At 34.3% G+C, this 71,179-nt stretch overlaps 1 protein-coding gene and 1 long non-coding RNA gene across 2 annotated transcripts; both read left to right on the top strand.

Moving 5' to 3' along the window:
- Window positions 1-16,953: 16,953 nt before the first annotated feature.
- On the top strand, window positions 16,954-27,301 carry Ptl (prothoraxless; the record flags this gene model as incomplete). Its single annotated transcript, NM_001039416.1, is given in 10 exon segments — window positions 16,954-17,889; window positions 17,892-17,925; window positions 17,928-17,959; window positions 17,961-17,963; window positions 17,966-17,985; window positions 17,987-18,003; window positions 18,005-18,053; window positions 18,056-18,068; window positions 18,070-18,499; window positions 25,677-27,301. Coding segments are annotated over 10 exon segments (960 nt in total). The 3' UTR covers window positions 25,928-27,301.
- A 22-nt stretch (window positions 27,302-27,323) lies between these two features.
- On the top strand, window positions 27,324-36,779 carry LOC135265861 (uncharacterized). The gene is made up of 2 exons (XR_010333709.1): window positions 27,324-28,519; window positions 36,558-36,779. It is a non-coding gene; the product is annotated as an uncharacterized LOC135265861 (long non-coding RNA).
- Window positions 36,780-71,179: the final 34,400 nt, after the last annotated feature.

Genomic DNA, 71,179 nt, shown 5'->3' with positions numbered 1-71,179 from the left:
GTCTTCCAAATTGTGCCAGATATTTTTGATTTATAACCGGGTACTTGATGGTCTCAGGTCTCACAATTTATTGTTCCACCGAGATAATAGACTTATTATTTATAATTAAAATGTGTAGGTCCAAATTAGATACGTATCTGCAACGGTTTTTAAGTATTATTTCGAATTTATATTCATAAGATTCGGTTTTTAATTTATTACTATTATTTCCTCTTCGCGATCGGCACGAACGACAACGTAAACATTAATTAATTTGATGGGTCGCTAATTTATGGGATTGGGAGGACGGACGGTCGGAAGAAAGTAGGCGAGCGGGGACACGTAATTAATATAACGGGATGTTGATCCAATAAATACAGAAAATATGAAATGTTTCAAACTGAAATCAAGAACACTTCTAGTAAATAATACCTGTTTAAGCAAGCAACAAAGAGCCACATTTTTCGCTTCTTTTGAAGAAAACTGCCAAACTACGTTATAGATTTTGTTAAATATTTTACTTCCAATCTTAAAAAAAGGCCACACAAAAATTCTCTACCGTGGACTTGTGGAAGTTTTTAAATTTTCTTGTAGCAAATTGGGTATTAAAACTTGTAAAGAAAAGGTAATGCCACGTAATAGTTTTGGCTCCTACCGACTGCACCAATTACGTCTCTAAAAGACGTGGCTTGGTCTTAAAAAAAGGTTGCGAAAAATTTTTTTACCGTGGACTTGTGGAAGTTTTCAAAATTTCTTGAAGCAAATTGGGTATTAAAACTTTTAAAGAAAAGGTAATGCTACGAAATAGTTGCAACTCCTACCGACTGCACCAATTACGTTTCTAAAAGACATGGCTTGGTCTTGTAAAAAAAAATACAGTTACCTACAATTCCAGAAATACTGTTTTTATTGGTGTATTTTTTTAAATTACTTTTAGGACTGACCAGAATTTTAAGAATTTATTAAAGATTTGAGCGGTTTGCTTCAAAATAATGGTTTACGGTGAATTTTGGATGAATAAACTGACATTATAAGAACAACTTTTGAAGATAATTAGGAATGAAAGTAGAATATTTCTCATTTTATCCAAATTAACTTACACCAACTATCATAGTTACAATAAAAAACTTGTTTTAGATTTATAATTTCGATACCATTAGAATCCTTCTTAGGTACGGAATCTACTTGTTGGAGTCTTCCAAATTTTTTGAAATTGCATATTAACTATCTAAACTTGTAAATGAAAGGTGACACCACACAGTAGATTTACGAATCCTGCCGACTGCGCCAATTAAGTTTGTAAGACAGGATTTCGTTTTGAAATGAAAATCAGCCAAAAAAATTAAATTACTAAATTAGTAGGAGTACAGTTTTTTAATATCTTGTTAATTCTCCTCCCTGATAATTGCGGAATCGTCATTTTGTCTTTAGAAACCTCGTTTGTCCGTATATGCGACTTGTTCAATATTTTTGCTGCCATTCGAGTGTAGTAGACATTAGATATTAATTAAAACAAAAAACGCCAATTTTTTTTTACTTTCGACTTATTGGACTTTTCAAAATTTATTAAAGCAGCAAAATAATTTAAAATAACTGTCAGGATTTTATAGTGTTTTTTTTAACCTATTTTTTATATTTTGAAAAATAAATTGTTGAAACAACTTCAACTATGGTAATTATACCACGAAGTTTATCTGAGAATTGTAAAATTCACCCTTTGTCAACTTCGGCGCTTTAGTGTGGTTACTGACGCCCCAATTTAAAAAGCAAATTTCATCTCTACTCGTCTTTCTTGTTACCCTCTTATTTAAATTCTGTCAGCAAAAAACAAAAATAGAAGTCTCTTTATGTTCATCTCTTCTTGACACTGGACAAGACAAAGACACTGTTGCTATTTAATTTCAATTTTAAATTGAGGTATTGTTGTAAATAACAAATACTCATCAACTGTTATCAACCGAAGACGTTTCGTAAAAAGCTTATGACTCGAAAAGGACGTTTTTAAAGCATAAAAATGTAGGTAAAATTTGAATAACTTTATTCTGAGAACGTCCAAAAATTGAAGTTTTTTTTAAGAAAAGTAATAAACACATTTTTTTACGAATGAGGTTTATTATTTAAAAAAAACGAAGTCTTTTTTAAGGTACAAGTGAGATTTTTTAAATAAATAATTTTTCTAATAAGTTTTGACCTGGTGTTCTGTGTAGTCTACGTATCTAGGCCATTATTTTAGATACTAATGATATTAAAAAAATGCAGGCTACAAAAAATCTAAACGTTAGGAGGAAAGAAAGCAAATATTTGAAATTCCGTGCGCTTTGTTTGGTTGTTGTTGTTGTAAGTTCCAAAACTCGGGTCACCGGAAATATCAGTTCGCCATTAGAAAATTGTCTAGCGGCCGGAAATGGTTGGAATAGGAATAGGTTCCCAACCTTTGCAGAGTATCGTCACCTGGCACCGTCCAGCAATATCTGGCATATCGCTCGTCCATAAATAAATAAGTCGGTCCGTGCAGTTGGCAATTTGTCGTAATCGGCAGTCTTGTGTGGTCTCTTAGTGCAAGAATTATGATCGGGTGCCGAAATAGGGGTAGGAGGTTATGCTTTTCGACATGGAGAGCGAGAGGTTCGCATGGGAGTCGCGCGAATGGGAGAAGGATAGTGCAGGAGGTGTGCGTGCGCTCGGCATATAGTGATGTTTGAAACGCTGACAGCTTGCCAGTACTATTACAAGCTCGTCCACCAATCCCAGTGCAAACTGGCTGTGCCCCTCTCGATTTTGACAGATCCACGCGATTATGAATCACCAAGTTTGACAGTTGAGTGCGCGACGCGGTGCAGCATCGTCTTGGTGGAAGCGCGCGCGATGTGTGGACGTCGTCGTCGTCAGCGTCCAGGAGGTGGTGCGGCGGCTTGTGTGGTCCGCGGTAATTGACATGTTAAGCTTCGCCATAACGCGATTTAAAACGGACCGGCTGCAAGCCTCGATGGGGACTCGAATAATGCCGAAACAGGTTTACGAATTTTCCGCGTGAAGTTATTATCGTTTAATCGTGTCGTCGCCGTCTTCGGAGATTCCCAATCAGGTAGAGTCCTTTAATGACAATTCTTGTAAAACAAAACGCTGCTTAATGAGAACGTACGGTTAGTGCGGACACGCTCATAAATAATGACTGCCGTTATGTGCTGGTTAACGTTTTTTAAAGCAAGTGGACGAGGAACGTGTGCCTCGCAAGATGTAATCGACGGTTTGTGACCAATTATTTACGCAAAATTACTTATTTGTTACATGGAGATTGACGAGAGTGTGGCTTTTGTCATGTGGAGTGATTGCTAAAGTGGCAAGGAAAATGAGAGGACATGTGGTAGCACTTGTGTGGGATAATTAGATTGAAAAAAGGGAAATATGTGAGGATTTTATAATGGGGCGAATTCTTCGAGCTTTTTTGACGCGTCAAGTACCAAGAAATGTTGACACATTTATGGACCATGGGGGAGTTGGCCTACAATGTTGTAACACAACAATAAAATCAAACTATTCGGAAAAGTACTATTCTTTAAAAAATATTCATTGCTTTATTAATTGATTTCTCACTTTCATAAAATAACATTTTTTTAATTAACTGTTCAAAATGAGGTCGTTTAAAGAAGTAATTATTTAACTAATTGAGTTCATATTAATTTTTTAAATCCATTACAATTCTTTAAATACCAAGTACGCACTTTTTTTTCAGGGGCAGATCCAGGGGGCCAAGTCCCTCCCCAAATATTTTGATTTTAATTTTTTAATAAATAATATAAAAATCTAATCAACAAAAGTTTTTTAAATAATAACCTAAGAAGTCTTTTTAATGTACATTTTTTTAAAAATTAATAAATAAATTGTTATTGTGTACGTCATCAAATATCCTTAGAAGACTATAAAGGATCTAATTATTACAAAAACTTGCAAAATATACTAGTAAAAAACATTCTGATTAACAACTCTATGTATAAGTGAGTTTAAAGTAACGCATAAAATTCATATTTCTGTTGTGGGTCATTTTTCAAAAAACTTTTCTAACATGTCGATTTCATTTTTGTAAATGCTACATTTGTGAGTCTCAGGTTTCTGAATAATAACGCCATTTTTTATTTTTTTAAAAGGCAACTGATATTTTTGGTTACTGTTTTTGATAGTAGGAGCGATTGTTTTTTTGCCTATTTTGAAAAATTACGATAACAATAATATGAATTTTACGCATTAGGTACTTTAAATTCACTCTGTATGTCAAGAAATGCACAAAATATAGGGTGTTTTACGTAAAAAAATATATAAATTTCATCCGAACTTTTTTTGACTAAACAGCATACCAACAGTAAAAGTTTTACTTAGTAGGCTAAACCTTTACTATTCTAATTTTTTTGGAATTTTTGGAATGCGTTGAAACAAAAATTAATTTTTTGAATAACTATCTCGGGTCACCCTTTTTGATTGATTTTCTAAAAACAAATTATCTTTAGCCAAATTCTGTGTTCTATGGAGTTTTTTTATTCAAAAAAATCTCTTCTACAAACTAAATAATGTATTCGAAAATACTGTCTATTTATCCAAAAATAATTCTTGTTGATTTTTTTTTAGACGATAGGTCAACAAGTTTACAAATATTTTTTTTATTAAGAAGTAGGAAAAGTAAAATATGTATTTTTTAATGAGTTATTTGGCATTACGTGCGAAACAACGCCATTTTATCTCTACTATCTATCTCGTTAAAAAACAGTTGTTTTGTTCAAAATGATTCAAACATCTCGGACCATCTTTGAGTGATGATAAAGGATATCCAACTGAATGAAGAATTTTTATGGCAATAAATTGTTTGAGCTTTTTTAACGTTTTGAGTTAGTTTTTGGCTGTTTAGATCTTGACTTTAGTTAGATACCTGTTGAAACAAAATCACTAATTGATGTCTTAAAACAAACAAATTAGAAAATTCAAATATAACTTTTTCACCGATGTGGTGTTGATTTTATTTATTAAAAATAAGTATAAAATAATATTTGTTAATTATTGTGAATGAACCGAAGAATTTATTTTTTTGTTGTAGTGAAACTAGTGAATCGATTAGTTTCTACTATTGGAATGTGCTAGATATTATTTTAATTAATAATTATGTACACATCAGTGGGAAATGTATGTTTCGGCTCTAGATGGTAAAATTCTCGGCAAGGCTTTAAATCGCGTTTTGTAAACCTGTATCCTCGGCCATCAATCATTGCAACCAGTTCCTGACGCAAATGGAATATCAGCAATCAATTGTCGTCAATTCGGTAAAAACGGCTCAAATAATTTAAACGTCCCCAAACCCAATTGATGATCGCCGAATTTAATATTACAATAGGAAATAATCGCATGCATTTATCGCAACGTAAAACAGTGAGTTCACATTCAATTCTCAAAGGACGTACACAATCAATTTGTGAAGGCTTGTACTAGCAATAACAAAAACATACGCACGCAAACGTACATTGTATGCAATTATTAGACAGATGGTTTTTCTCATTGGGCCTTAAACCAGCCGGACATAGAGGCGATTTTTTCGAGCCAGGACCCTGCTAATCAAGAGATCTCTAGGCAACTGCTAGGTAATAATTTATAGTCCAGGAACGAAATTAGTAAGATGGAGATAGACTCATAACGTTTTTGTAACTCTATTAAGGCCGTGGGTCGGATTTTCGGTCAGTTTTGAGCGAGTTGCTCGCTAATAAAGAAATTGATGATGATGTCATGCTTTATGAGGCTTGTTGCGGCCCATTTCTTGCAACAGCATGTGTGAAATTAATTCAAGAAAAGTCGCGTACATGCGGGATAATAAATTTTAAATACTAATGATCCAACGGGGGGTCCATTTTTGCGAGCGCTAATTGCGGAATTCGATTTTTTCGGACGCAAAGTAATTGAATCAGGGAGTATCTAAATATTCGAATCCCCGTTAACAGGGCATGATTTATGTTGCCAAAGGGAATCGAACCTGATTAGACATAACGCAAGCTCCTCGGTATAATGAGACATGCATATGTATGCTGGAGATCAAGTGGTAAGAAGGGCCTCCTGTCAGTCTGCTCTAATTGCCCTCTGATTTATGCCCTACCTTAACTTACACAATATTCAAATTTAAATAATTATTATTCAAATTGAAACCCTCGAACAACACGGAACAAAAAATATCGATTAATAAACGGACAAATTTGTAGGCAGATAATTTCGAATTTTTTCACCGACTGCTATGTTCGGAATACAAAATATGAACCACACACATATTCTATCTCTCATGACTCAAGACATTGTCCCGTAGCTCTGATATACGTACCAAGATAAAAGAAATTGACCATTACGTTCAAAACCAGTTTACAAAACCACAAAGAAATGACATAACCCAGATTCGTAGCAGATAAGCGTAGTTTTGAAGGTAAAAATTTAAATAAAGTCACAATATACCGAATTTTTGTGACAAGCCTTTGTCGTCAAGCCGTTTTGGAGGAACCACGCAATTATCACAGCACAATCTGATTAATTTTAATGCAGGAAGTGCTCAAATTTAATTAAGGAAAAAACAGAATCTAGCCAATTAAAAGAACGCACGACATGGCGGTTTTGAGCTGATTTGAATAAGTGGACGCTATATTTTAGTGTTTGGTGACATTTCGACTTGTTATTCAATTAAGAAATTAACATTTCAAGAATATCGAAACATACCTACATAGATTCGTGCGTTTACATAATTTTGGCTAATTTAGGTCCACACACGACGATCTGTGGTCATTGCGAAAGAGCAAAATTTCCAGCGAGACTAGAATTCTAACAAGTGTTCCGACATCTGTCGACGAAAACTGTTTCAAAAGTGGGTTTTTATTAAAATTACAATTACCTAAAAGAAAGAATTTTCGGTACGGAGAATTTTTAATAATTTAAAAATCATTTAAGGAAATTTATTTTGTACATTTTATAACAGGTAATTATTTAAGAAACATGAACATAGAAACTGCTGACTATGAACATATCTCAACATATAAAAATGGATTGTTAAATACGAAAAAAATAAAAACGGGAATTTGCAGTGTTAAAATTAGAAGCAAATTGAAATAATATAATAAATATGTTCGAAAATATGGTAAATGTTGTTGCATTCAAAAACAAATTAATGTTATATATTTCTTAAATAAAGAGAATTTTTCCTTTATTTTCTTTTTACTTAGAGCTCTTCTTTATTTTAAAACAAATATTTTGATTTTTTTAATCAAATATAGCTATAATTTGTGTATCTTTATGTATTATTTTTATTATTTATTTCTTAAAATAATTCGAAATTTATTTTGAATAAATTTTTGAGTTTGTAATTGAGAGGCTGTATATATTTCTACCTAATAGGTAGAGCTACTCTTTTCAAATTAATTCCTGTAATTTCAAATTATGTACTCTCGGTAATTCTAAGTAATTCAGCGTAATTTTGAAAATTACTAACGTTATGAAAATTTTTCAGTTTCGAAGTAGACTTCATTTTCTTCATATAAGGGGAGATAAAAAATAAAATCACTAATAATGTTCTTGAAGTCATCAATAAACGTAAAAAAATGGTTTGAAAAAAAAAAGAAAATAACAAATCAGATAAAAAAATTTAATATTAATTAGTATCAAAGTCTGTATTTTATTTAAACTTTTTCCGTACCTTTAGGACCTTGCAAATGATTTATATCTTTCCCTGTTCTACTTTTGAACAAAACATGAAATTCATCCCAAATTCAATCTAAATAAGTAAAAGATCACTTTTACCTAAAAAGTTTATCATATTTTAGCGAAACAAACGTTTGGAATTTGACGTTTTAGTTCCACATCAGGTGTCGTGACCGTTTTTGGTCAAAATAGCGCGACTTGAGCTTTGAACTACTTCCAAATCATTTTGCTTGTATTGAACCAAAAAATGCATCATTTTTAAACAATTTCCGATAGTTCCAAAAATGCCTTTTTTTTTGAATTTCAGAAAAATTCCAGTAATTCACAAATAAGTTTTCATTTATTTACTTATAAACCTACGCAATTCACTTTGTTGAAATATGAAATTTTGAAAAAAGACAAGTATCCGTTTTGTGAAATATCTCTGTAGCTCTGTAGCTTTTTGTATTTGTAGCGTTATTAAAGGTTAAAAGCTCGCTGTAATGCTAAAATTGCAACAGAAATGTAGTTAATAATAATTTACTCATTTTGATTTTAATAGATTTTTTTGAGAATTAATTGCAGCTTGTTATTGCTTTATAATCAATCGTAAAATGCTAATTTTATAAACGATCGACATTACTTTGATAGAACCAGTTACGAGAAGCAAATTTTTACAGTGCTGGTGGTGAGATTATTTGAACTTTCGTATTTTTTATTCTTGTTGTCTATTTAAAATTAATTTAATTGTTTATTAACAATTACCACTAAACGTTACAGGCTCTTAATGAGAAAAAATTAAGTAAGAGACCGGAGGTAAATCATTAAGAAATTTATTTGCACATAGTTTTTATTTTCATTCTAATGTAAAGTTTAAATTACTTTTATTGCCTATTACCTCCCGAAAAGCTGTCAACAGCTAGATTATTTAATGGCTTACGCCTAATTTGGTATTAAAATACAATCTAGAAAGATAGTGAAATGAGAAAATGAGTGGCACGAGGCCGAAGCAAACATAAAATTTTATTTCGGTATTATCGCAATTTGCAAGTAAGTAGGTCTATTTTCGCAGCGTAAAATTTTTCCGTTTGTTGTAAATCGCGGCAATTTATCTAATTATTACCCCGCGGCGATTTTTTCCTCCTCGCCAGTGTCATTAAAGCAATTTGCCCTGTAAGTTTTCACGGCAAAACGGGCATAAATTCCGCTTCTATTTATAACCGGAATAATTTAACATAGTTAATGAATTGCGGCGTAAACGTTAAACAATCTGGCCGCGTAGAAAATCTATTCCGTGCCGTAGTCCCTGGCGCGTTTTCACCCCCCGGTTTCTTCGTGTAAAGCTCAGGACGAACCCACCTGATCTCGGCCTAACGGCAGCTTAACATGCAAGCCCCGTCATCGCACCGAACACATGCCCTACTGCTAATCTTATTATCTTAATTTCACCTTTGTAAACTGATTAGTTTCATTTGTAAGACACTTTTACGGCGACTTGCCGACGGAAAACTCACCCACATCTGGGTGACGGCCTGAGTAATGGCATATGGGCGAGAAAACGCGACTTATGCCGGAATATAATCAGATATTAATTGGCGAAATTATGGGGGCATGCGGTTACAAAAATGGGCACAAGTACTGACTTGGCCGCTGATGCCTAATAACAGCTGCGGCTAACAGCCAGGATGTTTTCCTGCCGCTGAAGTAGGGAGGCGACATTTGTTTAGTCGGTGAAGAAGTGAAAGTATAATTTAGGATTGTGTTAGAAAGAAGGAAATTACTGAAATATATAAATTATCGGGCCGGGAATGTGTTAACATTCGTTTTATTGTTGCATTAGTAAAACTAATGCTTTTCCTTCGTCTTGAGTGATAATTGTTATTTAATGGATTAATCAACGTCTCGGTTGCTGAAAGTGATTAATTCGAGTTTTTTTGTTATCAACACTCACTAACAAATCATTGTTGGTGTTTAACTCAATCATTCTGACCCCGGAGTTATCACTTATCAATTTTTCCGTTCGGGATAATGTAAAACGTGCCACAGTATTAAGTAAACTTGGCCGTAATGAAATCCACCTTCCATTTATAACTCCTGTAATTAATTATGAATACATACTTCTTATGGTTATTAAATTACCTGTTTATATTTTTACAAATTGATGTATTTATTTCTTTCTACACCGTAATTGCGGATTATTCATGCTGGAGTAAGCGGCATGAATTATTAAAAAGCACGTGGAAACCCTTTGGTTGTGGAAGAAAGCCCAATTAATTCGCGAAGTGGGTCGTTTATTAGAAAGCCGAAAAATGCGACATCTTCTATTTCAATTGGGAAAGTTGCGAGCTTGCCAACTCCTCTCAATTATTATCTCGTCTAGTCCAAGGACAAAGTTCGACATTTTTTTGCGGGGAAAAGCCGCGGTTACGCTAATTAATTGCAAATTGTTATTGCTGACATGATTTATGCCCGCACATTTGCAATTTGCGGTTAAAGCAGGTACTTAAATATTTTCAATTAATAAATGCTCGATTTATGGCCGATAAAATTGGGTTTGAATTTTTTCGAGCGTGGGCTAAAATTGAGTTATTATTCCACCATTAGGTGCCCCCATTCTGTTCGCTCTGCTCTCCTGTGATAGGTCGCTCCCACGTCATTTGTCTCTGACACATCACTCATCCATCTTCTTGACGTTGCTGTTCGCATATCGTTTGTCTATTCGAGAGATTAAGACATTTTTGTATTTTCTTAGGCGCGGTGGCCTGTCGTTAATTTCCGAAAGGAGTCGAGGTTAATTAATGTGAGAATGAGACGAACTGACCGACAATAGCACCATGAGAAAATAACTTAATTCCGACCAAACGTATTTTAGAAAGAAACTATTGATTTATTGCCCGCTGAAAGTCTTCATTGTCATTCTGATCTGTCCCGATGATTTATTCTTCAATTTGTTTTCCAACAAAGTTTTTCTATGGAAAGGTTGCAAATAATAACAATTAAGTAGGTTAGGTAAAATGCCAGGTTGTATTGTAATTACGTCAGGCTAATTTATTGGTTGCATAAGAACCAAGGATTTTGCTGAAAAAATTGTCATAAATTTACAAGTGGACGCTAATTTTTGGACCACCTGTAACGCAAGAGATTGTTTATCGTTTTCGAGATCTTTTCCTCATGTGAATAATTTATATGATATTTCCTACAAATGCTGGAATAACATGTGGTTCGTGCCTTATCGAGAACTCAATCTACATTTTTTCGAGATTAAAAAAATCCATTTTACATAAAAGTAAATTTTTCGGGGTTCAGCTGCCGTTCATTGAGATGAGTTTGTGAAAAACTAGAAAAGGCAATAAATCACCTTCTAACGCGTATAACATAAAATAAACCAGCAAACAATAGCTCCTCTTCATATATAACATTTCTGCTAATGTTGCTGTACAAAACTACAGCAAACATAAAAGCGCCATATAACACAGAAATGTCGCGGTAGCGAAAACTGAAATTGATAAATTGAACTGTGTGGTGGCTGCGGACGCGATGAAAATCACTCGAAAACGCCTCTGGCTACCAGAAAATTGCCACACTTTACAAACCAGAGAAACAAACCGAATTTTATCGCAAATAATAGACTGGAAAAAATGAATTTCGAGTTGACTGCAACCATAAAATCATTTCACATTTTACCGGAAACTATAAATATGCCAATGCAAATTTATCTCAAGGGGAGGGGTTTTGTGTCAATTTTTATAAACTGGCGTAAATCATAAACTGATTCGGATGAAAGCTCGAATTTATTATTAGCCGCGAGCAATCGATACAACGGTTTTTGCCACAGGGTGGGCCAGCAAAAGTGCCACCGTTGACTTACACTAAAATCACAACACTCGATACCTATTCAGTGAAAAATGAGGAAAAGATGTGGTGGAAAGAATATTTTTTGGCTTCTACAAAAGCGAAAAAAATTGAATTGAACTCACCCTATAAGATGGTACCATGTGTTCAAAAATCAAGTCACCTATAAAATTTGAATGTAATGTGAATGCCGTGAAAGTAATTCGTCAAAATAATGCAAAAAAGCTTCGAATTTAAAAATGAAAGAGCACATCACAATAAAAATCACGAAAATATGAAACACAAATGAAGACAAACTCTACACTTGAAACAACTTTGCCGAAAAAAGTGGGTAAAAAGCTATAATTCAAAGATTTGACAGAGATGACAATACTCAGACTACCATAGTCATTTGAACAAAACGGCAATTCGGAAATAAAATTACCGTTGGGGGCGCCACTGAGCTAGGTCGAAAACAGTAACCATAAATGGCAGGAAAATGTTTATTCGGATATTTTGAGCGTTGTACGAATTTTGAGGCTTCACAATTATTACATTGCCTATGCGGAATGATTATTGCATCTTTGATGCAAGAAACTTATGTTGACAAATGAGAGATGACGAGGAAAACACGAATAACGAATGACTGTTTGGTTCACTTTCTTTATTGGAAAATTATTACAAAGACATTGAAAAGTCTACCTTTTGGCATAATTTACGTTTAAATGTATCAGCAGTTGTTAATCTTTATTGTAGTTTTGTAGATTTACCGCAGCATTTCATGATTTTTTCAGTGGAAAATTCTAACCTAAAATTCATAACACTTCACTAATTTATTGGTTTCTTGAGCCAAACTTTGTGTTCGCTGTGATCCATTACTTATATTCTTTAATTAGACAACTGTTTGATAACACTTTGTAATCAAAATTTAAATATTTTTCACTTTTTATCCACTTTCAAGTTCCAACAATAAACACTTTATACCACGAAAAACTACAGAACCAAAGTCAACGCTAATATTTACCACCACGTACTTTTAAAGTAATTCTTTCTATTGTAAGTAATTAACACTATACACGCAAAATTGTTGAACAATTCATTAAATGTCAGTTAAATGTGGCATTACGAAAATTTCTTTACTGTTTTCGACATAGTTCAAAAGTCATCACCAGAGGGCGTCTAGTTAATTTTATTTCCGAATTTGAATTTAAATTTCATAGTCGACTTGATGAACCATTTTTGAACACATTGATCGGCAAGTAAATTTAGCACCAACAAAAATTGTAAATCAATGTTGTCTCTAAACTTACTGCTTCAAAATCTATTACATTGAGTTAAAATTAGCAAAAACAGCCACAAAAAAACAAATCCTCCCATAAAAAAATATAAAAATGTGAAAATTTTGTACTGTTTTTTTTTTGGCGAAATTACTACTGAATTTGCTCAAATGTCATCGCCTAAATAAGTCATGTAAACTTTGAAAAATGTACTCAAAAGACGCAAACTTAGTTAATATTGCGTAAAGTAAAATAAAATTGCGTCAAATTTTAAGTTAAATCTAGTTATATACGTAAGTTTATTTTATAAGCGGGTTCGTTATAACTGGACTCCACTGTATTTTTGAAAAACACGAGAACATAATTTAACTTCTTTGGGTTAAAAATCAAATTTCTTTCACTCATGTTATTTTAATTAAAATTGTGGTTGTTTTTTCTCTGACGTCTATACTCTCTCAGTTAACACCAAGACAATTACCATGCATCCAATCATCTTTCTTCTGTCTCAAGACGAATTAATTCTCAGTACCAATGAAAAGAATTGTCTTTTAAAAAAGTTTTATTTTTCACAGCACTGTTAGGCCGCTACCTCAGTCAGTAAATGTCCGATTGTAGTGAAATTTTTTAAAAATTATTCTTAGCCAAAATATTCTAGATGGGCGCTATTTTTTTGTATTTTAATTGCTTGGGTTCGTGGGGCATGATTGTCTCCCACTCCCAGTGGGCATAAATAATGCGAATGGGTGTCGAAATTCGGTTTGGCGCATGAATGAAACTTGAAGGTATGTGAAGGTGTGAGGGTGTCGCATGTGAGTTATGGCCGTGCTTTATCGAGTTGGTGCTACGCCCTCCCGCTGCTGATTCCGCAACACTCCACTCATGTGTGCTCTGGGTGATAATCAGCCGGATGGGACCGCCGCTTCCCGTGTTGATCACTCACACACACATATCTCCTTTAAAAAATATTTACTATTCCGTTCTGTTCGGAATCAGCTCTTGTCTCATGCTCATAAATCGGTTCGGAGCTTCGCAAACACCGGAGAGCTGCTGGGAATACGCGGAATGCTCCCAGGATCCGGATAACTGACCATTAGTTGCCTAACTATGGAAAGTTTTTGCCAGTTTTCAGCCCGAAAGGGATGCGGGCGCATGATGGCGAATTAAGAGACGAGCGGGATTACAGCACCGAATTACACTCCGAAGGAGCCAAAAATTAATCAGTTCAAGAATCGAATCTTGCGAGCGCGGTACATATGCACAACGCAAAAAACAAACTTTAATCATTATTCATAAAACAGACCGACGGTTTCCTTTATGAATAACAAATTCTGGTTGGGGGAGGTCGGAGGAATGAAAGATATCTTTAATTTGCCGACGCTTTGGCTTAATTTATACCTGCCAGACCCACATTTGAAGTCTTCTTCGTAACAAAATTACACAAAAATAACACAAAATGAGCAACAATCAGCGACTAGAAAAGAAAATAATTGGGGCGAAATTGTTAGGTGTGCAGAACTCGAATGTAGCTTGTTCTATTTTTGCGTAATTTAATACAAGTTTGTAATTACGTGTTATTACTGGTAATTAATCGTGACACAGCACACACTAAACTGGCGTTAGAAATCTCCACTCGTCACTTATTCAGTGGCCATCATTCTCCCCTTAATAGCAGCCATGTTGATGGATGGCAGCCATGATTGTTTTGAATTTTTCCCGTTCCCCTCCGGGGTGACTCCACCCTTCACTCAATCACTCCGGGTGTCCTACCACCCCCCGCCCCTCCCTGGAAGATCAACCATGTAAAATGCCTTTTACTGCCATCTATACGTTATTTGTGAGATTTCTTGACCCCGGCCTGTTGAGTCTCCCAACCGCACTAAATAGTTTATCACCTTGCACCTAGAGGGTTCTACGGGCGATTTTGAACGAAACCGCCACATTTTTATACCGGATTAATCAAAGAGATGAATCGCTTGGCTGAGCGTACAAAGATGTTTTGTAATAGAGGCAAATTGTAAATATAGAAAATATTTTTATTCGAGACATTTTTCTTCGCCTGAGTATTGTTTTTGTGGCTTTGGGCCAAATTATCTAAAGGTATTCGACTAAATTTATCGCCGATTTGATATACACCCTGTCGTTATTAATTGGGAGGGAAGTTGCGCGCTTTCTTATTATTTCGTTTAATGTAATTCGTTGGAGTGTCTGGTGTGGTTTGAGACAGTTTCAGTCGAGTTAATACAAGTTAATATCTGCATTAAGTCTGAAACAGTGCATTTGAATAATCTGACGTGAGCGGACACCCTATTGCACCTATCTGACTAGTTGATAGTGTCCTGTGATTTAGTGCTATGCATATCAAGGGACTATTGAAAAGGCAATTGAAATGGAGCAGCGTAATCGCACATGATGAAAACAATTCATCAATGCTCGAGCTCGTGAATCGATAGAATTCGTGTTGTAACTCGATGAAAATGCAAACGGTCGACAAAGGACAAAGCAAAGCCCTCACCGATACTCTGCACCAGGAATTTTAATCGAGCTAAAACAATCTGTGCCCAACTCTGAACGGAACCCAGATAAATCCCCCATTTCACTGTACTTCCGGTTACTCGATCACAATACAGATTAAACTTAAACTTGAAAAGTCACTCGAGTGTCCCCCAAGGCCCTAAGTTTGCGCCTCTTCTATTCGCGATCAAGTCTAGCTAAATTAAAATTTCCTACTTATCGCGCTAACTGTATTACCGGCATCAATCGTGACAAAAAACTTCAGCTGTTAACCGAGAGAGGCGCACTCTTCGAGCCGATCCGGTTCTTGAATTATTCCATGGTTGTTTCGTACAATTATGGATCAGGGGTAAAGGGTCGGAAGGGAGCCAACGTGAGAGGGTTGTGAATATTAATTGGCCCAAAGCGTAGCACCCTCACCGCTAAAACCGAGACATTTACACCTCATGCATTAACGTCTCACCCCCACATAACCATTCCATCCAAAAACACCCTAGAGTGTCAAGTTCTTTGATTAAATTAAAAGTTGGTTCCACCAGAGCTGCCACTACCATTTACATGCAAATCTCATTTTATCCAATTAGGATTTTTTAAATACTCACCCACTTTAGCCGGGCCAGAGCCACAACTGGGGGTGAAAGTCAGACAAGCGAGACTTTCTATTTTGGGTGGAAATATTGGAAAAAATTGCGTGGGGACAGCGCTTTTGTGTTGGAAATTACGGTCTCGGGGATGGTAATAGGTTCGGAATAAAACAACGAACATCGTGGTTGAAATCTCATTTGCACATCCACTTACCAAGCATTTTCTCTCTCAGAACCAACTCATAAATCTGTGACATTAAAAAACAAAGGCAGGGAGTACATCAAAACATGTCTGTGGTAAAAAATGTTGCTTTCGCAAAAAGCAAAGCTTCATGGCGGCGTCACGTTGGCTGGCTGCGGTTAACGAATTGCATGTGTGCGGAACCTTTCAACTTGACAAATCGTATGTCGGAGACGAGACCTTCATTCTGTGGGTGGAGGCAATTAGTTTTCCTATTAAACCCTCCGTCTTTCCATAAACATGGATGGCCAAACTCCAAATCCAAGAATAAACAACTATCGCAATTTACAATCTACACACGCGAGACGACCAGACATAATTGAGGCGATGACACAACCCGGCGTATTTTTCATCATTTTTACATTTTTAACACACAAACAACACTTTTCATTGACCCAAAAGTTGCAGAAACTCTCCCAGCTCGGCACTGGACTAGTGTCCAAAACAGTCTACTTTTTAGATTTATTGTTAAAACCTATTTTTGCGTTAAATTAAAAAAAAAATAATTTGCTGTCTACATACAAAGTTTCGTTTCTATTTTTTCTTATAAAATGGGGCATTGTGTTACGCTTTTTTAGGTGACTTAATAAAACTGACACTGGTTTGGTTTGCGGTCGATTTTTTCATTCAGTTTCGCGTCAATTTATTCGGGCAATTGAAGGATTAGTGACCCTCGTTTGAATATCAGTTTGATGGAATTGTTAATGAGGCTTATCTCAATTACGCATAATCTTCACATCAACACGCGCCGATTAATTAATCGAGAAAATAGCCTTAATTATAGAAAAGCCAATTTTTGAGAGCATCCAGTTAACCTCGTACTGTAATAGGATAAATACTGACCGCACGCTAAATCCATCCGAAGCCAATTATTCAATATAATTACCACACTTTGTTGCTATTAATCCAATTAACTATTAATAAACCAAATCGTTGAAGCTTGAATTTGAGTAGAATGCGGTCGAATATTTTCTCTCGGGTCGTTAGCGAGTCTTGTTTTTAGAAACGACAATTTTTTCGGTTGTTTTCTCATCCGTTACGTTTTGTTACTTCTTGGAATAAATATCTAGATCTTGTTTGGAACGACTTGGCCTTTGACACGACCGCATTAAAACAAGACTCACCCGAAAACATTTATACACCTAGTGTAGTAGGGCTGTATATGTCACGTAGTTGAGGTTTCTTTTCCAACCACTTAACGACTTTGATGAATTGCTTAGCAGGAGGAAAGTCGAGAAAGCTGGAAACGGCCAAATATGGCAGGAAAAATGCCGGTTCAAGGGTTAAAAGCCGAGTTAAGGAATTCCCGCTTGTTGGCTTTGTTATTGTCTTTGGGTTTTCGAAAATTCTTGAGTTAGTTAACTAGTTGCAAGTGTCGCATTCCGCGGCCACGTGTTTACATGAAGCGTGGAACCCAAATGATGATGGTTTCAGTTTCCATATGTCAGTCATTTCAGTTCCTTAGAGAAAATATTTAGTTTGCCATTTGAACTTGAGTGCAAATCATTGACTGGCGTCTTGTTGCAGGGCCCTATGCCGATGAGGAACGCCGTCGCCGCCACGTCCCCCAGGTCCCTCTTGTGAACCCTAGTGTACAGTGACCGTGGCGATGACAAAATGTCTTTCTAGTGCATAGTGCTCTCTTAAAACTGTGTCTCTGTGAAGAATTATGAGTTCATATTTCGCCAATTCCTATATGCCGGACATGCGAAATGGGGGTGTAGTTTCCGCGGAGCATCCGCACCAGCACCAGCACTACGGCGCCGCCGTCCAGGTGCCCCAGGGGGGCGGCGCCGTGCAGCCCGACCCGGGGTCGTGCGACCCCTCGGTGGGGCTGCGCCAGGGCATCCCTCCGCACCACTATGGGGGGCCCCCGTCGGGCGGGCAGCCGCCCCAGGGCATGCCCTACCCCCGCTTCCCGCCGTACGACCGGATGGACATCCGCGCCGCCGGCTACTACGGCCCCCAGCAGCAGATGGACGGCCAGGAGTACCGCCCCGACAGCCCCAGCAGCATGCACATGGCCAACACCGCCGCCCCCAACGGCCACCAAACGCAGGTGGTCTACGCCAGCTGTAAGCTGCAAGCCGCCGCCGTCACGCAGAACGGGGTGCTGGGGCCCACCGGGAGTCCGCCCCTGACCACCCAGTCGATGAACAACCATCACATGGGACACCACATGCAGGAGCAGCACCCCCAGCACCACCAGCCCCACCACCAGCAGCAGCACATGATGTACGGGGGGCAGCAAGGCGCCAACATGCACCAGCAAGGACCCCCGCACCAGCAGCCCCCCATACAGCAACAGCCCAACCAAGGGCAGCAGCCCCCGGGGAACACGGCGGCGGCTCTGCCCAGCCCCCTGTACCCCTGGATGAGGAGCCAATTTGGTAAGTTTCACCGAGGATTGGGTCCAATTGTGTCACCGAAACCCTATTCTTCTTATTCTACCTAAGTGATTTATGTCTCGGACTTTGCATAAGAAGCAGAAACGTCTCAATTGTCCCAGCAGGTAACTGTCTAGTGTCCAGACCCAGACTCGTCGAAACTCATTAGATTTTTCCCTCTCAATCAACGCAATGTCTTCATTTGATCCCGACGTTGATTAATGGAAGACTTGAATCGATTAAGACTCGATTGCGTTTGAGATTTGGTCAAAACGGCCAGAAATAATAAATCTATTCGCTCTATTGTGCAACATTTCGGAGAAAATTTACGACTGGGGTCACTGAAAGTGCCCAAAATTGGCGTTTCAGTCGTGCTCCTACTTCCGCGTTTGTAGCAACAATTTGTGAGTGATGTTCGGCGAGTGAAAAAAATCCGATAATAAAGAAGCATTTGGTCATAACGAGTGAATGTTTACAGTTCGTAAGCACGTATTTTACGACTTGTTAGATGGCGTCATAAATTTGGAGAACGCTCGTGAAACAAATTAAGAGATAATAAAATAAACAATTCGGAACATTATAGCCGCATAACCTAATAATAATTACCCTATGAAAAGGGTTAAATAATTTACAGCACTATCAAATCTCATCCCGTCACAATTTATCACCAGAATGCTTATTTAATAGTGTCGACGCGTTGCGGATCTGCACGAACGTGGCCCGAACACATCCTTGCTTCATAAATTGCACTCAACAAGTAGCCTATATACCGTAGCGGTTATATTGTTATTACCGTGCTTATGGTTGCCAACAGATGTAAATTCCATCTCTATTAGTTTAATCGCGCTCTACACAGACCCACGCCAGATTATCTCAAAGACACTTCACTTTTTTCTTCTCTTCAGTTAAGAAGTGTTATTAATAATGAGGATTCCTGACGAATGGCAGTGACTAATGGCTGCGTATTTTTGTCACTTATCGGTATTTCAAGTAGGATTTTAAAAATGGCACGATTATGATTAAGTGACTTGTCCGGGAAATAAAATAATGAGACGATTTGAAATACGCGGCATTGACTGTAATGGATGGAGACTACGTATTCGCGCACATTTCTTAATTTTTTATTGACTCGGAGCCGTGACAGATGAAATATTTCGCAAGATCGATAAATATTTAATTAAAAAAATCCAGCGAAACAGGGGAAGGAATTTCACTCCTGAGCTCCAACCAGTTTGCTCGCACCGCACAAAGGTAAAATCCACAGAAGGTCAATAAGTCTCGCATTAATTTACCAATTTCATTTTTTATTCATTTATCGTTTGTAAAATTAGGCAGTTTATAAACAATTCCAAGTTCATTACCAGATAACAGTAAAAGCGGTTACTTTTACCGGAATTAATTGCAATTAATAGTTTAATAGCACTTGTTATAGGCCTTTTGAACCAAATAAAATTTTCTCTTCCCTTCTACACAGAATAGTTTATTATGTGATAAAATTATTAAAACATTGTGTGATTGGTTTATTTTGGGCTTTTCCTTTAATTTCGTTATGATTCTGGTGATAAATGGCCTCTCGTCGCTTTGTTGGGTCGTCAACTGTGTATTTTTCGTGGAAAGTCCGTAGTATTTCATTTTGCATTTCATTTGAAGCCCGCTAACAGAGATATCACACTCCCACAATGCGAGGCGACAAAGAAAAATGCGTTTTTATTGTGCGTCGACGTACAATTGCATAATAGAACCGCTCTCGTATTTTCCATTTTGGAATTCATTTATTCGAGTTCAGTCGGTGGTCCATGGGGATGGAATTCAGCGAATTAGACTGTGAAGTTCGGTATTAGCCCCCTCGACGACACGCTGTAACACGGGTCGGTTTTTTGACGGCCGTCGTGGTGGTTGATATGGGTCTGACGTAAGAGTGGGGCCCGGCTAGTCGCAGTCTCGAAGAAGGGGCTTTAATTATGGCGGATTTAACGGAAACTTTCGTTTTTGGCGGCCATAATTAAAATTCGAAACAGCGATTGCAGATTGCAGGCAGACGTTTGATAAATCGGCCCCATCTCAAATGGTCTTCCCACTCGGGCGAAAGTATTCAGTAAGAATAAAAAGCTGCGTTAATTAAAGAAGCATCGAACTAATCAGAGTTCACGTCTGTGTTGGAATAAATCAAACTCAGAACAGTTGGGTTAAAATAATTACATGTCTTGTTCGGGGTAGAGTAGCGTTCATCACGACCGAGCTGCATCCGAATCTAATATCGTTAATTAGATAACTGAAAAACCTCTGGGATTCGGGAGAATTTTAAAAGAAATCCGTTGCTCTTTTTATTAATGCCTTCAAAGCTCCGCGCTTAATCATACCAACACTGAAAAATGCACACGACTGACCCGCACGGGGTGGGAAATTTACTCCGTTATTCGCGCATCTTAATACGACACTAATTACACGCGCAAAAACCCACCGAATTTTTGACATGTCAACGACGGACTCTTTTTACACTGACATCGGAACTTAAATTGGTAATTACGATTATTAATGGTGGAACGTGGCCCACAGCTTCTTCGGCGGTCATTCGAATAATTGCTTTGCCATCATTTTGTAATAACTGCCGCGACGTCAATTCGCTCAAAAACCCAACGGAATTTCACCAGGGACAAGCAGCCGAATTGCACCAAACCTGTTCCCAGAACCCAAATGCGACAACATTTTGCATAATTTTACCAACATCCTACTAGCTCTGGCCCCGATTTTTAGCAAAACTATGCACAAAATACAACTTCTCTGAAGATACCTAGCGGTTTATTCCAGAAAATTGCAAAATCCTGTTTTTTATTTTTTTATTTTTTAATACCTTATACCTTGCAAAGTAGTAGCAGATCTTCGTTTTTCCTTTTGTATTTCAGCCAATCCATTTTAACGGACGGGACACCTTGCACAAATTTTTAGATTTTATTTTCAATTTATACGAACAGTATCAATAGGTAGATGTGAATTTTTCTTTATATTTCTTAGTACCTACCAGTCAAATTGCGTGCAACCACAATTGGGTAGAGTTACATTTTAAAAGTTTGAAATACGAGCAGGAAAAAGAAAATGACGGACGGGACACAAAAAACCTCACATTTTTATCGTTGAACAATTGTTGTGAAATTCTGTTAGTTTAAATGGTCCTTCTAACAACTATTTAAATTAAATTAAAAGGTGGAATCCGTATGTTACGACTTTTGATTAATTTATCTTTTATTTACACCTGACGGACGGGACAAACAATCCTGTGTGTGAAAATAGCTCTAGAAAATTTATTTAATCAGGTTTTAATTATTAAAGACTTTAACAATATTAAAATTAAACAGTAGAAATTACAAATTTTTGGTTTCGTTTAACAACGTAAAAAATAAGAATATTGTATATCTGCGATAACGGACGGGACAGCAAAACTAATAAAGATAAAAAAATTAAATAAAAGAAAATAAAACAAAAATAATCAACAGTTGTGGTACGTTAGTATTTTATGTTATCGTCTGCATGGCAATATTTTAGAATACAATGAATCACTTCTATTTAAATTATTATTTTCTCCTAAAAATTTTTTGTGGCAAAAAAAAATAAAATTTTGTGTTTTGAAACAAATTTTACGTTACTAGTTATTTTGAAACGGTGTCAGATTGTATTTTTCTGACGAAGTTGCTGCTTTTTGTGTGTTTTTTCTTATTAATTGCCATAATTGTGGGCTTTTTCTGCTCGTTTCAGTGTAATTTTTGCCACAACTTTTGCACAGTTGGGGTGAAACTTTTTTGTGCAGCGCGTGGGCGCAATAAGTGTCTAATTTCTAGTTCGATTTGGCCATAGTCCATTTCCATGATTTACGATTTAGTGATTTACGACTCCCGACCGGTCGAACATGCATATTTTTGTATGGCTATCAGGCTGAATTATCGATACGGTATCTACCCAGGAATAGCAACAATGTCCATTTAAATCGGAAAAAGCTTCAAGGTGCAATTAATAATGCCTTGGCGAGAGGGTGATACCCACGTATTAACCGCTGATTGTGATAAGAAAAGCGGCCGAAAGCGAGCGACTCCTCGCGACCGACAGGAAGTTGCAATAATAATAATAATAATAACCATCGGGCCGTGGGATTTTTTCGTTTCTCGGTGTGCTTTGAGGCAAAAACACGCGTACTAATATTACGGTGATTTCGGAATTCTCTAGCTGTCAAATTTCGTCCTGTGAAGGTTCATTATAAAAATTATTACCTGGAGCACGCCGAACAACAAAAATTGTATGAAGAAAATAATTATATACATCGGGTTGAAGGGAGGCTGAGCCGGCCTTGTGACGCCAATCAAACCTGGCTAGAGGCGGTTGAGCCTGCATCTGAGATAATGAGTTTATAAATGATGCATAAATCATTTACATCTTTCAGGACGCGGCGGTCTTGCGAAATTTCGAAATACACTACACACAATAATTACGATTCGCTCCGCCATAATAAGATTCTTGTCAAAGCGATTGATTATGACGAATAGGCGAATAGAAAAGCGAAATAGCTTTTTAGGACAGGTAGGAAATTTCACAGCTGACAAGGCGGCCATAGCTCAGAAACAATTCGAAGAAGCTTTTAAGATAAAGGAAACGACTGGGATTCTGTCGCCGAAATCGAGACAATATTTTGGCGATTTTTCTCAATTTGTGTTACTGATTTTAATCTCGGAACATAAGTCTGTGTTCGTCACCACCACCAATATTAGCTTAGATTGCAAAAAACTATGAATTGCTATGAAATCTAGTGTCCGGGCGATTTTTTTTCTGAATAGAAAAATAATGATGATAATAATAATAAATAAACACAATAGACAATTATTATTCACTTAAAAGAATTTATCTTCTTGTTGTCACATATTAGCACAAAAAATTAACAAAAAACAATCGTTTCTAATAAATAAGGCAAGAACAAAATTTTACCTTTATCTAAAATTACCAGTAACTTTTTAAATTCTTGGTTTTTTATTTTTCTTATTTTTTTATTTTGTTCTTTTTTTATATTGTCTACCTGTCTACTACCGCAACGTACCAAATCCATAATTGTTTGATTCAAAAAATGTCAAAAAAAAGTCACTAATGCCTTTAATGTTTTCAAAAAAGGACTAGATATTTATAGTTATCCAAAATTATTTTCGGCGTGTTTGGATGTTTTGTTTTTCTTGGCTTCATTGTTTAGTTCAACACCTGACTCAGTAAGTTCTGTGCTTTTGCAATGGATTACGAAATTATTCAATAAACCACGTTAGTAAAAATATTTGAATTAGCAATGGTCTTGCTTATGCCATGCTTATAGCAGGGAGAATCTTTTCCTTAAAAATTGTTTTAAAATTTTGACATCAATGTCACTTTAGAATAAAGTAAATGCTTTTGCTGAAGTATCTACCTAATAATTTTTTATTGTTTTGTAGATTTTTCAAGGATTTAACCTGTTTTTAATTACCCACATTGTTATGGTTTAATATAAATTTTGTTAAAACAAGAAGTATGAAACGATAATTTCACGTGTCTCTAGAAATAAACTAAATCTGTAAAAGTTAAAAGTAATTTTTTTTTCTTTTAAAGACCTGTAGGTATTTTATGTTTTACTTTATCGATACCTATGTGTTCTTAGTATTCGTTTGTAACTAGATTTTTGCTGAAATAAAAACTGTGATGTGCTTTTGTATGTTTTTTTATTTTTTATTTATTTTAGTCTCCTGATGCAATAGCGGTCAAATTATGAAATAAATTCACACAGAAAATGTTAAAAAACGCACTATTTTCATTTTGTTTTAAAATTTTTTGTCTGTTATTTTCTCCGATATTCTCTTCAGTTTAAAGAAGAAAACCTCTCCACATCTTCTTTCTGTTTTTTTGAATTCTCTTTTCTCTTCACTTCATCTTTCTTTTTCTTCTTGAATTATTTTCATCACTTTTCGTCGTTATTCTTTTTCTACTATATCTTGTTTCTAACAAAATTCTTTTTTTTCCTTTATTCTCTTATTATTTTCATAATTTCTTTTGGTGTTTTCATCATTAAACGTGCTACTTTGTTGGGTCTCTCAGTTTTTTTACATGTTTCTTTGCGTTCAGTATAGTCTAAAATTCTACTCACCAAATTTTTCTCGAAATTATACACTCGCTAGACTGTTTTGGAAATTATTATTCTTGGTATTTTTAGTAAACATATCATTGACAGTTTTTCTTATTGAAGCTCCTATTTTTTTTCTTTTTCGATGGAATTTTAACTTTCGAATGGATAAGACCGACATATTAAATTTTACATTACAAAGTTGTCAAATCAAAAAGTAAAAAAAATAATAAAATTTAATTTAATGATTTTTTGATTTTAAATAACTCTACAAACTCAAGGGTTTTGACGATTTTGAGAGCGTCGTTTAAAAATCTCCAATCTACTTAAAACCTCATTATCTTGTTAAATTAAATATTGTTACTTGACATGACCTATGATTTGTAGGTATTGAAAAAAACAGGCATAAATCCATACGGTTAAAATTCTAGATGTCGTCAGTGAGATTTTCGTCAAAAAAGAAAAGATCAATGGTTCTATTTGCAATTCGTGCCGTCACTTTAACTTTTTGTGGATATTGAGGAGGTCCTTCAACTATCTAATGTGGATCATTGAGTTCCTGGTTCAGCAGGATTTTATAAAGATGCTAATTTTCTGCTTCTACTTTAGTATAACCAATACCACCTAAATCAGATTGCATATTGCAGGCTTTTTTTTGATTCCTAATTTTATCTTCGCATCCAATGAGAATTAGAGTTTCTTGTTTTTAGTGAAATTAAAATGTTACGATGTTTCCTCTTTTACACTCACAAAAAATCACAAAAATTGTGTACTTTTAATAAAAAGAAATTTATTTTTGATTCATTTTTTTAGTTTGGATCAATTTTAATCGAGAACTAAAAGGTGTAATGTTTTAAATTTCGGTAAGAACAGTATAGATTTTTTAGAAAATTGGTCTGCCCCTAGCATTTTTCAGTTTTAAGTTCAATTTTAAATAACTTGGAGAGCTTTTTTACAATATTTGCTGTTGTTTCATGTGTTTATGAAAGCTTTTCTTTGATATTTCTGTAGCTTTAGCTTGGCATGCTGTTTAGTTTGTATTTTGATTTGTGTTGTTTTCAGAGCGGAAGCGCGGCCGTCAGACGTACACCCGCTACCAGACGTTAGAACTGGAGAAAGAGTTCCATTTCAACCGGTATTTGACGAGACGGCGACGCATCGAGATCGCCCACGCGCTGTGTTTAACCGAAAGACAGATCAAGATATGGTTTCAAAACCGGCGTATGAAATGGAAAAAGGAGAACAAGACCAAAGGCGAAGGCGGCTCGGAAGGCGGTGGAGACGACATCAGCCCCCAGGGCTCCCCTCAGTGAACTCCTCGTCACGATAACCATGTACCTAATTACACATTGTAGTCATTGCATTTTCTTTTGCCGGGATCTCCGACGAGAAGGTGCGCTCTTTCGGCAGGAACTCTCCAAATTCCCCAACCACAATGACCTCTTCAACAAGTCCTCTGTGCATAAGTCGATAGAATTTAGTTCCGATGAACGCGACTCATCGAATTTATAGTTTTATTTATTTATATATTGTATAGATAGTAGATATTATGCGCGAATTTATATTTGATGGACACTACACGGATTCATTTAGAGGCCAGTGCTACGTGCAATCAGTGATGCAGACGAACTGCCCAGTGATTAAAAATAAAATTTTTTGTATAAATATTTTCTATAATGTTAAAAACGAGTGGTCGCTACGGTTATGAAGCTCCACTGCAGATTTTCAGGTCAGTGAATGAGTTGTTTTTTTTCAAAGCTGACGAAGCGTTTTTTTACAATGTTTCCAGTGAGTGTGAACTCTTTAGACACCTGAGATAGCTACGAAAGTGTCGTTCGGCATAGAATTGTTTACTTAAAGTGTAGATATTTCGAATGAATGTATATTTGGTTTTAATACTAATAATGATGTAAATAAATCCGGTAACAAAAGAAAAGGATATGAAATATACGATATTATTAAAATTACGCACTTTCATGCCAAAGGTAGAGTAACGTTATCCATGTAGGACGTTAACAATACTCAAACACTTTAATTAGTAGGAATTTGACGCATTCGGAGTATCCAACTTTTTTTTAACCTGTTTTTTTCTGAAAAAAAGAGACAAATATTTTATATACCATTTAATTGGCCGCAATTGGAGACGAACAGTCTTTAAAATTGCTAGTGATAACAGTAACGAAATACGTAACGCTGCTACAAATCGAGTATACGTAACTAATTATTTTAATATAAAAATCAGAGCTATGTAAGAACGGTTAGGCAAATTAAATAGGTTTCAAAATTGAGTTATTGAGAGTCGAGGTTCCAGAGCCCCTATTTAAGTTGGTTAACCATTTGTATACACAACTATTTATACTACTATAAATTAGGATTTGCAGTGGCATGCTGTATATTTGTACCTATATGGATAAATTAGAGAATAGTTCTTTGTGCTGTGGTGTAATATTTTAGATTAGAAGTACTAAGTTTGGCCGACACTTAATTTCGGACAAATTACCATTTTGTAAATGAACAACTGTAACATAAATTTATCGTTTAACCATCCCGCATAAAACTTTATTTTGATTTAAAAACCAACGAAACTTTAAGTACTTTAATACTTGGATTTCTGTCTTGTGGATTTCAACTTATATATACCGTACATATAATTAATATATGTATAAATAAAATATTATTGTAAATTTACGCAACTGTTTAACTCGAACCTCTCCAAGATGGCCTCTTTTAAAATGGATTATTATTGGATAACATAGTGCGAAACGGCCCCGCCTCGCTCCTACGATGATGAATGATCGCCCGATTTCGGAAAAATGCATGTTGCATGACAATTGCATGAAATTTCGCACCCAAACATCGGCCCTCTCTCTCCAACCGCAAGTTATGGGCAATAACAAGTGGTCTCTTAAAGTAATCTCCCACTAAATCATTGTGCACACGCGATGTGTGTGCGGGAGAGAGACGGGCCGAGCCTTGTGGCGCACAACCAGATGATGATTTAAGATACGTGTTTACAAGATGCAAGAGGTGTAATTGTTTTTAAGGGCTGGAGCGGTGCAGTGAAAAGCGATCGCGAGATCTTCATGCTAAACACTTATTTGGCCATATATTTTGGGACTGGTAGTCAAGACCGCAAACAGCTTTATGGAAAATGCTGGGGTGGCGGCACATAAATCAATAACGCGGTGCCGCCGTCTCGCTCCCCCTCGCATTTCGCCGCTTGTTCCTTCTCTCGATCGCCCGAATTGCTAAAGTTAGCCCCGATATTTTCCAAGATATATCGCCGTTTCATTTTCATCGTTTAATTCGTCTTTAAAACAATCTGCGGCCCGAGTGACCATCGCTTCGAAAAACCATCGACTGCCGCGTAATTGACTTGTAAAAGTTTAATGCATTCGGGTGAATAATAGAAGTGTAAGCTTTTATTTGTAGTGGTAATAATAGCTAATTTCCATGTCGCATTAATAAAATATGTCGTAATGTAGTATTAAATCCATCCTAATTACCTTAATGTTTCGATTATATATTCAGATTAGGTTTTATAATGTGATTGCGTGTTTTTCCGATACTGGTCAGCGCGAGGGAATTTTAAAATTGCCGCCTTTTAGGGGGCCATTCTGATTTGGGCCGATCTTGTATCGCTCCACCTCTAACACTTAGTTGCTGTCAAGCAACTGTCAAAGCTGCACGGCCCCTATATTTGTCAAGGCCCTCTGGCACCGCCTATGTTCCTTAACTTTGAAGCTGATTGGTGGACACAGGTGCTTTCCTCTCTATGATTAGTCATTAAAACATATGAATAAACAAGATCCCTTGGATACTAGCGACTCTTTTACGAACAACGGTAAGTGAGTGAACTAAATAGTTTCCATTGTTGAGGCCAACAAGTGAAGAGCTCCTCACTGGTACGTACTCAATGAAATCGCATCGAAAATCGCCACAGCTCACTCGAAACCGCGGATTTAATTAAATTATGAAACGACAGGTGCAAGCTGCGCTATTTTAATCCCACTCCTAATCTATTTCCAGGGAAAGCATCCGACGGAAAAATATTATTATTGTTATTATCACACTTGAGGGTCACTCGGGTCGCTATAAATAAATCTTAATTAAGATAAACAAACTGATATTTGTGTGACCTTTCAAGTTTCGCGTTATTAGCATTTAATTTGCTATAATTAATATTATTTGCTTGTTGTTTATAACAGGTGTGACATTAAGTGGTCCAAATGTCATTATTTAAAGAACAATGGTCTAAGGAGCCTGTAATTGAGGATGTTTGCATTGTTTTATGAATGGTACAATTAGATATAGCGTGTGAGTGGGATAAATTAGCGGTGGTTGGGGACCAAAATCTAGTAAATTAGGAAAATTCTACCAAAAATTCACTATTGCGTGCCATTAATGGCCGTTATACAAGATTTATGTAACAGTGAACAGTTTTTTCTTGTTGTGTGTTTAAAAGTAGATTCTTAACTGATTTAAAAATAGTTCTCGGCGGTCAAATAATTAAAAGCATAAGAAATTGCTCCAAGAGCTGCAACAGAAACAAATGTTTCACAAAATGTTCATTAATTACCGATTAAAATAGAGCCACCATTTATCTTATCACGGTTTGATTTTAAATAAGCACACAGGAAAAATAACGGGAAGGAGAATTTACATTGTTCGGAAAGTAGGTTTGCAATTGATTTTGTGAGTTAAAACTTTATTTTTTTTTATCTATTATAGAAATTTGACAATTTTATTATTAATTTATTGGTCACCGTTTAATAAATAATTTGTAAAATATTTCATCCTGATTTTTAAACTTACGAGTATACACAACCTTATTTTTTGTGCAAGTTAGAAAATGTTTTTTTTTCAAATTTATGCGAGACCTAACTAATGGCAAAAACTAAAAAGTTAATAAACTTGCTCTGAAAAATAGTGTTTTATTTCGTGATTTCAAAAAACGTGATAAAAGTTTGGAGGTCTAATTCTAAAGTGTATAATCTGATCTTTTAACTTTTCGAAAAGTATAAGATTAACCTCTGCCTTCAAGAAAACCATTTTTTAAATTGAAATAATTACCTACAGTAGACTTCCGATTTCCGAACTCCGGATTATCCCAAGCAAAATTTTAAAAAATTAGAAGTTCCAATTTGTTCGAAAATTCGAAACAATTTTAGTTTATTTAAGTTTTTATGTTGTTTGGCTATGATGTAGCTACAGATATACTTCCATTCTAAAACTAAAAAATCAACTTTAGATTGGTTTATTCAAGATGTTAAGTTGCCCATCTCCGTTAAGATACACAAATGTATCTAAGTTTTCTGTTGCATTATATTTTTTTCGTTTAGAAAGTGTTATTTTGCGCAAATTTTTTGCACAATTTATTTTTATATTGCCCTATTTGAAATATTTAAATTTTTTGGTGGATTATGGATAAGGTTTGTTTGAGAATTTATTTAATAAAAACTTAATGAATACATCAGATCTACAAAATTGCATTATGAAAAGTAGTAATAAAGAGCTTTTCTAAAAACAAAAAAAAATGAAGGTAAACGTTTTATAAAACATACCCATATGACAAACGAATTTTGCTCTTTTTCAATGTGAATATTAATAAAATATTCTACTAATATTTTCTATAGGTACTAGAGATTTTTTTAATTCTATAGTAGTTATGTACCTACATATTTAAATTCTGCGCCGCTCAAAATTGCACAAAATGCGCTATCTATCTCATTTTCCTTAAAAAGTTTGTTTTGTTTTAATTTCTTTGTAATAGCTTGGTAAAATTTTCCAGTGACAATAATGAAATTAATTTTTGCGTGAGAATAATACATTGGTTGCATTGTTTGAAATACCTGACTGCAAATTGAGTGAAGACGTTGAAAAATGGGGAAGTGCTAATATTCCTTGTCGTTGGTAATACCCGGTAATGAAAATAAAAATAACTTTGTTTGCGTTGTTTTTCCTCGTAAATAAATGACCAAATATGTAGAATTGCGCAAGTGTCGCGATTTATCACTTGATAAATTCCCGTTTCGTGCGTTTTTTCATTGTAAAAGTTGCTAAAAGTGTAAGTTATTTGGTTGCATAATTCGTCGGCTGTTCGAAATTCAATGTAAGCTTTCGTCATTAGCCAAGTTTGCTCGTATAATATGTTATGAAAGTTTGGTGCGAAATCCACGTAAATCTCGAGGATATTTATCAGTTTTTGTCGCCCGCAGAACGATTTCTGATCTCCTTTTTATATTCTGCGCCTTTCTTCCGATCTCTCAATCACGTTGGAAGGCTTGTTTCTTTACAACGCCCGCTGTTACATTATTCATTACCGTCAGCTCGCCTGTTTAGTGCTATTTTGAGCGGAGAACTTCTCGACTGAGATATAGGGGCTATTTTCACTGCAAATATAACGAAAAACTTTACATTACTTCACGGCAACTCCAACATTTAGCATCTATGCTACCTTCTGTGAGCCTGAGCTGGACAAATGTCGCATACAGGTGCAATATCAAGGCGCACCGAACATTATTCATGTTATAATTAGACAGAGTCGTTCTTACACGCGGCTTCTGGAGCGACCAACGACGCCTTCAAAGGAATTTGTTAAATTGCACAGGAAATGCGCACCAGAAGTCTTGCAACAACACCACTAAATATTTCACTTATGCCGATAATTAAACGCCCTTTTATACACGACCTTGATTCTATAACACAAAACCCAAATTAAAAGGGCAAAGAATTTTCTTCACTGGTTTTAGTTATCTTATTTAAAGAAATTAAAAAAAAGAAAAAACCCTTTTAATTTGTTTAGCTAATGCAAACTGTTAACGTTAACAGTTAAGTGTCTTTTGCTGATTACTCAAAAAATATTTAACTTTAAATTAAAAAAAAACTATCAAATATTGTTTCAGAAGTCAAACAATTTTCAGCTAATAATAACTTTAATGTTAAGTTAGGCCATTATTTATCATTTATTACAGTGAAATAATTAAAATTTTAATATTTATGTCGAATTTTTAAATTCCAGTATGAATTCCAACAATTGCAACAAAACTTTGTATTTTTATATAGACAATTTTATAATCTTTGAAAAGCAAGAACAAAAAATAAGGTGTTTTATTCAAGTTTTTTGCGTTATTCAACTTTTAACAAATTACTTAATTTTTCTATGTTTCTAATTTATTTAGCAATGCGCTAAACAAATGGAACAGATTTACGTTTAAACTTTTTCATTTAAAGTGGTGAAAGCCCTACTTTTTGACGATTCTTCGTTTTTGTGTAATAAATTTTTAAATAAAACGTAATTTTGTCAAAAAATTCAATTTTTTTTAAAAACTAAGCAAAATCGATCAATACAAGTTTCGATTATCATCAGTATTATTTAAAACAATTTCCAAAAATGCAATAAAATTTAGGGCGTTCTAGTGTTTGAAGTAACAGTGTTTTTTTAATACTGGGACATTTTGTAAATACAAGGTGTTAGGGAATGGCTTATCAATATTTCATATGTGAATTTGTTATGATCAGACGAGTTAAAAACCCTTATATCATTTTTCCAAAAAAAACGTACTCTCATCAGAAATTTTTATTAACCCACTTATTGAGAGTTACTGTGTGGTTTATGGTTGTTTATTGGCAGTTAATTTTTTTATTAAACAAAATAGAGTTTGTGACGCATGAGCTTTTGAGAATTTTTTATTGTGGCTAACATGTTCATTTGTGTGGCAGGTTGGAATCTCGCTCCTGGCAAAAAATGTTTTTGTTTTTTTTTTGAATAATTTAATAACAAAACACAAATTGAAATGCAAGAATAACGTAGTGGACCAAGAAGTTAATTTATATCTGCTGTTTTAGCAATAATATTAAAATTTACGCCAATTTTTATAATTTAGTCCAGCGGTTCTCAAAATTTGCGACGATTTTTTGGGAAAATTATGCATTGATTTACATAAATTTTGCTTAATTGATTTGTTGTTAAATTATCTTTAAATTTTTGCTAAACCATTCCTTAATGCTTCTCTAACACGCCGTATACCGCAATATTTTAGAAATATGCAGCAGAGACGCATAATAATAAACAAGTTACGAAACTTTTTCCGATCAGCTTGAAACCAGCAGACCTGAGACAAATTCAGTTGAACTTAAAACTGAAAATACGTTAATTTAGTCTGTTTTAAGACGAAAGCAGTTTGTTTATTTGAAAATGTTTGCAGTTTTGGTCGTAAGCTTGCTTAAAAAATGAAAATAGCATCTGTAAATGAGTAACTCTTTTCAGTAGTAAATGAATCTTTTGATAGGCGCTGATCTAAATTAAAATCGCTTTGCGTATTTTTCCTTGGAGCGAAGTGGAGTGACTGGGCAACAGGATCTTAATTTATACCGAGTGTCTCGTTGTTTGTGTCGTGTTCCCGTCCTCTTGTCCACTTATCTCATTTCGAATTACTGTCCGCGTGATGGATGGTCGTGTTTTACTTTCAATATTTTTTAATAAGCGAGTAGCAGCAAAAAGGAAAAAATGCGTTTTAATCAAAATTGATCAACATCACACTGTGTGCAGACAATGCCCATCGTGATCGAACCCTAATTAATGATCAAACACCTAAGAGCCGGTGTGAATCAGCAGACAAATGAAAATTAATGATAGAATTTTGGAATAAAAATCATCAATCACTCTCATAACAGGAGAATGATGGGAAAGACCGCCTGCATAATACAGGCTTTCCACCGCCGCAGCTACTGTCTAATGCTTTGGCAACATTCATTATCGCCTTGAAAAAGCGAAATTAATCATCGCGGGCAAAATCAAAAAGTCGCGCAGATTACTCTATTTGCAGCACTCATAACTCATCGCAATTGTTCCAATAAGAATCTTAATTAAAATAGTACCGCAATCGCTCCGGCGGCATCTACAAACGCCGAAAAAATCAACCCTCGTGCTGTAATTAACCCGGGCTAACTGTTTCGCCAGTTTCGTGAGCATCATCATCATCGAACGCCTTACATTATTGATAAGGGACACGCATCGATAATTATTGCAAAAACCGTCATTAAATGCAAACAGGGGGCCGCTTGCCTATTTTTGGACCTATTCAAAAATTCAACTCGAAGGTGAGTCTATTCGACAACGTCCGACTCGGACTAATGGCGTATTTGCAACTTCAACTTGTACACGGATGGCCTTAAATGAACGTCATTTGTAATTGACCAAACAAAATTCTTTGAATTTTCTCAAACACTTCCTGAACATTCAAACTAACTAATTTTTAGCAATAATTGTTCCAAATACAACGTCTTAATTAATTTGTTGCCGGCTCTCAGCACTTAATCTTAATTATTGTAACGAAAGAATGATTTAAATTAGTTGAACAAAAAATGCCTAAACCGACTAATAAATTGCACATTAGTGAGAGTGGAATTAGTTCAGTTATACTAACAGATGTCGTTAAATTTAAGCATTTCGAGGCGTGTTTAGGCCGAAAGGATTAATTCGATTCGACCTCATTATAGATCTGACGAAAAGATGCGTTTTGGGCACACAGCTAAAAATATTAGGCTACCAGCGTTATCAGTTGGTCATTTTTAATGTTATTTACAGTATAGATCAAGTGCCCAACCGTTTTGGTTTAAATAAATTTTTTTAATTTTTCCGATCTGTCCTTTAAAAGCTTGAACTAGCTGATACATTTATTAATGGTAGTACAATAGTACAAAAAGTAAAATTAAGTTATTGGTTTAATTTACATGTTTTGACGTTTTGTATGTTAGTTTTGCTAATTTTGTATTATTTTTTACTGTCTTAGTTTTATTTTATTTACAATATCTAATTACACTAGTTTACAGCGTTTTTTTTTACCAACAGATGAAACAAATGTGTAGCGGTTTAACCAGTTAACCCTAAGTCTGATACTGAAGTTGAAAAAAAATTAGGACGTCAAGTTTTTTAAATATTCATTTTGAAGTATCAGTATTAGACAATTTTTAAAACATCAAAAATGTTACAGACTTTTTTCTTGTTCTATCAGGGACTAGTAGTAAACGGATAACATCTATTTATCCCAAAAACCTTAACAACTCTCTTCATAAGACTTTAAATTTTGATGGAAAGATTCACCATGTTCCTCGCTTAAGCTTCTCAGCTTTTGTTAGGATAATTTAAACAAAAACATAGGAAAAGTTGTTTGGACATAATTTACATTCACCTGATGATATTTTAAAGCAAATAAAATATTTGACAATTTGTTAATCACGTCCATAACGAATTTCAAAGACACTACAAAAAAGATTTAAAGCTTCTGAAAAATAAAAAATGACACAGATTGTGTTTTTTTGCACTGATTAGTAATCGACTAACATATTTTTATCCCAAAAACCTTGGTATACTTCTATTATAAGACTTTAAATCTTGATGAAAACGTTTACCATTTGAGCGCTTAAGTTTCCTAGGTTTTATTAAGACAATTTTACCACAAACAAAACAAAAGTTGTTTGGGCTTAATCTATATTGATTTGACGAAATTTTAAAGCAAAAAAAGTGTTTAACATTTAGTTTATCACAGAAACAACGAATATATTTTAGCGAATATATTAAAAGAACTAGACGTGGTAAACAAATATCTTTTAGTTATCTGTGAGTAGTAGGTAGTGTCTACAAAATCAGTATAAAATATTTCGTGGTAAAAGAAGAAAAATGTTGTAAACTAGTGTTATTATTGGCCAGTGAGCTTAGTTGGAGCTGGAATAAGTTGTAATAATTTTTCTGGCCTATAATTTAATGAGGGAGTTTGGTTTTGATCGAAAGTTGATTAGCTTTAAGCTGCGATTAATGTTCTGGTCGAATAAGCAAAAGTCTTGTACTGGCACCCACCGGAGTGAGCTAATTTGGAGTGGCTAGGTTTGTGGTAGGTTGAGTGGAGTCGAAGGCAAAAAGTGTTATGTTCTTGATCAATACAAATAAGGCAAAAACGTTGGGAGGTGGCATCGGTTGTTGAGGCTTAGCTTTGAAGTTCACGAAGCTGGAAGACAATGGTAAGTCGCAATCCCGTCCGATATTAATGACGTTTCTTTGTGATCCGAAGTGTCGGAGATAGAGATCTTGTGTAGCGAATATTAATCATCGTGAGTGGTCTAAGAAGTAGTAGTTCCGCATAATTAATAATTCGTTGTACGTATATATAGAAAACGGCCCCGAAAACAATCTCGGGAGCGTTTGAAAAGCAAATTCTAATTTCATGAATATATTAGCATAGCGAATAAAAGTCACAAAGCATTTGATTTCGGTTTCGGCGTTCCCCGAGCTAATATGCAAACAGAACGTATCCCAAACCGCAGTCGGTATTAAAAAAGTCCCTTTTGTATAGAAACACTATGAGCCACCCCTTCAGATATCATATTGACATGACAGTGCCTTAATGATACTTCCCCTCGCGGCTGATTAGACGGTGAGTGTCGGGACGTGTCTCGCACACCCTGGCTCACATTCAAAGATTTCGCCGATGCTGTTTTGTCCCACATGACACAGGCCCCGCCAACTGTGCCAGAGACACTGACAAATGACGAACTGTCACCGAGAAGGAAGACTGATATGGCCGCCGTAGCTATTCCTCTATGCCCGCTGAATTCCATGCGACACACAGCCATTTTCAAAAATATTTCCCTTCTCTCATATTTTCACTGACACAATGATTTTTTTCTTTGCGGAAACGAGAATAAATATGAGGCATTTTTCGCTCTAATAATTATAATAGTAGCCCGCCTCTAATATATTTCAATTTTATTTTTATGATTAAGTGGCACATTTTTCACCAGACGTTCCACCATAAAAAGAACGCGCATTAAAATTTTAACAACGACAATACACATGCGACACCTATGCGGATGCCACCTTCCGACGTGATGGACTGCTTCGAACAGGTTGCACGCTTTTATCGACAATTACGAATAAATTTACAGATTTACAACACCTGCTTGCACCCCACTGAAATATAGAGAAGCCACGCGGTTGCCTATTCATAACATGGCCATTCCATCATCACGAAATTTATTTCTTCGTACCTTACACACAACAGACCGACGCACCATTCTTACCCCACTTACAAACATTTATACTGAAATATAACAAGTGTTGTATGATATATTCTATTTGTTAAAGCGCCAAATAAAAGATTCATTGAAGCTTGTTTAGTTTTTTTTATGCCTAATTCAAATTAATTAGCTAAGAGCAATCTTAGATCAAGGTAAGTGGAAACATTTTTGTGTTTGCTTGTTTGCTGACTGGGCTACGAAACAATGCATCAAATAAGTTAACTTAAGCGTAAAGTTTTTATTATATTATTTTCCCTACTAAACAAGTGACAAAATAACAATTTGATCTTTATTTCTGCTACTTATAGCAAATGAACGTTACAGTAATTCTCAGGACATTCTCACTAATTTAACCGACATAACAATAATTCGAAACTATGAATGTTATGATAAGTAGGTAAATAAAATAGTTGAAATAAAAGTTTATGAATGGAAATTTTACGCACATTGAGTAAATTAAAATACTACTCGTAGCTTTAAAAAAACTTGTTTGAAATGTTTTATACAAAGAGGAATAACAAATTTCTTATTGTCTGTAATGAAAAATATTCAACTATAGAATATATTTTAGCAACTTTTTTACATACATAACACTAAGAAAAATTATGTTAATAAACACCCTTGTCAACCGTATTTCAGAAAAGACAATTAAAATGCAGAGTATCTAATTTAATTAAAAAAACGTCATTTATAACTTGGTTCAATTGATAAACTACAATATTTCAGTAAAATGGTAACAAAATTAAGTACATCGACTTATAAATCAGAAGACGGCGATTGTATTTTCGAAATAAGATAAGATTTAAAAGAATATACGTTGTAAAATGTTTTTCAGTTATTTAATTTTCAATGTAAAGTCAAGCTTGTACGTAACATGGCTTTGTTTTTTTAAACATTATGTACCATCTACTCAAATTTTAATTATTTCTAAATAAAAAACTTAAGCGGGCTTTTGTTTGTTTCTAAATCTGAATTAGAGCATTTTCAGAAACATACTTTCTGAAATACAGTTGCGAAAGATGTTCCTTATATTAAATGGAATATCTTCATCAAAAAATAACAAAAATAACACTATTGTAGTAGTTTTCTACTGCAAACCATAAATGTGTGAATACTCGTAATATCCACCGTCAAACGTTTTAGTGCCATTTATTTTATAGTTGAAGGTATTTAAGTTTATTCTTAATTAATAAATGTGAATTATTATTTTCTATTTCTAGTGTTTAGACCTCGGTATCTTACAATTTAAATCTATCTAACGCACGGTGAAAATCTTTCATTTTATAGTCTGTAAGTTCGAGGTTAAAAAACTTTCTCAGAAGTATTATAATTTATTTTCTCTGATTTATCATGGTCCTCAAGGTTCCTTAAATTAGCTTTTTATTATTAGATATACCTAAGTTTTTATTTTTCTAAAGCAGATGTTATGTTCTACTTTTTTCTACTAAAAAAAATAGACTAAGTAGTATTTTAAAGGTACACAGAGTACTTATTTTTTTAATATAATTATACAGTGCGTTTAAAAAGTCTTTAGATCAACTCTTGCTGTGAAAGTTTGAACGTATGTTGATTTCTTACGATTACTACATACGAAAATACTGGCGTTGGAGAAAATCGCAAGTAGCGCGTTTGACACTTCAACAGAATAAAACGATAATCTTTCAAAGGAAATAAAAATGTATTAATCTAAATTCCATAGCAAGAGTTGATTTAAAAACTTTTTGAACTCACCGTATTAAAAACCACATATACCAATCGTGTTAGCGTTGTTTTGTCTTTATTTTTAGTACCAAATTCTTTTCTTTTATAAAAACATCAAGAAAGAGGATTTACTTAAGTTGCAAATGATCAAACGAAAAAATTTTTGCGTGTGTCTGTGATCGTTTCTATGTTCTTGGTGCGAAAACTTCTTACATTCTCAACACTAATTTAATTATTACATAATATTATATGAAGTCATATAGTTATACTTTTTTTTGAAGAAAATATTATGGTTCTAATAACCAAAAAATCATAATATCACTATTTTTAGGTTGTTCAAGTATTTATTATTTTTTTTGTCAAGATAATAAAGTGGTCTTCTCTCAAAAATGTATTTTATTAAAAGCTACATGTTTCGACTCACACTTGCGATCATCTTCAATAAAATATATAAAATAAATAAAGAAAAAAAAATTAAATTTGAATAATGTGCTGCAATGGAGCGAAAAGTCATAATTTAAATTTCTGAAAGGCAGTTTTTTTTTGTTCCAGGTTTTTTTAATTGAATAGAGTTTGCCTAAAATAAATTGTATTTTGATTCTGAAAAAGTGCAAGAGGTAATTAATCAAATAAATAATGAGTATCCTGCGGGTAACTAGAGCATGCATTCCTACTTCAGCTGTGCAAAAATCAGTTGACGAGATCGCATTCATTGCTTGCAAATATCTCAATTCCGATAAATCAAGTCATAATTGTGAGAGGCGTTCGCTTAGAAATATTTCAATTATTGCACATAACTGTTTATAGCTTCCACATAAATTAAAAACCCGTCGACAAGTAATGAATCTCGTCAATTAAGCAATCCAACCGTTTCAGATTAACAATGGCGTTTCGTTTTAGCAATTTTTTGTAAAATTTCGGCCACCATTAAGCCATAAAAGCCGTTTAAAAGTGTGCAGTTTGAAATCGTTGCGATCTGCAATTACTGAATTTTTTGCGGTAAGTTTAACAAGTGGGTAGGTTGTAATTTCAAAGAGTTGTAGGCGGATTAATGTAATTGCAACAGCATTAAAAATAAAAGCAGTTATCAAGCGACGCATTTCATGCACTTGTGGATAATCAAAGGAAAAAATAAATTAAAGACTTGGTCCGCTACGGTTTTGTCTTTCTCGTTTTGATTCGTTATCACTCTGACAAATCGGAATAATGTTCGGTTGGTATTTTTACGTGGTGGTAAGATCGTGAGGCCACGAACAAATCGCCCATCAACTTATCGTGCGAAGCTCACGGATAAATTTCTTCTGCTACCTATTGTGTATTGCATAAGTCATCAATCATGCGATGTGTAGGCTTATGCCCACATTTTTAACAGACCCAGTCACGATCTATTACAAAATATCGCTTTTTAACTTTCTTAAACCAAACCATTTGATGGCTATTATCATCCGCTGCGATTAAAAATTAAAATTTTGGAACGGTTTCTATCGCTTTTCCGTCGGCGCGCTTTCCACTTGCCATTCCTTCACATCCTTCAAATCCCTTCAACCCCACAAAATCGGCTGCGAATAAATAAAATTATCGCAATCCTTTAAACTTAGTTATTAAATCAATTGTTGAAGTTCTTCACACCAGCGATGTTAATTCGGCCGAAAGTTTGAAACACAATCCCAAAATCCCCAGTAAATTTGTGGTCAATTATCTTTTGGCCAAGTATAAATGAGTTTATGGCAGGAAAGTCGAGCAGTGACCGAAAGGCAAAATTACCGTCATATATCAGGTCCGTCCTTCGATCCAAGCCGTTCCAAAAGAAGCTTTCCGAGAATTTGCATATTGCAAAACGGGTGAGCCTGAAAGGGCTATTTTGCACGCCCTTGAGCCCTAATTGCAGGTGAGTTAATTTGTGCAGTTTGCGTCGGACGTCTGCCTCGACTGTTCGAAATATATGAACAATAGAACATCCATTTCGGAGCCAATAATTATTTTCAAACCGAGACAAAACCTGACCCACTTTACCATATGGTGGGCCATTTTTGAATATAATAAGCAAAAATTTGCACAAAAGGACAATGCGAAGCCGGCTCACGCTGGGATTGCGTCAAAGTGAGCCGTAAATTATGCAAAATTTCGGTTTTCTCCGATGATTGTGGTCGACTTTCACAATTATTTTCAAAGTGAGTGCCGGACACTTCGGATGGTGAGTCGTTGCATGATTTTAAACGTGCATGTTGTGCAAATAGTGCTGTAACACGATGAAATTATCGGCTGGAAATTGCCGCTTCGAAAGGCCCGTTTGAGGCTAATGTTGCTAAGAAAAAAGCAATAACCGCATTCATGTGACTACATGAAGTTTTATTCATTAGCTTTGGAAAAAAGTGACGGAAAAACGCGATACAAGGCATGGTGTTGGAAATGCCATTAATTACTGGAGATGGGGAACTTGTAAATGAAAATTTTATTACCATTTAAAGCGGCCTTCGAAATATCTTTTAAATAGACTCTGAATTTTTAAAATTATAACAACTGGAACAAATACGCAGCACTCCGTAATCTTCCGTTCCAAACTCTTATTACAGCCCTCAGCTTTTAACACATTTGCTTGCACACGTAATGTAGGTATTATAGGTTTATTCATTTTTTTGAAATTCGTCTACACTGTCTAAAAACTTTTAAAACATTTCCGTACAGGAAAATAATTTAACCTATTGCTCGCACAGAAATCAGCGTTTGTTATTTTTTCTCTACGAATGTGAACTTTGAAAGAATGTTTTTACAATTTTTTATACCGACCTAATAAAATTAGTTAAATTAAAATAATATTAAAATATTAAATAATTAAAGTTTTGTGATCTCTGGGGTCATTTTCAAAGAAATGATGCTTCAAACATGTTCTGTGCAAAAATTGTTGCTAGCAAATATTGTTGTATTTAAATTCTTATTTAATTATTATTGTTTGGGGCTAGGGATGTATTAGAAAACCGTGTGTTAATTTTATTACATAATAAAACTCATCATATACAATAACTTTTCTATATCACGTTATGCAAAATTTTTATGTATTATTTTTACTGTTTTTACTTCTTTTTTTATGCTAACGAGCCGGTCAATGTTTAATAATTAATTTGTATTCATAGCAATAATTTTCAATGTTATTTTAAATTGTCCGTTTCTATCACAACAAAAATAGTTCGGCTCTCTAATTTTTGAATCCATAGGCAAGTAGGTACACGTTTCAGTAGATTATCTTTTCCAAATTTTAAGTAAACTGTTGAAACTGTTATCGAATATTTACAAATAGAAAAAATGTTTTATTTATACACCTTATATTTTGCAAGAAACTACATTTATATGCATTGTTTGTTTGCGAATGAAAAGGAATAATGCTTAATAAAATTTAATTATAATGAATTGTAAAAAAATCTACTAAATTTCATGTATAGAAAAAATATAGAAAAAAATACAAAATATTTAATAGCAAACTCTGAATTCTCTATGATTTATTATGGTTTTTGAGATACCCACACTAAAAATATAGGTAGGAATACTTTTAGCAGACTCACCTTGTGTTTTTTTTAAAGAAAATTCAAAATACGCTTTAGGTATGTTAATTAGCTAGATAGGTTTACTTCTAATAAATATTGATATGTAATTAAAAGCACCTCAAATACAAAATTATAAAATATGCATCAGTTACTACAGATTTTTCAAGCCTTAATTAAAACGACTGGAAAAGTGGATTGGTATCTTTGATTATTATTATTTAATTATTTACTCTATTAATTAATAACATGTGTACCTGATTTATATTAAAATTTTGAAATAAAAGTAGAGTATTTTTTATTTAAAATTTAAGAAGATATTTTTTGAATGAAAACAATAAATAAGTAGTAATAAATAATAGTAAAGACTAAAATAAATAAGCAAAAAGGAACAAACGAAATTGGAGATGTTTTAATTAGTTTTTTTTTAATTAATGTAATTGTTAAAGTTTTTTATTTTAAACCAATAGTAGTTCAAATGCGGTTAAATTAAATTCAGTGAAAAATATTTTTGTGTATCAGATTGGCTGTTTAAAGTTAATTAATTGCGAAAAATTCGGATTCCACTAATTTGAAATTAATTCGTTTTCAATTTTGGTGATTTCGTCGCGTTTACGAAATTTAGCCTCAGTGCAAATGAATTTAAAGTGGTGGATTTCTGGCATTCCTTGGAGCCTCAATCTCCTGAAAAATTCGAGTCGTTTTTGAAAAACGACGAAAACGCTGAAAACCGTTTAAGCTTCGCTTTAAGGAAACAAATCCAATGAAGCGTGAGACTTTCTAATTTTAGCTCTTGAAACAGTGGAAGTTAATTGACTACTACACATGTTCCTCAATGTGTTTATTTTGCCGTAATCAAAGCTCACTTTCAGTAATCATTAATTTCGCGTTTTTCGAGCAATTACGAAAATGCGCAAGCTTGATTTTTCAGCGTTCGAAAAAGCTCAATTAGCGTAATTTGCGGATGATGGTTATTACGGAGACAGCTCTTCACTATTTAATAGAGTTAATAAAGTAATTTTGTAGCGTTGTAACCGGTACTTCGATAACTTGTTAGGACGTGAACTCGAAACAACAAACTGCTCAAGTCTCGTGTGACCAAACACTGATTATAGTAATCTCACACTCGCCATCTTAGATAGGTTATAGATTAATGGCAAAATGGCGGCATGCATTATGTATTTTTAAAAATGCGCTTCATGCAACATGGTTGCGACGGAATACCTCATCACTGCTCACAATTAAATTTAATTCGAACAAATTTGAGCTTAATAAACATAAAGGTCCGATGTGTTATTAGTGCCACGATGGGGCGAAGATGGCCATTTCTTAATTACCATGAAAGGTACCATTACGCTTACTTATATTCACAAAAAATTATTCAACTAATTAACTTGCCCGGATAATGACTTTATCGAGATCTGGTCAAATTATACTCCATTTGGGCCAAGTATTAAAATTTTCGTTATTAAGGACTTTAGCCCCTTTCTTTAATTTTTTCGAGCAATTTTACGCAATCTGGGTACACGACTTCAATCAAAACTTAATTATATACACTCGGCTTGACCACAGGATAATTGTTCTGTAATTGCAAGTTTCGGCTCGTCAGCGGTTCATTTCTTGGTCGAAAATTTTCGGAATCTCTCCTCGTTCCGGAATGAAATATTCGTGTTCTTCTAGTTTTGAATGGCTATTTGTCAAACGAAATAAATTAAATTTGTGCTTAAGCAAATGGACTCATTTGGGCCCATAAAAAATGTAACTGTGTGTATATGAACATGAATCGTACGAGATAAATTATCATTAGCAACGCGTTAAGAGAATAGAATGTCTTCATTTAATAAACGCCGGCTCATTTATCAGCCATGCGTTCTTCGGGTCGAGCTGCTTGTAAGGTGTCTGAAAAAAGCCTCACCTTTATGATTTTCAACAATTTTAATATTTAATATCCGGTGGGGTTTCTAAGAGCCCAATTAAAAAAGAGTCAACTTTCGAATTTTGTTTTTTCTGGCCACATTGATGGCGTGTAATTTTTCAGCCGGCGATCTACATTAAGTAGATGTTTATGTATATGCGGAATTAGCATAATCTAGGTACATTAATATGGCGAGTCGCGAGAAGCACGCAGTCTAAACGAGACTTTAACCATAGCTTTGCCAAGTCTGACATGTAACATTTCCAACCGTGTCGTGAAATTTTCTATGCTTTTTCAGCGTGTTTATCAAACCTCTAATGATTGATTCGAAATAATTTGATATCTAATCTGATTTTAATTGCGATGCAACTGGTCGGAAGAAATTGCAATTTTATTCCGCTTGTTCAGCCTGAAATTAATCGATCACTTATTATGCTCCCGGGCTTGATAATTTGTATTTATAAGAGGTACAGAGGCAGATGTGGCATCTTTTACAAATTGGCAACTCTGATGAATCGCCTCGAACGAACTTTCAGCGGCAATTTTAATGCATTTTCAGTACTGAAACACAAAAGCAACAAACAAAAGCGAAGTGAAGACAAAATGTTTGAGAAGAACTCCAATGACCAGCCTAAAATACAGCCAAGACACAAAATACACATCTTTCAACCAGTTCTGCTATAATCGTAACAATTAAAACCAAAGTCCGAAAGACAGTATACAAAAATTTCAAATTTAAATTTTCTTCGGTATGATTAAAAAAAAAATAGAAAAAAAGAGACTTTGATGTAATTTCCTATCTTTCTTATTTGTATTTTTCTGTCTAAGTATATAGAACACATGTACACAGAGAGCAAAGCATTTTTGTTTCTCTTTTCAATAAGATTTAGTGTTCATAAATTTAACGTGAACTTTCGGCAAAAGGTGACCAAGTCCGACGTCAATTTCTGCATCAACACGACCACATTTTAAAAACTACAAAACATACCCATCGCCGTATGTCCATAACTTCATTTAGGGTATGGCTTTTGTAATTTTCCAATAAAAGTGTATCTGCAAAAAAATAACGTTGATTTTAAAAACACATGTGTGAAAAATTTGTGAAAAAGCTTCATAATTTTTGACCAAGTTTTGACAAATTAGAGATTTCAGAGCCTTAGTTTTGCAATTTTTTATTTTATAAAAATATTTTTTGAGATATATTTTAGGCCTCAAGGTTTTTATAGTCTATTTACTCATCTTACGCCTAAATTAGGACAACAGTAAAACAACGTTTGTTAACATTTTACTAAAAAACGGTCACCAATATAGCGGCGTTTTATCTTTAGGTACGGAATATTCAGTAGGATTGCTAGCTGAAGTTGTTTTCAGCTCCGGACACCAGAATAATAAAAAATAACAATAGCATACATTCTTTTTTATTACAGTTTAATTTATAAATTCGTTTGTCTGCTTCAGATTTTTACCTAAAATAATAAAAATACATTTCGTGCGTAATAACAAAGTAAAAAAGGAAAATTTACTTGAGCTTTATCAAAATTTCAATTGCTCAAAGTTTCTTGTTTTTTTCTTTAATTCAGTTTTGGAATCCTCACTTAAAAACCAGGAGAAATTTTATTATGAAAAAATCATTGCAATAATTTCAAAAAAAAAATAATGTAGTTTTTTGCATTTTACGCTTATATGATGAGAATTTGCGATAACATTTTGAAGGATGTTAGAAACTCTATATTGCTTGTGATATATTTTTTTATTTTGGAATACTAAAAATATATTTTAGACTGGAATTAAAACACTGTACAATATTACAAAATTAAATAAAACTATGCTTCTTAAGCACATGTTTTAGTAATAATATAAAAAAAATGACAAAAAGCAATAAGAAAATAAGTACTGAAATCAATTTACATCTACATATTTTATCATTCAATTTGAAAAACGAAAAAAATTAAGTTTCTACTATATATTTATTTTTTTAAAAAACTATGTCCGGCAAGACGACGTGTGAAAAATGTAATGCATTGTTTATTTATTGTAATTAATTTCAAAAATTCTATTGATCAATTTTTAAAAATTGTATACCTATATATACATTTTTCTCTTCTTAAATTTTCTTTAAGAAAATCGTTTAAAATATTAGAAAAGCAAGCATCAGAATCAAAATATTTACAGATCTATCGTAAAATTTCTAAAAATTTTCGTTAATTTTAATGTTAGAAACACGCACAATAAAATTTAAATTATTATAAGAAAACTGGACAATTGTTGTCCGGTTTAACATTTGATATTGAAAACCGGACAGGTCAGGTACTTAGTAGATGTTACACAAAATAAGTCACCGTGTAATTTAGGAATAATAAAAAAATATTAGGATTTGCCTCGAAATTTACTTCCAGTTTATATTCACTCTAAAGCAAGAAAGATTATTTAGGTACCACATAATTGTTAAAGGATTTGGGTTAAAACTTTGTTTTTCTTGGTACTACTTACATGAAAACCTGTGATTAATTAAAATTAATTTAGAGTTTTACAAGAGACTAGTGAAATAGAGAATAAACTGTAGTTAATTGTTTCTAGCTTTAGTTAGTCTAGTTTTAAATGTTGTAATAGCTAAATGTAGAACTCACAAAAGGCTATATTTGCTTAGTTCTAGTTTTAACTGTGGAAATCGTGCTTTGGTAGATAGCTACATCCATTATTTTTGCTGTGAATTACAGGTGGTTATTTGAAAAAAACTGTAGTTATTTCTCTTAACTATGATTATAACATTACCGAAATAAATCTAATGGCAACATGTCGACTTTTCGCATTTGAAATGTGCGAAAAAAACTGCATTTTTAATTTGTTCTGAAAGTTTAGAAATCGCGAAAGGTTAAGTTATGTGGGAAAAGTAGCCGATGACGCAGCAAGCAGCGAAGAATGTAACCAAATATCCTTGTCTCGAACCTCCTAATTTTTCAAAATGGCAAACTCTGAAGTAACAGTATCCGCTTATTTGTACATGTTCCAAGAAAATGATAATGACAATTCAATTCTCCCTTTATCGCAAGATTAACGATTCACCGTCCGATTGTATCAGAAACAAAATGAATTCGTTTCTAAGATTCCCGTCCAGCTGCACAATTCATCAAAGCGCATCGGTGGCGGCGGTGCACCGAGTAAATAAGAAAATTCAAATTCGGCTCCTCGTTACGAAATGTGTTGCTTAGGTAATTTCGGCAGGGACTCTGGAGCAACATGTCTGAAATAGCAAGCTGGTGGGTCGATGATGGAATTAACATTCAGAGTTGTAGCCGTGTCCCATCCGCCGCGCCTCTGAAATATGACTCGATCACGCTCTGGGATAAGATGAACCGAATCCATCATTTTGATGTCTTTGTTCGCTTTGTGCTTCTCCCTCGGCGACTAAAAAACCCGAAAGGAAACGAAAAATGTGGAAATCCCCAGTGCACTGGGGCCGGTCCACCAAATCCATCAAACGTCATTGCCTAATGGTGTCTCGGGCTGTGATACTCCGATACCATTTTTACCCAATTTTTACTTTCTAATGGCCGACACAACTTCGTTAACCTCCGGGTTTTTTTCTCTTTTTCGGCCAACGGAAGCCTGTTCTCTTATTATAAGCACACACGGCATGAATCAAAATATTCCCCGACTTAAATCCGAGATCGAATCGTTTAATCAACGTCTCCGTGTGTCGACTCCCGGGGAGAGAGCCTACAGGATATAATGCCGCGATGTTTTCTAACAGTACCTTTTTTTAACTAAACAATATTCAAGAAACACTGCAAGATTAATGGCCTACACTTTATGCTATTTAATAATTCCTCCGGGGATCGATATCACAAAAATTGATAAAGTGTATCGAAAAAAACCGGTTTTAATGATGAGAAATTATCATGGACTCGCCACAAACATGATGACTATATAATCACCGGCACTACGCTTCTTGCAAGCGGAACAAAAGTTTTTGACACTGTTTAAACTTGTCAACCGGTGTTGGTTTTACTAACAAAGTCATTTTATTACGCCAAGATTGCCCACAATTGCTTACAAATAAAATGCCGGAGAACGACGGCCAGTTTAGATCTTATCCCGTCTTTGATTACTCTGTAATTTTTCGCGAATGACACGCAAAATTTGCTCCAACAAAGAAAATAATGACAACTCTCTCAAAATACTGGATGTTGTTTATAATTCGGTTAAGCATTTGGGTTGATTTTCCAAAATGGAATGGAAATACTGCAAAATTAAATTCGATTTTTACTAAACAGACATTCCAGGAAAAATGCAACCTGAGCCCGAAATTTCAAAATGATTTTAGTTATGTAAAGTATTTTTCTAAATACGCGATTCGGTTTATATTGAATATATTTTGCGACAAAAGAGTTTTTGGGGGAGGATAATCATCTAAAGTATTTCTCTAGTTCCTGGTATAGTTTAGAAAATGGAAATTGGTATTTAAATTGACTAGTAATATTATTTTTTTATCTCTATAACTTTTGTTGTCCCGTCCGTTATCGCAAACATAATTCTTATTTTTTATTAAACAAAACCAAGAATTTTTTATTTCTAATGTCTAATTTTAATATTGTTAAAATTTTTTTTTAATAATTAAAACCTGTTTGAATAATTTTTTAGAGCTATTTACACACACAAGAGTTTTTTGTCCCGTCCGTCATGTCCCGTCCGTCATGTAGAAACAAAATGTAAAGTAATTACTTTACATTTCTTCTGACTTATTCTGATTAGAAGTATTTGCACATTGCTTTTTTCTACGAATTTGTGGTTTCAAAACTTTCAACAGGTTCTAATTTTTACTTAAAAAATTGTTGTTATAATTAGTGTCTTTTAAATAAACAAAATTTTATAACAATCGTTCAGTGATAAAAATGTGATTTTTTTTGTGTCCCGTCCGTCATCCTGCTCGTATTTCAAATTTTAGAAATGTGGCTGCAGGTTGTAAACTGTTTGACTGGTACCAAGTTTCTATAAAGAAAAATTCACTTCTACGTGTTCTACAGTTCGAAAAAACTGAAAATAAAATTTAAAAATTTGTGCAGTGTCCCGTCCGTTATAATGAAATGGTTGTAAATGCACTTCTATTTTTTATACAACTTAAATGTCATATTTACTTAAATTAGGTTGGTATGACCAGTTTTTCGCCTAAAATTTTTATAAAAAATTGTTTTGGTAAGAACCAACCAGAACTGCTAACTTTTTTTATAAAATTACCACGGATTAATTTACCACTGGTCTAATAGACTGATTTATTTAGATCTCCTGAATTATCCGCTTGAAAAGATATTTTTTCTTTAATTTCGGTGAGAGTGATCCCCTCCGCATTGCAACACGCTGTTAAGAAATGGAAAAGTTCCCCGAAGGGAGGTCCATTCGTTATTATATCGGATTTTTCGCCCTCTTGCACTCGCCCGAATGATCGATCATCTTATTAAAAGTGACACTTGATTTTGATTAAACCCTAACGACATTAGAGGCAAAAACACAGTAACGATGATGAGTCGTGTCGAATTTATTGTAAAAAATAGAGTGGAAGAGTCATCAATAGGTTTATCAGTCACTGAGGCTTTTCTAGGAAATATAGATTGGTGATGATTTTTTAGAAGCCGCAGTATTTGTTCCTTTCCGAGTGATAAGACCTTTGTGTCTTTGAACATGGAGGTCATCAATAAGCGGTCTGAACTGTAATCTGCTTTCTTGATGACCGGCTTTTTTGTTTACGACTCATTTACTTCGAAATTTTTCTTTTGTACAAAACCGTTTATCATAAAAGCGGGGCTTTTTCTATGGTTTTTCATCACGGGAACGGAGATAAATTAAAACATCCCGGGGATAAATCCGCGCATTTTCGAAAACAATTCCAAATTGGGTAGATAGTGGCGGATTAAAATTTAAGTAACTTCCTGTGTCTGATTTAGCGCTCACGATATATCTGTCTGCACTCAACCAATCTCAGTCAAAACAAGCATTTCAACCCCGCTTCTGTGCTCAGTACGTCCATAACTTAGACATTAATCAGCTCATGTGTGCCACCCTAGGCCTACCAGAAATCGCTACACGTCGATATACGAGATTGCTAAATGCCCTGTGATGCTAACTTTGTGATTTATGACGCCCTCACGCAAATTTTTGCATCGTGTTTGGGTGAATGCCGGGACTAACCCGAAAAATCCTTTATTTGTAAGGGTAATTGCAAGGTTACGGCGGACGTTTTTCACTGCCAATATAATAGAATACCTGAGTTTGCAGCAAGGTCTTTCTTTGTAATTTAATAAAACGCTTAACTAGGTTTCCGCAAACCATAGGTACGTTACCCCCAATAAAGGTGGAGATAATAAGTAACTGCAGCAAGCTTTGAAACAGATTAATGGCGAGGTATTAGTCAAATGTCCAAAAATCTCCTGCTATCTGCTACACGCACGTGTAGACGCTATTGAACCTTCCCGGGCGCCGACTTTCAAATCAAAGTGCACAAACAAACCAAATTATAGGCTTTAAGGCATTACAATTGCTACATGATTTTCAATGTTAAGACACCCTGTATAATAACTCGGGGTTAATTTATTATTAGGAGGCCAGATCAACAATATATTGTTTAGACGAGCGGTTTAATTTATGCAAAAATATTCTTTGAATATTTTTATTGAAACCGGCGCAACAACTCAATGGTATGTGGTACAGATTAAGAGAAATGTTTACATATAAAGCTAAAAACGTCTGGGTAATAGATTACTTTCTTCAAAAAAAATATTAGTTAATATAGAAAATCACTTTAGAAATAAAAAACAAAAATTTAGAAAACTCTGAAAATAGACAATTTTTATTGACAGAACACTTTTGTCGTACTTTAGAAATTTGTAGTAATTGACTCTTTTGTAATACTCTTAAAAATTTTAAATGATAAACCCCTCTTGTGACACCTCAAACAAACTTGCTAAATTGCATAAACTGCTCCAAAAATATTACTGATATTAATGTTTAAATACACATTACTCTACAACAGTTAAAGAAATTTAATTTCAAGCAAATTCTACATATCAATTTTCGAACATTGGAATCTGATAAAAACAAAAATTATTAAACATTTATTTAATTTCATTTTTTTCTTATCAGTTGATTTTCTCTAAAATTCAATATTTTTAACTTTTTGTTCACATAGTTTCATTGAATGAGCCAGCAAATACAGATCTAGCAAAATAATTAAAAACTCATTAACCAAGCAATTAAAAACTTATGAAGTAAAAAAATACGACGAAAATTAATTAATTTAATGTGATTTAAAAAATGCAACCTGTTTATTAACTAGATATTTTTAATCAAAATAGATATTTTTTGCCGCCTCTAAAATTATGCCGCCCTGGGCTATAGCCTATTTAGCCTATTTGTAAACATATCACTATTTTTAGCTTTTACATAAAGTGTCTCAATATTTTCAAGTATTCCTATTGGCTGTTTTAAAACTATAAGAACACCAATGTCGCATTTTCTCTCAAAATTAGCTGTTATAAATTTTTCACGCACTTCAAAAAATAATAGGTATAAGGTAATGTAATTTATGTTTTTTAAAATGCTGGTATATACCTATATACCAGGAAATAAGAATAATTTACCTTCTTGCAGAAATAAGGTTTTCAGGAGTGTCCACCAGTTTAAAGAATAAAAAGAAAGTTCAAACTTACAAAAGTTATAAAACTTATAAATGGCCTGTGTTTATTAAAATAATTTTAATTTATGCAAAAAATTTGCTTTTTTGTTGATTAATGTAACATGTAGGTACTAAGCAAACACGAGATTTACATTTCTTTTTATTTTCTCATAATTTTTTTTGGTTTACTCTGACTTCTTTAATTTTAAGATTTTCTCTAATTTATTAAAATTATTTTCCAGATTTTTTCTTTCTCTAATTTTTTGCGCCGATTTTTCTTAATTTTCGGCTTTTCACCTATTTCTGTAATAAATATGACTTTTTTAAGGTTTAGGTAAACTTTCTTGAGCAAATGAAAGTGTTCACAATTTTTTTTAAATCTCGCATCTAAGCAGAAAATATCGCAATACTCGTAATACCTAGGTTCCAAAATCAATTTTTTTAGCGTATGTTGCTCGTTTTAGTCTATTCCTCAATAAAAATCGTTTTTATTTGGAAACAAAAATTTAATTTAACTATTTTCAATGCATGCATCCGCTCTAATCACCCATACATTCCACACAAAATGTCAAGACACAAATAATTGTGAAGAAATTCCTCGATAGTTGGTAAAACAAGGGAAATTGGATTCCTGCCGGTCTCTCGGCTGTTGAAAAATCTGGCGATATTATGTAATAATTTGCGAGCATTTATTAAAGATGTAGAACCAACAAAACCAGATCGCAGAACCCGAACGGAACAGAAATGAATAGATAGGGGTAGCAGTGAATTACCGGGCGCTTGGCATTGTTCGGCCGGTGTTGCGGACGGGGATTGACGAGAGGGCATTATCACCGACATTCATCACTGCGAGTATCAATGCGCTGCTTCCCACAGGAGACCCAAAAACTTTAGCTGTTTGTGAGTTCTGATCCCCACTTCCTCAGTTTTTCTACTTTGTATTTTTCGCTCAAGCTTCCCCAGCGTCTTCCATCGCATTTTTCATCTTTTCTAGTTTCAGCTGTGACGTATGTCATGCATCAGACTGACTAATGCATCACGACGCTGAAATTTCAGGTCAGAAATCGCGAAAAAATCGCAATTGCGGTAATCGGGCGTTTGCGGGTTGTAATCGCGTAATGGCGCCATTACGCGTAAGTGGTGAATCCCGCCCAGCGATACCAACCTAATAAAAGCAAAACACGTGATCGGGGAACATCTCAATTAGCCGTGGTGGCATCATATTCGATTACGATTTAGGAACAGAAGCCGGTATGATATCCATGCAGTCATTAATTACAGAAAGAGATCCGAGAGGCCATAAATAAAATTCGACATTCCATTTGGCAACGTCGCGTGGAGGGTGGGGCGGATCTGACGCGATGATGGAACGAACCTCGGAGAAAAATGATCGTGTCAGGAAGGAGAAGGAGGGGAGGATGGCGGGAGCAGGGGTGGTTTGACCGGGGTGGCTCGGGGTGGCCTTGATGGATTAGGCCCTCTTGGGGCGGGGGACGAGCGACACACGCTCCCCCATACCAATTAGAATTCCTACGATTGAATCAGTGATTGCCTCGGCTTGTTTTGGAATTTACACAACTTCGATTATCGATGCACGCACTATTGATTAATAACCGCGACCCGAATTTTTATTTTCATTATTCATGAAGCCCAAAAGTTGTTTATTCAGAGGGTTGAACATGAAAAATTTGTTCATGCTTTCACATAAAACCAATAGGGGTAATGTGTTCTTTCATTATTTATCAGCAGACATATCATAAAATCAATAACCAATACACATTAGGCCATAGTTTTCTATACTCTAATCATACATCAGAAACCAAAAGTCTACACCGCACGGCAAACAATAATTTATTTATTTACTCAACTCAACTTATTTATTTATTAGTCCAACTAAGGCCACTCATCATTTCTGCGCCGATGACATATCGGAATCGGGAGAGCCACTGCCTGTTTACAATTTTCTTTTTTACACTCTGTTGAATTTAACTCTCATTCTTTTCCACAAATAAATCATTTTCTATTGGGGGATCTTTTATGCCAGTCTGTTTTTTATCGCCTTTGCTTTTTCCTCAACTCCTTTTTATTTACACGGAAACACAACAAATTATTTCAAACACTTATACACAGATTTTCTAGAATACATCAACTTGAAACAAGAAAATCAGTAATTAACACAAATTATTTAAATTAATTGTAATTAGCTTGCTCTACGCCAAAGCATGCAGCCATTTTAATTATTTTTCGAGTATTTTTTTAATTATATGAATTATATTATCAATATTTGGTACCTACATCTAGGGAGGAATAAATCCCTACAAAATGAGTCTGCACTGTAAAAAGTATCTCAAAAATTAATAACATGTAAATTTTTTATAACTACTTAATAAGCACTAATTATTTAACTAATACCTACCTAATATGTTACGGAATTGTAAAAAAATCTAAATAAATAGAGTACCTATTTAATTGCAAACGCTGAATTATTTGTGACATAAAAATCTCTGCCATCAAATAAATTATGTCTTAGGTATGTGTAGAATAACATAACTTAGTGCCGGTTTATAGAATGCTTAAGTAAAGTTAACTGCGCTGTTAGAAGCTAACAACGCGATTGGACCAATGAAAATGGTTCATTTTGGTCACGTGATCAGTTAAACACGCATTTAATTGCGGATTAAATTAATAACGCTTCTATAAACTGATGTGTAATGATGTGCTTTATTCAGGTGTGTGTATGTAGGTAAGTACGCATATAAATGCAATACTTATTGTGATTCGTTAACATAAATACAGTTTAGTGATTCTCTTTAAAATGAATCGGATAAGGAAATATCAAGAAAAAGAGCAGAGCTAAAAGATTGAAGCTTGCTATTCAAATAAGTTTTGCTGTAAAAAACGGAAACCATCATTATTTTGGTTGTCCATGATTTTCGTTTAACTGTAGGTATTTAAAAAAAATGTTTTGGATTAAAAATTCCTAGGACTGGTTTAAAGAAGCGTCATTAGTTTAATAAATGTTAGAGAGAAAAAACGTCATTTTGATTTTAAAAAATTGCCTTAAAGAGTAGGTAGTTAATTAAGTACTTTATTAAAAAACACATTAATAATAATAACATAATAATAATAATAATAATAGACGTAATAATAGTAATAATAATAATAATAATAATAATTTATTTGAACTACAAGATTTTTTATAAACTACTGCTAATTTTTTTAAAATCCCTGCACAACGGCGATTTTAAAAAAACATTAGTTTTACAATGGACACAATAAAAAGATAATATATCTATTATCTATGAATATTAGGTAGGATTAAACAACCTTAATAAACGCAGTACTTCATAAATTGGACTTAGACATTATTTTCTTATGTAGAAGCATTTTATGTTTACGTTTACTAGCTTTTAACACTGATTTATGAAAAGTGTAACATAAAAGTAATTTTTGTAATCAAAAAATGAAATAATAATTAATTGATAGTATAGATATATAGGAATTTATACGGTTTGGAAGAGAGTTTGTAGCTTTTTGAAGCTATAATCCTCTCACTTAATATTATTACACTACGCAATACAAACATTTACAATATATATATTATAATCTGATAAGAAAAAAACCGAAAATAATCACAGATGATGATATTATTGGAGTTATGAGTCCAGCTTTTGTGGTTGCTTTGCGCCCCTTTGTTGGGGTGGTGTTGCAATTAAAAATGTGTTACCGTTGCACCCGGTGGTGGCGCACCCTCGTGAAGGAAATAGAGAAAGAAGTTATTTAAAAAGCAGCAAACACAATCATGTAATATGAAGTTGGAGTGCGCATCAGAGCGGCCGAGTCGTGTTTACAAAGAGGAATTATAAATGGGGGGAACCCAGAAAACACAAGATAAATGCTTCCCAAATGAGAAAATGCGAACGAAATGAATAGTAATGAATAGGAAATGGCTAAACAGTGAAACGCTTTATTCGGCAGCGTTCCACCGACAGATGAATGAGTGATAAGTGAAATGCAATTATATTTTATTGTTTAAGCGCGATGCCGCATCGGGTTTGAATAAAGACGGCGTTTTATCAGCGACGCGACAAAGGAACCATTAATTTCGCCGCAATGAAGGCCTTATTGTGATCGCTTCTTGCAATAATAATAATTTTAAAATCGCGGAAGACCTTGTCGGGGCGTGGACGCTTGATTATGATATCGGTAGGTGTACTTAGCGTCCGAATTTTTGCAGTTAATAAGTATTAGGCGGTCGGGAATGGAAATAATTTATCGTTCTCATCATGGAAACACCACAAAAGGTGTGGTTGTAAATAATGTTCACACAATATTTCGGGCCGTACTCACAGAGGAGTGCCATTTGTCTAAGCGTCTATTAATTTTAATTTTATCTTTTTCTGTACGGGGTTGACGGTCATTTGTTAAACAGTCCTCCGCTACTGGTTCACTTTTATTTTTCCATTACTTGGTGATTACTGCATTATTAATGGGAGCTATAAGCAGACATCGCTACCAAATGATAACTAAACATGTTAATTACTATAATGGAGGACGGTATTCCGGCTATGTTCCTAATGGTATCGTGTTCTTTTTATGACAGGTTTTTTCAATACACTCATGTCAATATTTTATCGTCTATCATATTTACTTGCGCGCCATGTTGGGCTCGCTCAGGAAACAACGCTTTACAAATAATTGTCTCCGTTAATGGACGACACAATCACTCTTATTTAATAAAACAATGCAGCGACATCCACAACAAAGCATTATGCTCAAATAACAACGCGGAATCGTTTCGTTTTATAATTTATTTTTGGGTCGATTTTCCGGTTTAAAACGGCCTCGTCCTTGCGGTGGAACAATATTTAACCCTATTGGATTTATTTGTCTGCGCCATAGTTGAAAAGATCTCGTTGAATTGCCGCAGCGTTTATTCTCCCTTGTATTTTTCGGTCACTGTTCGACGATGACTAAGTGGACTTACTTGTTCGCAGGACGAAGAAAAATGATGATTCCGCATTGAGGAGTTCCCTTGGTCTCTCGGCAATCCCTCTCACACCCTGCTGAAGCCGGGGATTCTTCAAGTTTGTATTATTCTTTTGTATTCGAACGTTCTCTAACTACGATAATTTTTTACCCAATGTCTCGATTCAAATGCGACATAAATATTTATAGGAATTATGAAAAAACGCGCGGAGTTTTTGCAGTAGCACGAAGGTGTCCGGTATTAGTCTCGGTCCGTCCTGGCGTGCCATCTTCATCAATCTCTGCGTTAATTTATTGTCTTATTTCCCATTGTCATTTTTCATCCGAGAGTCTAACTACATCTTCATTTTAAATTAAACATGAACGGATAAAATTACTACAAGGACTACATGAAAATTATGTAGATTAATACCAGTAACACGCTCCAAGCCCCGGATTGAGTGTGTTTATGTGTTCCTCGTGTTTTACTTCTAAATTACACGAATTATTTTCGTCGTTTTGGAAATGTTTTCATTATTTTGACACCGCACATCAGACGCCGCCAACAATAACGTTGGAAAACTATCAAAATTTACGCTAAATTTCCTCAAGGTGTGCATTATTTAATCTAACTAATGGGCAAATTCCGCTCAACTCGGCCGTTGCGCATTATATGCACCCGCCTTTATCTCAGGTGTAAATGTCTTCCTCTCGAAAAACAACGCCGCTGACAACTGAATCAGCCGATTCCAGAATTACATCCGCATCCTTGGATTATACATTCAAAACCGTTTAATCACTGGAACGGAGGGTTCGCTTTTAAATATTTAATTAAGTCATAAGGCTCATTTGCATCTCCAACTTTTGTTAGCATTAATCACAGTTTCGAGGGTTTCGCTTAATTGAAGGTAAAAATGGTTTCGGTCGGATTTAGTTGGTTTGTCAATGTTGGGGCGCTGATGGATCTTGCTGATAAGGGCGCTTACGATACACGAGGCTTTCGATCGAGCCTTGAATCCATTTGGAAATTGTCTCCGCATCATGGCGTTGATGGAGTGCTGACTCGGTCTTAATATAATCGAATTGAAACTTCGGGGATGGCACGGCGAAAGCCGCTCCACAAAATGGACAAATAATCACTTTAAACCAACCTAATTTCTATTATTAATAAAACATTCTTACAACAAGTTTGTGGAAGACTTAGTTGTTTTAATTCTTTGCGAAGTTACATCATTAATAAAGAAAACAAAATACTTAGATATAATACAAAATCTTTTGTGTTACTTTTAAAAAATCAGCAAAATACGTTTTTTTATATTTACATATTAAAAATTAATCTACTTTATTAATTTCCTAGATATATTCTGCAAAAGGTTTAACTTCAAAATACCTAATACTTAAAATCTTTTGTATACTTTATCAATATAACCACATGAAACAATGGCCTTTATTGTTTCGAACCATTAGAAAATTATTAAATTAGGTATTAAAGGATAATCAGGTCAACTTTTATAAACAAGCTGACCTGACCCTAAAAACTCAAGATGATTTTACTAATGTTAAGTTTCTTTCAAAATACACGGTTCGGTTTATATTTATTTATAAATCCTAAAATTTACATACTATGTCTTTTAGGCTGTCCAAATACAATTGTTCAATTTGTTTTGAAGAGAATTTTTCTAGTTTATGGTAGTTTAGAAAGTGAAAATCGATAAGTAAATTGATAAGTAATATTTGCAACTGTTGCTGTCCCGTCCGTTATCGCAAACATAAAATGTTCTTATTTCTTACGTTGTTAAACTAAACCACAAATTTTTAATTTCCATTGTCTAATTTCAATATTATTAATGTCTTTAAAAAGTAATACCAGTCTGAATAAACTTTTTAGGGTTATTTTCCCACAATAGATATTTTTGTCCCGTCCGTCATGTGTAAAAACAAAACGTAAATTAATTAGAAGTCGTTACACAATGCCTTATTTTTCGGTTTTGTGTTTGCAAAAGTTTCAAAAGGTTCCACCTTTTAATCAAAGTGTGGTCTTTTTTATGTCCCGTCCGTCATCAATTTGTATTTTTGCTTCCTGCTCGTATTTCAAACTTTAAAAATGTGGTTTTAATTGTAGGTTGCGAACAATTTGACTTGTACTAGGTTTCTATAAAGAAAAATCCACTTTTACAAATACTGTTCGTATATCGTTGATCTTAAAAAAAGCAATTTGCCAAAATTTGACCAATAGTAATTAATTTAGTCGCAACTCTTAAGTGTGTACTGATTGTCCTGTTTTTACGTTTGTTTATGTTCTAACGAAGTTGTAAAAAAACCTAATAATAAGAACTACTCCAGTAAATAATAATATGGAGACATTTATCAAAGACTTCGCTCATGCGGCGTAAGAATAGTGAACAATCTCTCTTTGTTTGTTTAGCATTATCTAATCCAATTTGGTCGTAATTTGTCGAATGCCCCTCGAAATGTCTTTGTTACCGTAATTTCGTTCATTTCTGATCGTTTATCGTCCAATTGTTTTGATGCGCAGGTAATGATGTTTGCAATAGAAACTCCATTTTGATAATTTATTCATACCCGGGGAACAAAGGTGATTATTGTTGTTTTTCGTCCATAGAAAAATATCCAAAGTAAGTCAACAAACACCTATTATAATCGCATTCTCGTGGCCAAGCGGTTTAATACCATTAGACATTAAAGGCCCCTTCTCCCCAATGGTATACAAGTTGGTTTATTTGAACTAATGGCGGTCTGATAGTGATGGGATTTTAATAGTACCCACGCTTATTAAGCCACAAGCCCTTCGAGATCGTGCGTAAGCACTAATTGTGTGTTTTACTCGGGATTTTTCGTTCATTCAATTATAATGATCCGCGTCGCGGCTGAGATATGGCGCGAATCTATTATATCCACATTTCGTGGCATGATAAAAATGTGTTTGGTATAAAGGCGAAGTCGCAATCAATAATATGCCAGTCGGTACCAATCGACAAAACAAATCCGGCACACTGCACTAAACTTAGAATGTTATGTCTTCATCCCATCCGACAAACGCACGCAGGTTCGAGTCCATTTCCAGCAGTTTATCACTTAGTTGTTTTCACTTGACGCCCGATTAATATTGTGGCATGCCCAACCTTGAATCGACCAGTGTTGATATCTCACAAAGATCAATCTTTTTTCGGGATTAGGACTCGCTTTATGCGAGAGCGTGGGAGACGATCGGGAATTTTCATTTACTCAAATACTCAAATCAAGACAAAGAAACGGAAACTTACAAACGCCAGTTTATTTATACGAAACGACAGCAATACACGTGTACAGGATGCCGACAGGAAAGACCAAGTTGTCACGATAGTAATAAAGACATCTACTTGGGATTTACTGAATTTTTAAAACAAATACAGTGGAGCCCGGTTATAACGAACTCCCAAAATGCATCAAAATCAGTTTTTTATATCCAAGGTTTGCTGTAAGCGGTATATTAAATTTTTTTAGCAGCCATTATTTTTCTTTTACATATGAAAAGACAAAAGAGTCGAAATAAATAAGTATCTATTGCAACGTTTTCTTTGTACACCATAAAGGTTTACAACAGATCATGGTGTTAAAGATAAGCAACCTTCACAATAAGATGTTTTGACAAGGGTGACTCGAAAATATTTTCGATACCGATCGGTTCGTCTGAAAGACTACAGCCTGCCTGCAATAAATTACACAATAAGCTTGTCTGAGTGATTAGCTTGAAGGGTCCTTGCGGTTTGGGTGTATAATAAAAATGTAATGGTGTACAAAGATAATGTTGCTACAATAATTGGTCCATAATTTTTTTCCCATTTGAAATATTGTCATGCCGTTTTTATTATCTCATAAATCAACTTAAAGTCCACAAACTAAAAATATTTTTAATATACACTAGGTGTTATATACCGGGTGGTGCATGATTGGATTCCAGGCAAAAAAATTATGTAACTTTTTGTAAACTATCATGGGTTTGCATAGCAAAATTAAAATAATTTTGGGGGTTTTTCAAAGAAATTTGTTATCCTGGAATCTGATAAGTTCAATTGTAATCCATTTTTTGATATGTACTAATGTGACTAATTACATTAGTAATCTAAATAATACTTGATACATAAATGAATTTCACTCATCAAGAATTAATAATAAAGTAATAAAACATGAAAAAAATTTTTTTAATATTTTAAGAATTATTTCAAATTTGCTGTACAGACCGCATATATATGAACTACAGGGTATTCTGAGTTTTTCAGTGGCAAATTTGTCGGAAAATATTTATAGGCAACTATTTTGCAAAAATCGGTCTTTTGTATAACAAAAAGTTGAATAATTTCGAAACGAAAAGAGATGGACCTATAATAGTTTATATAAAGTTATATTATTTTTTGTGTAAAATTTAATTATGCAAACATATATAGTCAAATTTAATTTGTTATATCGGGAAGTTCGTTATAAGCGGGTTTCACTATAACCAGGAAAAAATACATTGAGCTTATGGAAATATTTTCGTTGCTTGAAAATATAGTCGGAAGTTCGTTATAACCGGACTCCACTGTAATTGTAAATTTTTAATTAATTTATTGTTCGTCTTTGAGCGATCCGTCCAAAGCCTGCGAGTTTTCTTTGGTAAAAATCCCACAAATATTTCGTAATACGTACGAAGGTATATTAGTGTCATTTATTCTGCATTTTTATTGCGTATATAAATGTTCCCGAGGCTAGGTACATTAGTCGATGGCAATTATCATGTTTTTCAACAACACTGTAAAAACATGAAATATTAAACGGTAGATTAAAGATGCCGCATCATGGGAAGACGTTTGTCCTCCGGCAAGTTGAAAAATACCTCCACCAAACATAAAAGCATATAGGAAATACTGGGAACGTATATGGATGACGCTTTTTCCGCTTCAGCCTTTTCCATGTAACGAACAATCTTAAATAGCCGAGCTCTTAGTGATGATTCTTCAGTGTAATGTCCTTTTGGGGGAGTTTGCATCGCGAAAAAATCGTTCCAACAAGCTAATTTTAGTCCTCGTCAAGCACCTGCATTGATTAAACCACTACACTAGTTTAATATAATATAGGCGTGTGTAGTAACAACGTAATTATGAAAATCCAGCATAATAGCGTGCGAGAGCGCAATTAAGGCCTTTTGAATAAACGCAAAGTGTTAATTTCGCATGGTTGTAAAACAATTAATTTGTTTCGAATTCTTTCAATTTGCTAGTTAACATAAGTGCATACAATGAGCACTCCCGATTCATCCATATGTTAAATGAAGCACAGGGAATGAGCTCGCGTGCAAATCCATCTTCCGGGACGGCGCCCGGAGTTCGAGCCCTACCAAGAACGCACTTAATCAAAGCGTCGTGCCGCCTCAAAACAAATGCGATTTTTCTTTCGTCTTTATATAAAAGGATTTTTTGCAGGGAAAACATTGGCCTGGAAGTTGGAGTTATTGTTGACCGTGCTTTCCAACGAAGGGAGAGAAAAGGGAGAATTAACGGAAGGAGCACTCGCCGCGTAAACACATCCAGAAAAAGACGCAATTAGGGACGAGCTTTCGATTAAAATGAGCATTTTTAACCCAGGACCGTATTGATAAATAACTACATTGTAAACCACAAACAGATGTTCTAGTTACAAATAAAACCCTTTCAAAGCAATTAGAGCTTCATTTTCACCCTTAATGCAAATTGATAATTTTTTATTCATTCGGATATCTATCAGCAAATCCAGTACGGACGAGATCATATAAGATGTGATCTTTTTCAAAAACTACCAGGAAGAATTTTTGTCTAAAATTTAAACTTTTAAATACGAACGAAACGAACTTGGCATTTTAATTAATCTACAATTAAAAATAAGTTAAAAAGTTCTACTAATAATTTTGTTGTTTTTTTTTTGATAAAACAAGGCTTAATAATAGTTATATACGATGCGATCAACTTTTAATGTGTTACTCATCTAAAATTTGTTTTATAGACTGTTTCGCCAGGATTTTCATTGGTTCGGATGGGTTCTGATCCTGTCAAGTTTCTGATTCAATACATTTTCTTTTAGATAAATAACCAAAAGTTATATATTCATTTTGCTACCTACTGTTTATGCAGTAGTTCTTTTTCTATTGAACATATGTTTAATGTATCTCTAAGTTAAATCATAATTCTAAAACTATAAGGTTAATATGAATACTGATTTAGTAAGAAACTTCATTCAAGGTGTTCTGGCGAATTGGTAAAGTTTTTTGTTAACCATTAAATGTCAGGTAAATGATTTAAATAAATTTGTGCAAAATTTATTTGATGATACAAATTTTTGCATGATGGTTCTAAGAAGTACAGATAGGTATGTACAGGTTAATTCAGCTGTTGTGGAAAATTTAAAACAATGAAAATGCTTTTAAAAAGTTAAATAATTTTTAATGAAACATTCTATTTCTAATTTTTATTTCTAAAAAAATAAAAATGGTTTTTCTCAGTTTTTAAGTGTCTTTTATTATTTACAAAACAATATTTACCTAACTCTTAAAAGTAAAAGAAAATTAAATACGATTTTAGTATTTTTTTTTCAGAATAACACTCCATATTATGGTAAGACTAAGTACAATAGGTCAGGATCGTAAATATTTTCGGGTCACCTTTGTTAAAACATCCTATTGTGAAACTTGCTTATCTTAAACACAATTATCTGTTTTAAAATGTTATGGAGTTCAAAGAAAACGTTGGTACAATACAGTGTTGTTTCAATTAACGTTGAAAGTTAATAAATAATATCTTTTTTTTCTTATTTTTATGTTTTTAAAAAGCCAATTTAATAATCTCTGAGACGCAAAAACAAAAAACAGGGTGTTTGTTGCAATGCGCAATGAAAGTATGTACAGGTATGTACAGAAAAATGTCATATTTGACATTGTCTATGTAGTTTTAAATTGCCCAATAATTTTTTTTCTAGTTTTTTTATGAATATGATAAATAGCTATAAGCATCTTATTTCATTAATGGGGTAAAAATAATAGCTATTTTTAGTTTTTGTGTAATAAATTAAAAAAACTGAGCAAAATCGACCAATAGAAGTTTAGCTCAAAATAATTAGTATTTGTAGAGAAGCTACTACTTTTAATAAGGCAGAAGAATATTGTACTGTTTTGTTTAAAGAAATATATAACTTGGACTTAATTTTTAAATTTTTTAACACCTAAAGATTAATATACTTTACCAACCTGCTGGGACACCCTGTAACGTTATAGCTTATAAGTAAGTAATAAAAATATGTTTTATATTTTTTTGATTTAAAACTTATTTTTTATTATATACTTTCCAATGAACATAAGTTTGCACAAATTTTATAATTAGGGAGGTGGCAAAAAGAAATATACGAAAAATAACGTAATAATAATCTACATTTTCCACAGTTAGTAATAAATTTGTAACACTTTTCGAAAAATGAATATAAAAATGTAATGGTGGTTGCGTCAAGACTTTGGTCAGGCTTATTATTCCTTGTGAGACGCCTTATATCAAATATTGAAAATATTATGCATACGTGTAGCTTTTACATTACACACTCTTTTAATTCTAAACAAACGTGAAAAAACAAAAAGAAGGAAAATTAATAAATAATAAAAAGAATAGAAAAGGATATAAGGATACTTTCGTCGTATGACGCTGATGCTATTTGAACTTTTTTTTCTTCTTTTCGTAGATATAGGAAGAATTTTAAATTCTTAAGAGTCTTTATTAGATGTTTTCAATGAAGTATTGATTTTTTGGGCAAGACATCACAATGAATATTAATAAACATGAAATTTATTTTCAACAAGGAATGACGTCAAAGAGATGACATTTTGGAAAAGAGTTACTTTAGTTTGTAATACCATACCTAGGTATATCTACATATTTGGACTCGTATTACTATTAATGCTTTGAATCTATGAAATTATTTCAACTTTTAACCTTTTTAAAAATGAAGAATTGAATGAAGCAAGCATTTGGATGACACAGTTGGCACAGGTAAGTCGGAGATTTGCATTTTTTGTTTTTTTTTTTTAATAAAATTAGTTTATTCTGTTGCTCGTAAACTTTGGAATATGTGTACTTGGTTCAGAAGCACAGACAGATAGCTTTGGGCGAAAGTTATCAGAGTGATTGAACCGGAACCAAGCGTTCTGTTTTTCTCCTGAAACTATTCCAAGTTTGGCTGCCCCTGCCCGCGTATCTCCTGCAGGTCTCGGCAGGAGTGCCGGTGATTCGGCTAGCGTTGTGTTTGCGCTAGAAAAATGCGGCAAAAAATCCGTGCCCGCTAATGAAATTCCCACACGTGATTTGGAGTACTGAAAAATGCAATGCTTGTTCAAGAGCGTTATCTGGTAGATCAGAGTGCGGCGGCTTTGGGAGTCGCTCGCGTCGGGTGCTGGGGGCCAAAGGGGGCAGACAGCAGTGTGGCCGACCCGGGAGGATGACAAATATCCTTCAATCCGTCACTGCCAGGCCGCGGCCCGCTCGGAATTGGATGCGATGCAGACTCACAGAAAGCTTTGTAATATCGGTTACGTTTAGACTGCGTTTTTCGGCGTTGAAGCAGCGCCGGGACGGTCACCGTCTACGGGGAACCCCAGCGGAGCGCTGCTGCGGGAAGTGAAGGGAGGAACTCTATAGGAAATTACATAAACTCGGCACAGACAAATACAAATGTCCTCTTTGTACAGTTCTGGGTACCCACTGTGCTCAGCGCACCAGAAGCGTTCAGTAGGTGCCATTGTAGCTGACGGAATCCGCGGAACATTCATTACCCATTCACTAACCAATGAAATAGATGATTACGAACGTCTCGGACTAACAGACAAATGAAGATGGATCTGCTCAAATAATTACTAATTTGACCGAGCTTTCCATTACCGATCCAACTTGCTCGCCAAAGACAAACTTCCAAACTGCAAAAAACGCGTCATTAAGCCCGCCGGAAATTTCCGGGTGTCAATCAGTTTTTGCCCCTTGCAGGTGAGACATCAAGCCTTGCCCCAAATCAGTCCGCATCATCAGGTGTTTGCCAAAAGTTAAAAAACAGCACAAAAATTAATGTCCCTATTAAGTCCCACGGTGTCAAGAAATGTAAATTACCCATTTGTGCCCATTGATTATATGTTATTAGTTACCCTTAAACCGCTAGCAGGGCCATTCAGATTTAATAACGGAAGGTTTTTTGTCACATGTGAAATTGAGCGGAGATATCATGTGTTCAAAAAATATATCCGGCTTTAAACGACACGGAATTATACGTTGGCAAACTCGCGAAATTTTGATATTTCCAAGAAAATCTTTTCGGTCGACGAGCCCGTAATTAAGGGGTGGCCGGGACATCTTGAAAATGGAAAAAGGGATAGTTTTTAATTGCGCGTGCATGCACAAAGCCATAAGTATTATGTTATTAAAATATTAGATAAATAGGAGTAGATAAAAATGACTAGCATTAGAGTCGGAGACATTTCGGGCACACCAAATGGCCGGGCGGACAGAGGGCGAAATGTAAAATTTTCATTAGATAGGGTCATTAGAAGTCTAATGAAAATGGGGGCACATAACGCAACTATTAGAAACAGGTCCGAAAAAATTCACGTTTTCAGTAACGAGAGCACTGGCTAATACTAAATTTTCCTTGGCGGTGCTCCCGTTGTGATGATCTTTTGATGATCTTTTTTGCGATTTTTTCGATCGCCTCCAGTGCACCTCTTGATGTCCGCGATCATTACGAGCAGATTCCTCTGTAATGAGCTTCAATGATAAATATTGTGGAGGCACGACGCGTCTGCGTCTCCGCCGCCGCCATCGCTCAAGTCGGAGGTGCGGAGGAGCCGAAGATCCTTGCCCAGGATTATAAATCCATTAGGAATGTTGAGCAGTTGCGAGATGTTGCAGCGTTGATTAGAAACGACTGACGAGATCACAGATTATGCGACTGTTACCTTGGGATATGAACTTCAAGTGATGACAATTGCCTCGGCTATTATCATTTCGTAACTTTAACGAGTTAATTGCCGGGTTACGTTTCAATTTTTCGTCGTTAGACTTAATGACTGGATGCTACGGTGATAAAAATGCGTGTCCTAAAAATTCCACTTTTGAGGCTGATAACCGGTAGCAATTGCCGAGCTAAGAATAAGAAATGCTTCCTTCTCAATTAAAATGACCGCGACTTGCTTCTGTATCAAGATTGTGACGTGGAGTAATGACGATGGAAGAAACTGGATTGGTTCGGGAAAAAAGAAAACCTCGGATCAGATAACTCTTAATTAATGGTGTAGGATCTTTTCGGTATAAAAAGATATTTTTAGGTTTTGCTCAAGTTCTTTATTCTTGTTAATATTCAACAGTTTTACAACCACTACCTATGAACGTATAATTTTTGATCGAATTATGCAAGGATAAGTACAGCTTTAGAAACTACTAACTTGTTTGATAAGTACATTCATTGTCGATAATAAGACAGATCTGCTTCTTAGCGGTTGGAAAACGTGTCAGTGAACTGACTGGTGATTTTTAGATTTCAGTTTTAAGCAAAAAAATAAACTGGCAATTAAATATTACTGAAACAACGAAAGACAAACACAAAATCAGAGGTAGGTACTAGTAAGAAAATCTAATCTAAAGTAATGACGAGGTAATGGCGGTTAAGTAATTAAGTAGAAGAAAAGTATTAGTTTTAAAAGTTTTCAACTTAAATATAAAAGTAGAAAAAAGTAAGCGAGAAACAAGATCAACTAGGTACTAGTCTAAGCGCAAAAATTAATAGAAATAAAAGTATGTAACTACAGAATTTTTTATTGGCCGTTGTGGAGAGGTGTCCACTAATTGAAGGTGGAAAATATTTATATAGGTTTTGTTACGCTCCAACAAAACTGTCCGTTGTGAAGAGGTGTCCGTTATTCGGAGGTGTCTATTAAGGGAGGTGTTACTGTATGAACAAATTGCGATATAAACAAAAATAGAACATGGATTCAGAAAAAATATATAGCTGTACATAAAAAACAGCTAAGTAAAGACTTAAAATGGGACTTACTTATTAGAATATAGACCTACTTGTAGAAACATTCCAGAAACTAGTCAAAAAGTCAATGTAAATTAGTAAATTAATGTAAAAATTTCTAAAAATTAGAAAAGAACAGCAAATCTTTAAAGAACTAAATATAGGTTGAAAAAACTCAACAATGCTAAAAGTAGGTACAACAAACAGTACTTGAGGTAACAAAAAACATTGGAAAAAATAAAATAAAAAACATTAGCCCTAGGTAAAGGTAAAATGTACTGTGATATGATAAGGACTTGCGTATGGAAGTCCAAACTAAACTTGCGTTTGGTAAAAGACAGAAATAGATCTGCAGAAAGTAAGTAAAGAAAAAAATATATCACGATAGATTTTTAACCTATAGGTACAAAGTTAAATAAAATGGTCAACCTAGGAACAATAAAAAAATAGCAAACTTACGATAAAGAAAGTATACAGTAGGTAGGATAAAACTAAGTTTAAATAAATAGATGTAGACTAGAAATACCTACTTAATAATCAAATATGAAAAAAAAAATAAAACATAAAAATAGTTTTCTCTGGTTTGTTTATCTCTTCAAAAAATTACAAAGTTTTTAGTTAGTTAGTAAATAAGATAAATAGATTAGAATCATTGCCGTCTTTTGATAGAACACATGATAATTGTTTGCCAAAAAACAGCAGTTTATGACTAAGGTACTCAATGCTGTCATGGACAGAGTTACTGCCATCATATGATTTTGACAATGACAACGGTGACAAGCTGCTGTCATTATCAAAATCATATTATGGTAGCACCTTTGTCTATGACAGCATCCAGTACCTTATTTATGGCTATTAAGGAGACAGTCATTAGTCTGACACTACTGTCATGGGTTTCCAAAAAATCAAATATTTAAGTGTGGATTTTTTGTATCTATTGTTTTTGGATTTTTGTATATTGTAAAGTGATGTGAAACACTCTGTATATCAAGAAAAAGATAACATATAGGTAGGAAATTGAAGTTATCTAAACGCAACCTTGTTGATATTTTTTTGAAAAAATCAAAGGAAACATTTTTCTAATCAAAGATCATTCTCTTTCAAATGCTCAGATACTATCTTAAGTATTTTTTACAAACGGTGGTCATTAGTTTTTGAAAGAGAGTAAGATGCGAATTTAAAAAAAATACGTTCAAATAGGATAAACAATAAAAGTTATGTATGGAGAAAGCTGCTAAAAACTCTTATTACCTATTAGAATAACTCATCGACTAATCCAAAAACTGGTAATAAAACTATAAAACACAGCTTTCTGTTTAGAATACCAAAGTTTGCAGGAAGAAACACATTTAACATAAAGGTATAGGTATAAAAATAAAAATTAGAAAACATGAAATAATAAAAGTACCTACCTAAATAGGTATAGGTGGAATAAGAACTAGAAGGAATTCTCCGATAAAGGCAGTAGATTAAGAAGATGTTTGGGAATAGGAAAGTATTTGTTATGGAAATAAAAAATAAAGAACATAATAATCGAAAGCAAGAGAAGAATAGACAGCAGTAGATTTTGTCATGTCTATCTTAGGTAGGTAGATGAAAAGCTAGAGCAAAAGATTTTTCTACAATTTTCGGTTCTACACCTAAACTTAAAAGAAAAATAAAGGTAAATAAACAACAAATAGAAACAGGAAAGGTTATTCAAAATTATAATGGAAGCAGTTACAGTTGTGGCAAGCCATTGATTGATAATAATCGATAATAATTAATTTTTTGCCACTTTGTGACGTGATTATCTCAAATCTGAACCACTGATATAAGAGTCAATATGGCAAGATGGTGATTGATATTGAAAAATCAGTGAAATAATTAATAACCGAAAGTTTCGTCATTATCATTCAAACATCTTCATTTGGTAAAGCACCCCTGATGGTTCCCATTTGTTACCGCTTGTAACAAAACCAATGATTGAGGAAACAGTAACAGGACCTTTTGAGTTGGCATAGACTGATTGGCAAGCTGCGAGCTTGATGAGTAGCATACTGAGAACTTTATTATCCCATATATATTTTTGAGCTGATAGTATCACTGATTGTGACAAAACCTCGCCGAAATTTTAATTACACGCGCCCTCAAGTCGGTGAAAAACAACCATTGTTCCCAACAGGAAAAATCCATTAAGTCGCACGGTAAACCCGTGTAAAAGAAGTGTCAAAAATCGTCCAACAGCGGTCTTTAATGACCCTAATGGCCGTCGGTGTATCGAGAAGCGATTAGTGCCGATGCAGTGCCGAAGCCCTTCGATCGGTCAACGGTTGGCCGGTGTAAATGATGTTGGCGCCACGCCCCTCGCTCATTACAGGTAGGGAGCTACCATCAATTTAAAAACCAATCAGAACCGCGCTCGTCAGCTGAACCTAGCGTGCTTTGCTAATGACAGGTAATTTCATCTACAACAAAAACGTACCGAGTAGATTGTATCTTTTCGTGGATTTCGTCCACAGTTTTTATTTTCGGGTTTTTAACGGATAATGACGACGCCGATACGCACTCTGATACACGTGTGGGAAATGGGTGGATGGGCCTTTTACACCGCTTTGCCAAGTTGGCTGAGGAGATTTTCACGATGAGCGATTGTTTATGGCTTTCTGATCGCCCGACAAATATTGACTCGAAAAGAAAAACATCGCTTTGCGAACGCGGAAATAATAAACTACTCGTTAAGTGTTTATATTTTTCCGAACTGTAACCCAAAAAATTCGTCAAGTGGTACTTTTACACTAATTTTTATCATTAATATTGAAATCGTCGGTAACGGGACCGAAATCGTCCAAAAAGGGGGATCTGTGTAATGTTAGTTGCATTATATTTTAAAATTTAATATAAAATATTTAATATAAATTGCTTAATTGAGGCGAAAAAACTAGCCAAAAGCTAAAAAAATTAATATTTAATAATATTTTTTCAAGCTTATATTGTTTATGAAGTAAATCAACTTACATAACTTTACGTTAAAACTTATAGAGAAAAGAATAATAAAAACTTAATGCAGATAGAAGTTTACCTATAGGAAGACCGATTTATAGAAAGCTCAATTAAAAATTAATGCCTGTTGAAAGTTAATTTCGTAAATGAGAGCATCTGATTGGTTCAATTTGATCACGTGGTCAGTTAATCAGGCATTTAATTGTGGATCAAATTAATGACGCTTCTTTAAGCCTATCTTAAATACCTGCCTAAACACAAATATTTCCATCACAAAGTGCATTTATACATGCGACAATTTTTGGTTTAATATTGAGTCTCAATTATTACTCATCAAGAACTTCTATAACAAAAGCATATTTCTCACGGTCTATTTAAATTTTACAGAAAATAATTGCATTGAAATTTCTTATGAGATCTTTTTTAATTTTCTACTATCATTTATTTTAATAATATGAGGCTAACTTGATTTTTTTAAATGGGATGAGGGGTTAAAAGTAATAATGTTTAAAAGAGCATTTTTTTCTGAATTTAGTGATGTTAACATATACTCACCTTCATTATTATTAAAAGGAAAAAAAATAAAATTTAAAAATTCAATTCTGGATTTTTGGAAAAGTAAAACATTTAACAATGGTAATCTTAAAGTAAAACAAACAGAAAATCTTAT

The sequence above is a fragment of the Tribolium castaneum genome, chromosome 4 (genome assembly GCF_031307605.1).
Source record: "Tribolium castaneum strain GA2 chromosome 4, icTriCast1.1, whole genome shotgun sequence".
In the NCBI taxonomy this organism is placed as follows: domain Eukaryota; kingdom Metazoa; phylum Arthropoda; class Insecta; order Coleoptera; family Tenebrionidae; genus Tribolium; species Tribolium castaneum.
The sequence above is the reverse complement of the archived record's forward strand: the minus strand, read 5'-3'. Positions and strand labels throughout refer to the sequence as shown.